This window comes from Primulina eburnea, chromosome 1 (assembly GCF_022965805.1).
Source record: "Primulina eburnea isolate SZY01 chromosome 1, ASM2296580v1, whole genome shotgun sequence".
Taxonomy (NCBI): Eukaryota; Viridiplantae; Streptophyta; class Magnoliopsida; order Lamiales; family Gesneriaceae; genus Primulina; species Primulina eburnea.
In genome coordinates this window covers 63,581,974-63,642,210 of record NC_133101.1, presented here as the reverse complement: position 1 = coordinate 63,642,210, position 60,237 = coordinate 63,581,974, and the positions used below count along the sequence as shown (strand labels likewise).

The window sequence follows — 60,237 nt, the reverse complement described above, 5'->3', positions numbered from 1 at the left end:
GCCATAACCCTAGCCACCACAAGACACAAATTTTTGAAAATCCTATCCTCTCTTGCCTAAGAATTTCGGCCACTTCCTCTTGAGGAAAAGTTTGAGCCGTCTCTCAAACTTTGATCTCCAACGTAAAACTTCTTCTAATTTAATTAGAAGAGGAACAAATCATCTAGTCGTGGACCTGATTAGAAGAATAAAGAAAGGAGTCCTTGAAGAAAGTTCGTAGGCATTCATCAAGAGCTATATCCGCTAAACCCGGAATAGTTGGAGCCGTGTGATTAATTCACCCAAGGTATAAAATTCTAACGCCCTAGAAGGATCTGATATGTTAGATGATGACACATTTTATGTTCTATTCACCGGTCTCATCTAAACCTTGCGTTGCTTGGTGTGGAGGAAGCTAAGATTCGGTTTCTTTCTCAAGCTTCGACTGACCTTGAATTCTTGCATATACGCCAAGGAATAGCATACTTTTGTATGATTGTTTAGATCATGTTCTTATTTTTATGTTGCTAATCATTGTCATCGATTGGGCTTGGATGTGAGGTTGTTTGTGAATTGTGAGTGTGCCCTCCTCCTTCCCTTTGCTACAAATTCAGTATGGAAGTTTTGAGAATAGAATGCAATCTCAATACAGTGTCATTGTCCTTGTAGCTATGTCATTATTTGCGCTTGAATTTCATGTATTGATTAGATGCTCAGCAAGTATTTTATAAAATATGCTTTATAATTCGTAGAATGTTTCAAAAATCTGTTGGATAATGTTTTGATGTGTCTTTAGATTTTTGTTACATAAAATTAAGATTCTTGAAAATGCCATTTTCAAACAAGCTGATAAATTAGGAGAATTCATTTTGTAACTCAACATAGGCAAAAACTTGTATGAAACGGTCTCACGGGTCGTATTTTGTGAGACGGATATCTTATTTGGGTCATCCATGAAAAATATTATTTTTTATGCTAAGAGTATTACTTTTTAATGTGGATATCGGTAGGGTTGACCTAAGATTCGTGAGACCGTTTTATAAAAGATCTATTCTCAACAAAAAGTGAAATTATAAATTTTAATTTTAAAAACTCAAAAGTTATCAATATGGTTTATATATAAATGAAAAATCATTAAAAAAAAATGAATATATTCTAAGCGGCGAAAGAATAATATTAAAAAAGTATTCTCCTATCAGACCATCTTCAACCCATATCCTCTATTTTTCATCCTCTATCTTCTAAAATAGAGATTCATGATCTCTATTTTCAAAATCCTTCTCCAACCCATATCCTCTAAATATTACCAAATACTCTATTTCTTTAATTTATTTCATTTTCAACCCATTTCCTTTAAATATTAAGAAATACTCTATTTTTTTAATTTATTTCATTTTCAACCCATATCTTTTAAATATTACCAGATATTTCATTTCTCTCATGATTGCAATGAAATAAGAATGTGTTTATCTTTATTGTTGTGTGTGTGTTTTTTTGGGTGATATGTTTATCTTTATTGTTGTGTATGTTTCTTTATTGTCTACTTTATTATGTCTACAAATATCGCATGTTTATCAAGTTAAGTTAAATCGATAATAAATGTTTGTAGTAAATTATGTTATGTATTTTTTTGTCATTACATTGTTCATTAATTCTATTTCGTGACTATTATAAATTGTAAATTATAAATAATTCATGCAAAAAAATAAAACAATTAAAATAAATTTTTCAGAATTAAATAATTCAAAATATAAAATATAAAATATAAAATGGACAAAAAAATTATTTAAAATTAAAAACATTTAAAAAATTCGAAATTAAAAAAAGTTGTCAAAAAAATATTTAACATTAAAAATAAATAAAAAATTCGAAATTATTAAAAAATTGGCCAAATTAAAAAATTTGATAAAACTACAAGGGTTATATTGCAATTTTTGTAATGACAATTCTGTAATTAATCCATCTTCCATTTGAATAGTTATCCTTCATTTTTAGAGGATTATTATTCCTTCCTCTAAAATGGAGTAGAGGAATGAAGATGGGTTGGAGGAGAATTCATTCTCTATAATGAAAGAATACTCCATTTTGGAGTTGGGTTGGAGATGCCCTCAGTCGCGCGGCGCAGCCAAGGATGATGAAGTGCCTATCATGCAAGGAGGAGTACGGCGGTCGAGATGTCGGAACGTGCCGCGAGTGCTACGAGGAGGCAGGAGAGACGGAGGAAGAGCTCAAGCGTGAGATCGAAGACCTTAAGAGTAAGGTCAACTTCCTCCGCCTCCTCACAGTTGTGCCTGGGCCTAACTACACCACCCCTAGGCCAAACGCGCCTTGGTTTTCCGACGTCGTTTTGGTCGCCTCGGATTCTGCTGACCCACACCCCAGTTTTCCTCCGATTCCAGCGCATCGGGCAGTACTGGTACCCTTTTCAGTTTCTTTTGATTTCCGGATTTGAACTATGGTGTTTCATCAGCCCGTTTTGTGGGTTGGAATTGGCTAGGTTCAATGTTGGTTCCCATGTGCTTTTTCTTACAAATTCAACACTTGATTGCTTCAAACTTTCTATTAGCTCGTCAAAAGCTGTTTCTTTTATCAAGCTTAAAAATGTGGAGGCGATTCACTGTAGTTTAAATCCAAAAAAATAAACTTTTTGGGTAAAGTAACTTTACTGTATGGTTTTTTTGGGGTAAATATCGTTTAATTTCTGTCTGATCCTCCTTGCATTTGATTTTACTGGGAGAAAACGGTGAACTAAAGTCATGCTCGTATGTTTCTTAGCATTAAAGAAGTACATGCAGGACCGATCCTAACAATATTTGGGCTGAGTCTAACTTTTAAAAACAGGCCTCTGAATCATAATGTGTGTTCATATTTTTTTTAGTTTTATAGCAATTTTTCAAATTAAATCGATACGTCAAAGACAATATAAAAAACTAAATGAATAAAAATATTAAACATGTCCAAAATGATCACTAAAAAACAACCCGCCTAACAGTTTTAGAGTTAAAAATACTAATCAAGTCTGTATAATCAAGTTGTTCAGTAATTTCTTTCTCAATCGATAACATAGTCAATCCATTCAATCTTTCTTGTGACATGGTCGATCGGAGAAAAGTTTTGATGAGCTTTAACTTTGAGAAACTTCGCTCTGCACTTAATTCAATGAACAATTTAATAAATAAATGACAAATAATTCAAATACAATCCACTTATTTTTTTTATGGGAGCAATTCACTTACACCATCCTAGTCTATCTATTTATTTACGTACTTATTGTCATATTACTGTTATTTCTACATAGAGATTCGAGAAAAAATATCATACAAATACATTATTAATCCTAAATTGTAATCGCATGATATGCTTGTAAATTTTTGGTGCCACGCATACTAGATATCAAGTATTAACTACGGACACACACAAGTTTGTTGCAGTTGTACTGTGCTGCAATAACAAGAATAAAATATGTTCCACAAAAATCCAATCATCAGGGATCCTTTGTTAGAAGGTAAATATGAAGCAGTTTAACCTTTTTCATATACAGATGGAAACTACCAGGAAAGTAAATATAGAGGCAGACAAATAGATCGTACGAAGAAAGAGAACTTGTCATACGTGGGGCGAAACAGAAAACATGAGCAAACAGAGACAACAGAGTCTGAGAAAGACTCGTGACCAAAATTTCGAGAAAAAATAATTTGAATTAAAATAGAAAATACATTACACATTGGAAGCCGGATAGGCATTACATCCACCAAAATTTCAGTCAAAAGCGTAGATTATAGATACCACATAAAGCTCCGAAGAAAATAAAAAACTACACTAAAATATTAGAAGCCCGAACAAAGCAAATGCGAGAAAATAGACTTATAGCTCCTCACAAGTCTTTCAATCAAACCTAGAGACGATGCAACGACTAAAGTCGATTAGGGCTTGTCTGCAGATGAATATTGGGGAAGATTGAGGAATAAATCGATAAATGGCTAAGCAAGTTCTATTTAATAAATACTTGGTTTTGGGCTATCTAGTAACTAGTATTATATATAATAATTTTTTTAAAAAAATTTTGGGCCCTAAAAAAGAGATGGGCCTGAGTCATTTGACTCATTTGCCTCTTAATAAGCACGGCTTTGAGTACAGGTTCTATTTACGAAACCTATGTTGTTGGCTGACGGGTATAAACTGTTTTAAGGGTGATATTGCATGCACGATTCAATTGGCAAAAACCAAAATTTCTTGTGTGGTTTTTTTAAATGTAAAGTTTCCCTTTTACTAGTGCGTTTTTATCTCCTCTATGAACATGCGAGACCTATTTATTAGTCGATTCAAATTGCTAACAATATCAAATAATAAATTACTACAAATTAAAATTCAATTATGATAAGCACGTGCCAAAGCATAAAATCTATATCTATCTATATCTATATCTATATATCTATATACCTATAAAAGTGTGTATAATTAACATTGTTTTTCGATTGTGCATTGACAAAATTACCCTTCATGCAAACTTGAACAAAATAAAACTTATTATTATTGTAATGTAAAGATAAAAATAATAGGACATAAATGCCTCATCATTACTAATAATTAAAATAATATTACATAAAAATTGAATAGATATTTGATAATAAAAAATACATTAAAAAATAATATTTTCTTCGTACATATTTCTTACAAAAAATATTAAAAGAATAGATTTTTTAATAAAAAATATATTTTTCATTAGAAATATTAAAAGAATATATATTTAACTATTATATTTATAAAAGCGTAAAAATAATAACAAAGTTTTTTATTGTAAATTTTCTACTATTCCCATAAATTATGTGTTGTTAGATTAATTGCATCAAAATTTTCTACACAATCATTAAATACATGAGGATCGTAATAATGTTTTTATTTTTTAATAGAAAATTGCAAAATAAGAAACTTTGAAAATAATGTTACATAAAAATTGAATAGATATTTGAAAATAAAAATATATTAGAGAAATAACATTTTTTTGCTACATAATTCTCAGAAAAAATATTAAAAGAATTGATTTTTTAATTTTAAAAAAATCATTAAAAATATCAAAATAATATATATTTAACTATTATACTTATAAAAGTGTAAAAATAATAACAAAGTTTTTCATTGTAAATTTTCTACTATCATGTGTGTTGTTAGATTAATTGCATGAAAATTTTCTACACAATTTATGGGAAATCTATTCATTAAAAATGAATATATGTTTAATAAAAAAATATTTTTTTTTATCTATATATGCCTACAAAAGTGTAGATAATTGGCCATGTTTTCCAATTGTCAAAAGATAAAAATGACCTCCTTATCAATACAAATCCAAAGATTCAATAAAGATATATTTGTAAATTTCTAATTGTTGTAAGTGTAAAAATGAAATATCAAAATTTTTTATTTATTCTACCTAATATATAATTAGTTAGTAGCCTAATTATTCCACATAATATATAATTAATAGTCTAACAAATGCTAATGAATTATCACTACAATATACATTAATTGTATTAATTTATATCACTTTAAGAATAAAATGTACTCCTATATTAATTTTATCAAATAATCCATCTTCATACTAACTTTAAATATTTATTCTTTTAATTTTCTTTCTAAATGTTATTTTATGATTTTAATGCAATTTTGTAATTATATTTTAGTGTAGTTTCTAATTAAGTAATAAATTATAGTATCACAAGAAGATATAAGAAAAAAATAATTATATATGCAACAGTACAAAAGGTAAAAAAGTTTTGTGGGAGGTTAAATAATATTTAAATTGAATATTATATGTTATATTTTATTATCAGTATTAATATTTCATTAGTTTTCATAATATTTTGATGAGTTAATCACACATATTTTAAATTGATAATTATTTTTTCTTAGTGTGCTTCACTTATATAAATTATGATTTATGCATTTATAAAATCCATAATTTGGATACGTGGTATTTAGATATATGCTTTCAAAATTTGTTTCAGTTCAAATCGTTATATATACTATGTTCATTATAATTTATTATATAACATAAAATTAACGATTTGAATTCTAATTTGAGAAATAATTTTGAAAGTAAGGTATATAAGTTATTAATTAATTTATTCATCTAATATGACAAAATACAAAACCAATATAAATAAAAAAATGATTAAAATTATTTTTTTAAAAAAAAACAAATTTTAATTTTTATTAAATAATTAATATTTACGTGCATCGCACGTGCTTCTTGCTAGTTAATTAAAAAAGACAATAAAAATTCATGCTACTAGTTATCTTTCAAAGAATGGATGTGAAAAGTAGATTTTGGTCCTTAAGTTTACTTCAATCAACTTCATGTGAGGCATAGTTCATTTATGCCTTGTTTTGTTTATTCGGCAGCTTAGTTCACAAGTGCTCTTATATTATTGGTATTAATGCCTATTTACTACATTAATGTTTAAAATCTCTTCATTCCGAGCAGATAAGCCGTTCTCTAGTTTTCAGAGCCATGCTCGAAAATAAAATGGAGGAAAGCCTCAGTGGAACCATATGTTGGATTAAAGGTGGGTTTTTAGGTTTATAGGTTTTCCATATGAGTGAATGGAAATTTGGAAAGGTGGGTTTGTCCCACATTGAAAAATTAAAGTGGTATAGATAAGTTTATATTGTGTTACACTTTATGGTGGTGTAACAATGATTGGTCAAGAGGCTCTCTCTCGCGCACACAGGCGCAGGGGGGTGCAAATCATGGGCCCGATTTGCAGTGGAAAAAAGGCTTGACTTGTGTGCAAGCGTACGAGTGCGACCTGAGCGCGTCGAATATCGGACCGATCAAGGAAAAATTCGCCTAGCAGTCTATGCCATCTTTTGTTATTTTTTTTGGTTGAGACCTTTCACATGCCCTTGAGACCTTTCACATGGCTTGGCTTTTGATGCTTCATCTCACCAAATCTTGGTGTTTCATCTACCATCTTTAAGGCAACCTTTGGCCTTTCATATGGATGGTATTGACATGTATAAATAGGAGATGTGCTTAGCCAAGAAAGATGAGAGAAAATACACCTGCAAATTCACTTTCCCCTGCATTCTGTTCTCCATCTTGCTGTCGTTCTGCTGAATTTCTGGTTCTGCTGAATTTCTGCTACAGTACTGAATCTTCTACAGTACTTCTGCATTGTTCTGCTACAGTACTGCTTCTGCTTGTTCTGCTTCTGCTCCGTCTACTGATAAAGTTCAGGTACTGATTCTGTTCGCTAGCATAGTGCTTTGTGCTGCAACTCTGCTGGTTTGCCCGTTGTATCTTGGGAAACAGACGTCCGCTGAATCCTCGGAGCACATACCGGAGGGGGCGAATTTGTTTTAAGGAAATTGTACAAGCTACAGGCCTCGGTTTGATTTAATTAAGCATTATACTATTGTTTTCTTCAAGATACTGATTTGCTGATTTTATACATTAGTCATACTCAGGGGCGTAGCCATAGTATGGGCTGGGCTGGGCTCAAGCCCAGCAAAGATTATCAATTTTTTTTATATAGGCAGTGTAGTCCAATTATTCCTTAAGCTCATCCATTAAAAAAATAAAACGAAAAGAAAAAAAAGAGAAGAAGTAAAAAAACAATAGAAAAAAAAGCTCATCTCTCACCGCTTCAGGAGCCCGTGGAAATTGGAATTCCCATATCAATAGAGTTTCTCACTCTCTGAAAGTGCTATTTATTCTTTGATTGATAAATTTTATCCCAATGATTTTTTCAAAGATGACATGAAACAATTGAAGACTAAATTGGATCATTACAAGCTTGATGTATTTGAGGATCCGAGGTTTAAAGATGTTGATTCTTTTCCTAAATTATGCCGACTACTAGTTGAAACAAAGAAGTCGAGGATTTATTTCATTATTGATAGATTAATTTGTTTGGTCTTGACTCTTCTAGTTTCCACTGCTACAACTGAGCGAGTATTTTCAAGGATGAAATTTCTCAAGACACCACTTCGCAACAAAATGGAGCAGGAATATTTAAACAATGCAATGATTTTGTATATTGAGAGAGAGATTGCTCATGACATTGATATAGATTATATAATTGATAGATTTGATCTTTTGAAAAATTCGAAGGTTGCGATTAAAGTAGTGTTTATTTAAGTTACCCTCTTTCACGTAAGTTTTTTTTTATTATGCGTACTCTTTTATACGATTAATGTTTGAACTTTTGAAAAATGTTTATCTAGATTTGATGATTATATTTTCAAATTCGTGGATTGCACTTATCTTTATGTAATGTGGAAAATGTTGTATTGATTTCTAGATTAATTTTTTTTATTTTCTAGCTCCCATATTTTGAAATTCTGGCTACGCCCCTGGTCATACTCTACTGTGAACAACACGCTTGTTTGGTTTACTGCATATCTGTCCTGTTTTCCATATATTTTGATCGACAAACTTAAAACAGATTTTACTCATTACGTGGTTAAAGTTCAGATATGACTACTGAAATCAGCGTGCAAAGGGAAACTGGTCATGTTGTCCCTACTGTGCTTACTCAAGTTGTCCCACGTGCTACTGCGGTTACTGTCCCAGCCAGCCACGGTGAAAAGCCTGAGAAGTTCACTGGTGTGGACTTCAAGAGGTGGCAGCAGAAAATGTTGTTTTACTTGACAACACTGAACCTGGCTAGATTCTTATTCAAGGATGCTCATAACCTGAAAGAGGGTGAGGGAGATGTTGAATCCGTCAGTGCACTGGAGGCTTGGAATCATTCTGATTTTCTATGCCGAAATTATGTGCTGAATGGATTGACAGACTCGCTGTACAATGTGTACTGCGAAAAGAAGACAGCCAAAGAGCTATGGGAATCTCTTGACAGAAAGTACAAAACCGAGGATGTTGGGGCCAATAAATTTCTTGTAGGCCGCTTTCTGGATTTTAAAATGGTGGATTCTAAGCCGGTTATCAGTCAAGTTCAAGAAATCCAAGTGATTCTTCACGAGATTCACGCCGAGGGGATGACGTTGAGCGAATCTTTCCAAGTGGCTGCTATAGTTGAGAAACTACCACCAGCTTAGAAGGATTTCAAAAACTACTTGAAACACAAGCGAAAGGAGATGAACGTTGAAGAGCTCATTGTTAGACTTCGCATCGAGGAAGACAACAAGAGTTCGAAAAGACGATTGTTTTCTCCTGTTGCCACTAAGGCAAATGTTGTCGAGCATGGCCAAAGCTCGAAAAAGAGAAACTTCTCTCCCTCCAACAAGAAGTTGAACCTCAGACCCAAAGGAGGTGTTTCAAAGAAGAAGTTCTCTGGAAAATGCTATAACTGTGATAACATGGGTCACAAGGCATCTGAATGTAAGAAGCCAATGAGAAACCGAGAGGTGAATATGGTGGAGAACATATCTCAAGAGGTTTCGAACATGAATCTCTTTGTTGTAATATCAGAAGTTAATCTGGTGGGTTCTAACCCAAGGGAATGGTGGATCGACACTGGTGCCACTCGCCATGTTTGCTCCGACAAGGAGATGTTTGCTACTCTTGAGGAATCTATGAATGGTGAAAAGCTATTAATGGAAAATTCCGCCACTTCCGAGATCAAGGGTCAAGGGAAAGTTGTCCTAAAGATGACATCTGGAAAAGAATTGACTTTGAATAGTGTGTTGTATGTACCAGACATCCGTAAGATCTTGGTGTCCGGGTCGCTTCTTAACAAGCATGGTTTCCGCATTGTCTTTGAGTCAGATAAAATGGTTTTGTCGAAAAGTGGAATGTTTGTTGGGAAAGGATATGTTTGTAATGGTTTATTCAAACTGAATGTAATGGCTGTTAAGCATGTGATGAATAAAGTTAATACTTTTGCTTACTTGCTTGAGTCTTTTTGTTTATGGCATGGTAGACTTGGACACGTTAATTACGATATAATTTGTAGACTAATTAACATGAAAAGCATTCCTGCATTCCAAATTGATAAACAACCCAAATATGAAACTTTTGTTGAGGCAAAGCTAACAAGATCATCTTTTCGAACTATTGAAAGAAATAGTGAACCACTTGATCTAATTCACAGTGACATATGTGATCTAAAAAGTGTGCAAACTCGTGGTGGAAATAAATACTTCATCACTTTTGTTGACGATAGCACAAAATTTTGTTATGTGTATCTCCTCAAAAGTAAGGATGAAGCGATTGACAAATTTGTCCAATACAAGAGTGAAGTTGAAAATCAACTTAGCAAGATAATTAAGGTGCTAAGAAGTGATCGTGGAGGTGAATATGAATCACCATTTGCTGAGTTTTGTGCTCAACACGGTATCAAATACGAAAGAACTGCACCTTATTCTCCACAGCAAAATGGCATTGCAGAGAGAAAGAATCGCACATTGAAAGAAATGATGAATGCGTTGTTAGTAAGTTCTGGTTTGCCACAGAACATGTGGGGGGAAGCTGTTCTAACAGAAAATTACCTTTTAAATAAGGTGCCCCAAAAGAAGCAAGATAAAATTCCATATGAGTTATGGAAAGGTAGAAGTCCTTCTTATCAATACTTGCGAGTGTGGGGGTGTCTTGCCAAGGTAGCAATACCCACTCCAAAGAAAGTAAAGATAAGACCAAAAACTGTGGATTACATTTTCATTGGATATGCTCAAAACAGTAGTGCGTATCGTTTTCTCGTACATGAATCTCAAATACATCATATTCACAAGAATACGATAATGGAATCAAGAAATGCTTCGTTCTTTGAACACATGTTTCCAATCAAATCTAAGGAAGAACCAAGTTCATCCAAAAGATTATATGAAACAAATGATGAAGAACAAGAGCTTGATCAAGACATAGAACCAAGACTTAGCAAGAGAGCTAGGACTGAGAAATCCTTTGGTCCGGATTTCATCACTTTCATGATGGAAAGTGAACCTCAGAGCTTCAAGGAAGCAATGAGTTCATCTGAGGGACCTCTATGGAAAGAGGCTATCAATTCCGAAATGGAATCCATTTTTCAAAACCATACGTGGGAATTAGTAAATCTTCCTCCGGGAAGCAAAACACTAGGCTGTAAATGGGTTTTCAAAAGAAAAATGAAATCAGATGGAACCATAGATAAGTATAAAGCCATATTGGTAATTAAAGGTTACCATCAACATGAAGGGCTTGATTACTTTGACACATATTCTCCTGTATCGAGAATAACCTCTATTCGTGTGATACTTGCGATTGCCGCCTTGCGGAATCTTGAAGTACACCAAATGGACGTAAAGACAGCTTTTCTAAATGGAGATTTAGAAGAGGAAATTTACATGGAACAACCTGAGGGATTTTCTGCGACTGGGCAAGAAAATAAGGTATGTAAACTGGTGAAGTCTCTGTATGGCTTAAAACAAGCACCAAAGCAATGGCACAAAAAATTTGATAAGGCCATGATGGAAAGTGGATTTAAATTCAGTGAATGTGACAAATGTGTATACATAAAGAACACTGAAATGGGACATGTCATTTTATGTCTTTACGTAGATGACATACTTATCATTGGTAGTAATGATAAGATGATCAAATCCACCAAGAAGTTATTGAACTCAAGATTTGACATGAAAGATTTGGGCTTAGCCGATGTAATCCTTGGAATTAAAATCCATAGAACATCAGAAGGGCTAGTCTTAAGTCAGTCACATTATGTTGACAAAATACTTGAGAAATTCAATAACGATGACTCTGCATTAGCTAGAACCCCGATAGATACCAGTCAACATCTATCAAAGAATCGAGGTGAGAGTATGTCCCAATTAGAATACTCTCGAGTCATTGGAAGTCTGATGTACTTAATGAGTTGTACAAGACCAGACATAGCTTATGCAGTGAGCAAATTGAGTAGATTCACGAGTAATCCAGGAGCTGAACACTGGAAAGCAATTATCAGATTGCTAAGATACTTAAGGTATACTCGTGATCATGGGCTGCACTATAGCAAATATCCTGCTGTTATTGAGGGATACAGTGATGCAAATTGGATATCTGATATGAAAGACTCAAAATCTACAAGTGGATTTGTATTCACTTTAGGAGGTGCAGCAATTGCGTGGAAATCTTCTAAACAAACTGTAATAGCCAGATCCACAATGGAATCTGAGTTTATAGCTCTTGACAAGTGTGCTGAAGAGGCCGAATGGCTGCGTCACTTCTTAGAAGATGTTCCAGGATGGGAAAAACCAGTGCTGGCTATAAGCATACATTGTGATAGCCAATCTGCGATTGGTAGGACACAAAATAAAATGTATAATGGTAAGTCTAGGCATATACGTCGTAGACATAATACCATTAGACAACTACTCTCAACTGGAGTTATCTCTGTTGACTATGTAAAGTCAAAGGATAATATAGCGGATCCACTGACCAAGGGGTTAAACAGAGAGTTAGTTGCGAAATCGTCAAGGGGAATGGGGCTCAAGCCTATAGAATAAATTGGTGCGAAGGAAAACCCAACCTATGCTGACTGGAGATCCCAAGAACTAGGTTCAATGGGACAACCTAATCGCACTAATTTGGAGAATCACTGTGGGAGTTATCCCTAGTCCATTCCTATTATGAAACAGTGAATGTTGAAGATAAGCTTACGACTTTTATTGATTCTAATTTGAAACAATATAGAATCACCTATGTGAGAGAGAAGTGGGGCCGCTTCGAAGGAATTACAGGGCTCAATTCTAGACCCTCTTGCCGAACCAGGCGTGTGTTCATGGCCAAAAAGAACACAATCATGAGAACTTAATAGTATCAGGGAGAGTCTTGTGTGAAGTATATCACCATTCACACAAACGGATGTACAGTTCAAAGACATCACGTCTACTGTCAACCAGTGAATTAATATGCTTTCACAAAGGAAGGTTCAAAGGGTAACACCTACCTATCCTATGCAAGATTCAACTATTGAACTTTATCAGTGGAATCCTTTCGTACAACTTCAATTTCCATTCAAGTGGGAGATTGTTGGATTAAAGGTGGGCTTTTAGGCTTATGGGCTTTCCATGTGAGTGAATGGAAATTTGGAAAGGTGGGTTTGTCCCACATTGATAAATTAAAGTGGTATAGATAAGTTTATATTGTGTTACATTTTATGGTGGTGTAACAATGATTGGTCAAGAGGCTCTCTCTCGCGCACACAGGCGCAGGGGGGTGCAAATCATGGGCCCGATTTGCAGTGGAAAAAAGGCTTGACTTGTGTGCAAGCGTACGAGGGCAACCTGGGCGCGTCAAATGTCGGACCGATCAAGGCAAAATTCGCCTAGCAGTCTATGCCATCTTTTGTTATTTTTTTTGGTTGAGACCTTTCACATGGCCTTGAGACCTTTCACATGGCTTGACTTTTGATGCTTCATCTCACCAACTCTTGGTGTTTCATCTACCATCTTTAAGGCAACCTTTGGCCTTTCATATGGATGGTATTGACATGTATAAATAGGAGATGTTCTTAGCCAAAAAAGATGAGAGAAAATACACCTGCAAATTCACTTTCCCCTGCATTCTGTTCTCCATCTTACTGTCGTTCTGATGAATTTCTGGTTCTGCTGAAATTCTGCTACAGTACTTCTGCATTGTTCTGCTACAGTACTTCTGCTTGTTCTGCTACAGTACTGCTTCTGCTCCGTCTACTGATAAAGTTCAGGTACTGATTCTGTTCGCTAGCATAGTGCTTTGTGCTGCAACTCTGCTGGTTTGCCCGTTGTATCCTAGGAAACAGACGTCCGTTGAATCCTCGGAGCACATACCGGAGGGGCGAATCTGTTTTAAGAAAACTGTACAAGCTACAGGCCTCGATTTGATTTAATTAAGCATTATACTATTGTTTTCTTCAAGATACTGATTTGCTGATTTTATACATTAGTCATACTCTACTGTGAAAAACACGCTTGTTTGGTTTACTGCATATCTGTCCTGTTTTCCATATATTTTGATCAACACCATCAAGATCAGCGATATGTCGTATGATGCCCTCCGTGCATTTGTTAGCTATTTTTACACAGCTGATGCGAGCCTTGACGAGCGTGTGGCATGTGATCTCTTAGTATTGGCGGAAAAATACGAAGTGAAGCATCTTAAAACCTATTGTGAGAAGTATTTGATGTCAAAATTGAATCGGGAGAACTTGCTACCATATTATGCTTTTGCTCACCAGCATTGTGCAAAGAGTTTACTCGATGCAGCCTTGTCATTGATCGTGGAAAACATGGACAAGCTCACTAAGCAAGAAGAGTACATGGAACTTGTGGAGAAGGACCCCCGTGTGGTGGTAGAAATCTATGAAGCCTATCTCTCCAAACAGGTAAATACTGCCGCAACTGAAAAGCCAACCGGAAAATCCTAGTGTTGTAAATTTTTTGCCTCTCGGGAGGATGTGTTCTTGTGGCATCTCTGAGTTAGATTGGATTGATTTGTGAAAGTGCTTGTATTCGTCAATGTGTCTCATGAAAGTGTTTGATGCATCCGATGCAAGGTTTTCCCTCCTAGAGGGTATCTTTGGTAGCTAGGATTGGGGAGGGGACTGAGGGACAAGCCTCCCTGAGAGATGTGCCTAGTTGAGTCGGGTACCTAATTTTATATTTTGTAACCAAGCTTGGATTTAATCCAACTGGGTCTAATCAGTTAAGAACTGGATAATGAGTTCTAATTCGATCCAGTTTAAAGTTTTAGCATGAACTCGATTCCTTGTCCATAGAGTTTCCTTGTGCAAACACTACAAGAAAAGTGGGTTTCCGCGGCGTACAATATGCGCCGCGGAAAGATATCCGCACGCTGCGACGCACGCTGTAAAGTTGAAAGCCGTCTTAAGTTTGACACTATTGGCGGCGTGCGATTTACGTTGCGGTTTAGTCTAATAACGGCGTGCAGATTATGCTGTTGATAGTTAAACTATTGGAAGCGTGCATATGTACGCTGTTAATATAACTTTTGCAGCGTGCACATATACGTCGTTAATAGTCATAAAAAAAATATTAGCGACGGGTTTCGGAAACACCGTCGCAAAATGGCGACGGTGTAAAACCGTTGCAAATTTAGCGACGGTCTTAAAATGTAGCGACGGTTTTATAATTTCACGACAAATCAAAAACCGTCGCTAAATTTTGCGTAAATTAAAAAAAAATTACTTTTATAATTTAATACATTTTTATAAAAATACAATACAACTATAATAATAATACTCATGATCTTAATTAACAATTAAAAAATACTCATGATCTTAATTAACAATTAAAAAATTAATCAAAAATTGAAACAAAAACAGGTATTTAAGTAGAGAAAAATTGTAAGTGTCGTGAAAAAGAATGGAACGGAGATCGGGAAAAAATAGAGAGTTTACGATTTTTTAGCGACGGTTTGTTACAAAACGGTCGCCGATGTAAGTCTATTAGCGACGGTTAAACATCAACCGTCGCCGATTTGTATCGGCGACGGTTTCTTGTAAACCGTCACTAAATGTGGAATAAAATCGTCACAACTTTAAAATTGGCGACGGATTGACAACGGTTGATTATTAACAGTCGTTAAATGTTAAATCGGCGACGGTGTCTTGTAAACCGTCGCTAAATGTGGCCTTATACAACTTTAAAATTAGCGACGGTTTTAGTAAAGCCGTCGCTACTTTAAAATTCGAACTCATTTTCCGCAGCGTGCTTATAATATGCATGCCGTGAATAGTACTATTGACGGCGTACGATTAATGTACGCCGTTAATTTCTGAAACGAATTTTTTTTTAAAAAAAATGATTTACTTTTTGCAGCAAACATAAACTTGCACACCGTTAATAATACTATAAACGGCGTGCCTTTATTGTGCGCTGTCGTTTATATAATTTATTAACAGCACACATAAATGCAAGCTGTGGATATTACTATCCGCAGCGTGCTTTTAATGCACGTCGTTTATAATAATATCCGCAGCGTGCTTCTAATGCACGCCGTGAATAGTATCAAGTTACTATCCGCAACGTACTTTTAATGCACGCCGTTAATAGTATCAAGTGCAACACTATTAACGGCGCACATATGGGTGCACGTCGTGAAAAGTAGTATTCGCAGCATGCGTGTAATGCACGCTGTTGATGACGTGCTGCGGAAAATCATTTTTCTCGTAGTGAAAGGGTTTCCATATCCCTTTTCTCAGTGAGTCCAGGATCTTGTTTTGGATGAGGTAGAGGAAGCCTGTGATGTTATCCTCCGGCAACAATGTTCGATTTCGTATTCTACGCTGTAGAGTGTGGAACCTGCGCTAGCTGTAGGATCATAACTCAACACATGTTTGATCATCCATCTTGCATCGACTGTGTTATCGACCCCAGAAAATTTTCAGTCATTATAATGACCACCAAATATATGCCAAAATATTATAAAAAATTTGGTGTCACATTCCCTCTCTATACATAATAAATACACAATGAAAGAAACAAGGAAAAAATCATCAGCTGCATTCTAACTGTCTGAGTAGTTAGTTTTCTTGTAGTTATAGCTCCTGGAATCTGCAAGAGTATGTCCAAGGAAAAAATCATTGACTAAATTAAATTATTTATAAAAAGTAACAGAAAATAGTCATAACATAGGACGATTTCCATTTATCTAACAATATTGCCACGTCCTGAGTTGATGCAAATGAACACATACATGACGACTAATAGATGAAATTAAAGAAATTATAATAATTGGGTAAAAAATATTACAATGCTGACACAGAAATTACTCAATCATCCTCAGATTTATGGGAAAATTCGAACCTACCCGTGCAGGCAGTGCCTGCACGGGAAATGAACGGCTCGGATCACTCCACATGAGTGATCCGGGCCCACCTCCATGAAAAAAAAAAAAAAAAATTGGCTCGGATTTTTCCGAGCCGTTGGATCACCCCTGCGGGCAGTGTCCGCAGGGGTAGGGTCGACCTTACCAGATTTATGAGGCTTGCATGGAATAGACATCATGACCTTGAACTCCTCAAAATCCAGCACCCCGTCGGAGTTCTCGTCGAACACCCGAATCATGTCTTTGCAATCTTGTCCATTGCTCTTGTCCCACAATCCCCATTTGGACAACACGGTTTGCAGCTCCTCACAGCTAATGTATCCGTCGCCGTTCAAATCAAAGACTTGGAAAGCCTTCAAAAGATCATCGCTAGCTTGCTCCACTGAACCATTGTTTTTCTCTTGGATTTTGGCTTTGACCGTCTCCTCGTAGAAGGAGGAGAACTCGATGTAATCGAGACTTGTATGTCCCAAGATCTCTTCGAGCTCTTCTAACGTTGTTTGGGCTCCTGTGTTCTGTAGGAGATGATGCAGCTGATGGACGCCGACCAGATCATTGTTGGTGGTGTCCAGGTTCTTGAAAATTCTGTGCAGATCATCTGCAGTGAGAATAGGAGACATGATCTAAAACGTGAAAGGAAAGAGTGCATAGATTCCTTTGGGAATATTATTATGGAGCTTTTGTGTTTATATTACAAGTCGGGGATCGGTTTTTGGTGTGTTTTTTATGGTGGTGGTTGGGGGTTTTGCACGAAAGAGAATTAATTTCTCAAGTACAAAAAAAAATAAAATAATTCCCTTTCTCAAACTATAAAAATTCTCTATTTTTTCATTTAAAAAAATATCATCGAAATATATTTAAATCCGATGCTCGAATCGGAATCACTTCGCCAGGACCAGTTCTGAACCAGGATGACCCAATTAAGATGTCAAATTGGGTTTGTAGCAGACGGTGTTGTTGGGTTTGGACCAATCCCACGGGTTACCCAATTTCATAATCAGCCCAATACGATAATATATGGAATGAGATCAGGAATATTTGTCGTTTTTGTTCATGTTACTTACATGGATAATATCAGTGTTTTAAAAATCCCCGTTTAGGACCGCCTAGGCGCTGGGCGGTCCAAAACCGTCTCGATTTTAGGCTAGTCGAAACTTCTAGGCGCCACCATATTAATCGGCCGCCTAGACGATTTTACAATTAAAAATCCGCCTAGGCGGTTTACACTTAAAAAAAAAAAATTATGATATTCCTAATTATAGTATATATGCATCACCGCCTAATCGGATTTCTACTTTTAAAAAAAACCAAAATAATAACATTAATAAATAATAATTATACTTTAAAGCCATGGATTTTGAGTTTGAATCCAGTACAGAAGGAGTATTGAAAAAATATGGAGATGAACTAGAAGAGTTAGATGTTTAGGTTTAATATCAATATATTATGTTGGAAAAAATGTTGAACAAATTTAATTTTCATTGTACAACGGTTATAGTAAAGTAGTAAACTGATGTGGATGATTCATATATAAAAATTTATTAATATATATTTATTATTACAATTTTAAATTTTATAATAATATATATTTCATATACAAACATAATACTCATGAACCACTTAATGAATTTAAGCATTAAAAAAAATCGCCTAGACAACCGCCTAGGCGTCTAGGCGTTAGTCGGTAGGTAACCGCCCGCCTACCGCCTACCGCTTTTTAGAACACTGGATAATATATTTATCCACTCATCCCATGACACGTGTGTTAAGTGGATAAATCATAATCACTCATTCAACATAACGTATGGATGAGTGTCCATGATTCAACATTCAACACACATGTCATCTGTTGAGTGGATGAGCGCTATCTATATAAGTAGCATCTACCAAACCTATTTTTCTAAACTAAATTGTTTGCACCTTGAAGCAATATTATTTCCGAAATAAAAGGAAATCCAACAATTTCCAGAAATTAAAATTTATATAGATAGCAACCCTTAGTACGTTTCCCTACAAGGAATGAATATTTTGTCATATAACCAAATATGATGCTTGGATTGAACTTCGAATTTGTCCTCTTTATGACAAATTTTGCCTTAAAACTCCAAGAAGAAAAACAGTTTTACCAAAGAATTAGAGAAAAATTAAATGATGTAATAAAATAAACAACGGGTTCAAGAAATCTAAGCTGCTTGATTAGTTGTCACTCTTGCTCAGTAGAGCTAAAGCTATTCAGCAAACTTATCTAAGACCAGTTCAAGAGAGATGACTTAGCTCAGCTCCATAGTAAGTAGAAAGCATTTTAAAGAAGTTCAATATGGAAACCAATTTCATCATAGACTATTAAATTTAGTCTTGATACAAATTATATTGTATCTAGCTTGCAATTAATCAATGCTTATATCTGTACAAACATTACAACTAACAAGCGTTTTCAGCCAAATATGCACTCCATCTTAACCTTCAATGTTACTCAAAAACCCGTGAGTGGTCACAAGAAAAATCGGCTTGACTCAAAATCTTTTCCCCTCTCTTTCCCCATTAGAAATGTGATCGGCTCTCAATATGAACATCAGTACTGTTGAACCATAAGCTTGAAAGAAGAGTCAAAAGCCAAAAGACAAGTCTTGCATGTAAGCTGGTGAGCTTATGATCTTCTTTATCACTCCACAGTTTCTTATAGAGCTGCCATATATGACCATAACATCATCTTTGCTCCTCCAATTCTCTTGTTAGATACATGTTCTCGCATATAAATTGTGCTAGACAATATGCTACACATTCCGATTATTGCTAGACTAATGCATCCAATGATCAATCTCGGACATTGTTTTTGAAGATGTGAACGAGTTTGTGCCTTTGGAGGGAGATGAAGGGGGAGTGGGCAGCTTCTTAGGCAACATTTGCTCCCAATGATATGCCTTTGGCGGTGATCTTGATGCTTCTGAAATTAAAATTAGAGCTAGAAGACTCAAGATCAAGCACTTTCCCTTCCAAGAACTTGACATGATGAAGGCCTCAAGCTAGAAGCCAAAAAAAGTACCTCCCCTCTTTTAACTACTATAGCCTACTTATTTAGGCAGACATGCTGAGAGATCTTAGGATCAAATACAATCCATATTTAAAATTTATAGCCTATATTAACAGTATCGAATGAAATACAAGTATTGACAACTTGTTTGTTCTAGGAAAAGTGAAACATTCGGCAGACAGTTTGATAGTATAATAGCTTTCAGATCTTAGAAGTTTGTGCCTTGTTGCTTTTGCTATGATCTCCAACCAGGAAAAATTTGCGTTTCCATAATTTAGTTTACCTTTACTTGGGATTAAGGATCTCATTTTTCTAGACCCCACATATGTCGAAATTTATGTTTTTATATTGGGCACCATCTTGTTTGTAGAAGTTGTGAAACTACACAGAATCATTTCAAGAAATATGTATGAACAAATATCTATATATACTTTAATAAAAAAAACTACAATAGTAATGTTATAAGTCAGTTATATATATTATTTGTTACTGCATAACCATGTAGACACCACATTTTGATGTTCACTTTGACAGTAAAACCTATAAATTTTCAGATTTAAAAATGAGTGAATAGTAACCATATTCAATCATGCAAACATGAGGGGGGGATGGGCTTGTAAAGTATATAATAATACACTTGGACACGGAATAGAGGAGACAAACCACTGTTCAAAAGGTTATATGTGCTTGAAGAGTCCCATAATTCGAAACTTTAAACTTTTTTTGTACTACTTAAGACAACAAAGAAAACAACTGAAGATAATGAATTAATGCCAGCACACACACACACACATATATATATAATCTATCTAACATACGTATAAATATATGACTTCTAATTGTGAATTTTCTAATATACCCTTGTTCATTTAATTTAGTAAAATAAATCCATATTTTTTAATGGGTTCTTTTGTAATTAATTGCCCATCTTAAAGTACTTTAGACATTAATGCATATTGAATTCATCAACTTATTAATGGTTTTTTTTTTCTTGCTACTAAAATGAGTGGATTTCTTCATGGTTGCTAATCAATATTTAATGTTTCTATGTTTTTTTTTATATTATTTTACATATAAATACAATATACCCTTGTTCATTTAATTTAGTAAATTAAATCCATATTTTTTAATGGGTTCTTTTGTAATTCATTGTCCATCTTAAAGTACTTTCGACATTAATGCATATTGAATTCATCAATTTACTAATGGTTTTTCTTTCTTGCTACTAAAATGAGTGGATTTCTTCATGGTTGCTAATCAATATTTAATGTTTCTATGTTTTCTTTTATTTTATTTTACATATAATGTAACGTCTCGAAAATCAGAAAGTCCGCGTAAATCACATGCATGCAAATTATTAAATTCTTTGGTATTTTATTAAATTCTTTTAAAGCATAAAATGTATTTTTATTTTATTAAATTGTGTTTAATTATTTTTATGCATTTTATGCATTATTATTGCATGATAAAATTTAATTCATGAAATTTTAAAGGTTCATGCATTAAAGATTTTTAAGTTGCATTTCGCGTTCGAACGAGGGACGGAGACCGGAGAATTTTCAGGAAAAAATTATTTTATTACATGATTAATTTTTATTAATTAATATAAGATTTTTTTAAAGGTATTTTTCAAGAATGGAGATTTATTAGTTATTTTTACCCGCATGATTTTAATTTTTAAAAGGTGTGCAAGTTTTAGCGAATCGGGGGTCTTTTTGATGGTTCGACTAATATTTTCAAAATTTTTTCAACACGAAATATTTTTCGGGAATATGTTTGGAATTAATAGACAAACTTTTAATCTCGTTGGGCTTAAAACTCTTTTTAAGTTTTTAATTAAATCATTTAAGGACCATTAGCTAGTTGATTAATAATTAATTAACCTACCCTACACAATTACCCTCTCCACCAACCGACACCCCTTTCGTTACATATTATTCTCCAGCTGCATTAGTCTATCGGTTTCATCCTTCCTAGTTGAAGGCCACGGTTTTGCTTGTTTTGCAATAAATAAATTCCTCCGACACTCCTCTCCAACCCACTCCATTCTCTCAATTATTCAGCATCCCTTCAGTAGCTCATGACTTCTGCCATTGGAAGTCCCTCAAGAAAAATATCGGCCATAGCTTATTCTTGAGTGGGAATTTCTCCGGTGCTCCCGTTGCTCATTTCTTCATCTTCTTGCGTAGGAAACTTCATCAGGCACGTCTCGTACTATTATTTCTGCATCACGCATGTTATATATTGCTGATATGTGTAATATTTTCGTAAGGAATGCTCGATCTAGCGTACAGCATGAAGTTTCATTCGGTTTTTCTCATGTCATGTATTCTTTCATTGTTTAACCACTCACGTTTTCGGTAATCTGTGCAAGGGGCTGCTGTAATGTGTTGATTAAGAGGCTGAGAATAGTGTCAAGATGGGTTTGTAGGAGTATTAAGAATGGAACTTGGACCTAACTCAACCCCAAAAGCTAGCTCAAGGGGGGAGGATTGTCCAAGTCCATATATGTAACTCCCAGGTTATTTATCCAACCGATGTGGGACACTAACACACCCCCTCACGCCCAGGAATGAACATCTGAAGCGTGGAGTTTACAAATGACCCAATTATGGGCAGAACGGGTGGCCCAACTATGGACAGTCAAACACATAACGGTGGAACCTTGGCTCTGATACCATATTAAGAATGGAACTTGGACCTAACTCAACCCCAAAAGCTAGCTCAAGGGGGGAGGATTGTCCAAGTCCATATATGTAACTCCCAGGTTATTTATCCAACCGATGTGGGACACTAACAAGGAGCAACACCGATTGTGGTTGCTGGGAATGGAAATTTCGAGGGGCTGTAGCGTGGGTTTCTCGCTTGGGGTTGGGAAGATCGGCGGTGGGAAGAGTGTAAGCAGTGAAGGGTTGGTTTCAGGCCTTGAACCTGTCTCTGATGGGACCGAACCTCGACCTGGAAGGACCCTAAGCACCGCTGGTCGAACACTAGGACAGCACGATTGGATCGAGTGCAAGGGAGTGGCGTTTGAGGTGATCGGCTCGGGTGAGCTGTGCTTCTTGCATGAGGGTGTAGCTGTGGTGCCTTTGAGTACAGTAGAGTCCTAGTGTGGTCTAGGAGAGGTGAGTCAAGAGCTGGAACGGCTGGTGGTGGGCTAGGAACGAAACAATGGGAGGTTAGCTCACTAAGGATGAGGTGCGCTTGTGCTGTGATTTTCAGCAGCATACAACAGGGTTCTTAGAGTTCTAAGGGGTTCGAATTGGGTGGATTCATGTATGGTATGATGTTAGGAGTGGATCATAGGCACTTGGACGAGGGAGAAGCTCGGTCCTTGGAGGTAGAGCTCGATCGAGAGGTGAGGTGCTAGGCCCGATCGATTTCTGATTATGCCTTGTGCAGCAGCTGTATATTTCGGTTTGGCAGAGTTTAGAAGGTTCATAGGGTCCCTAATTGTGCGCCAAAAAGGTCGGTTAAGAGCTGGAGAAGCTAGGACCAAAAATAGTTAAGATCTAAACTTATGTGGGTTTGGTTCGAAAATTTCTGCTCGTGGCTTGTGCAGTGATTATGGGATTCGTTTAGTCTTGGTTTAGGAGTTCATTAAGGTCTTAATGGTGACCCTTAATGGCTGGACATGTGAGGATAGGAGTGGACCGAAACATTTAAGAGGTGGGAGAGGTGTTTGGGAAATAAGTGAATTTTTAGGAAGATGAGGGTGCTAGAGTGCAAATAAGGAAGGGGCCAAACTTTAGGTGAGTTTCTGGAATTTTCAGCCAAGGGATTGGGGGCCTGAAGTTAATGTTTTAGGATTATTACAATGTTTTTAAGGTATGGTAAAAAGTTGGGAAAATTTTGGTTAAGTTTCGAGTCGATTCGGGTTAAAACCGGGACACCGGTCCAAGTTTTAAAACAATTTAGTTAAGTTATGAAATGAGCACAAGTTTACGTCTAGGAATGATTATAAATATGTTTTGGGATGTTTTAAGGAGTTTGGTAAGTTTCGGATCAAAATAATGAGTTTTTGAATTATTCGGGATTTAATCATTTCACGAAAGGTTAGTTAAAGAATTAACTGAAACGCCTAGATTTAAGCTTAATAAAATTATGAAAAATTATATTTAAGCTCAAATAATTATTAGAAGTCTAAGTTTTTAATTTGGGAATTTTATGCTAAGGTTTGGTTTAATTCGGGATTAAAACGCATTAATATGTTATAGTTAAAGATTTATTTAAAAATCATCGATTTAAGTCAAATAAAAATATGAGAAAATTCACGTAGTCTTAAATAATTATTTGGGACATGTTAGAGACAATGGAATTAAGAAAATGTCAAAAACGTGGAGTTTTACGTTTAGGGGTGAAATGATAATTTCTGGGTTTCCAGGGGCAAAATGGACATTTTGCACCCGAGATGAGATTTTGGTCTTGGCAGCGCCCTGAGCACATTTTATCATGATTTAAATGTTTATGCATCACGTTCATGATTTTTATGTAATTACGATAAATACGGTGCATGCTTGGTTTAAAGGAAAAATTACGTATATGCATGATTTTATTAAGTGATGAATATGATGACACGTTTTGAAGGAGGTGATTTAGTTGTGACTAACACGATGATACGATGACATGATGATATGATTGGAGATATCGTGAGGGAAAAGGCCCCAGAGGGAGCCCGTTTACGGGAGAAGGCCACAGAGGGAGCCCGACGATCGTATTTCCATTGACATGATATGATGATATGATAGGCCAGGGCTCCGTTGACGGGTGAGAGTGTCGCTGATGTCCCCGCCGCCCGGTACCGTGGTTACACGTAGATGGATCCATCGACTGACATGATGACATGATGATACGAAAGTCACAACTAATGAACTGAATTCAATTAAAAAGAAAATGTATACGTTTATGATGACATGAGGTGACACGATACGATTTTACACGACACGTATACGTATATGATGATATGAGATGACATGATATGAGATGACAGGATTTGACACGACATGATTTTATACGACACGGTTATGTTCATGTTTTAAAGTTCATGAAAGATATGTTGGCATTAAGCTTTAAAGTTCATGAAATGTATATTGGCATTAAGCTTTTTAAGTTCATGAAAGATATGTTGAGTATGATATTTTTCACTGCTGTGTGCCTGTATATGTACTTGTTATTCATGGTACAGGTGTGCTGAGTCTTTAGACTCACTAGGCGTGTGTGATGCAGGTGAGCTTGATGATGAGGAGACTGGAAGTGCCGAACTCTGAGTAGGCAGACCTGGTGCAGTGACATGACCCGAGGACCACATGTTTTCCGCATTTTGATTTACGAGATTTGAAAGGAGATAAACATTTTCATACGTCGATGATTTTAAGATTTTTATTCGTTAAAGTTTACGTATGATTTTGGATGAGTTTGGTTATTTTAAATGTTATATTTTTCTGTACGCGAAATGTTTAAATGTTATTTCGAAAATGTGACTAAAAAAAAAATAATTCCGCACTTTTAAAACAAGTAGACGTTACATATAAATACATCACTTTTATAAGTTGATTTTAAATATGAACTAAGAAGCATAATACATTATGTAGATATTGAAATATGTTAAAGATTATTTGTAAAAATACTTTCTAAGCGTAAAATATTGATTGAATTATTATATGATTGTGGTTTTGCAATAATTTCCTCAGATTATTTTTTCAAAGAATTATTTTTTAATTATGATTTTGCTACTTGTACCTCTCATTGAGCGAGATAGAAACCATGGTGCCATGTATGGATGTAAGCTGTTTTAATTTTTAAAATATAACTAATAAATTTTGTAAGCTCTTCAACTCTATTTTTCAGTTTTGTTATACTATTATAAACACATCATATTATTTTTCATGAATTTTATAATTTTTATATATTTAATTTAAGTTATTTTTATTATTTAATATCTATAAATTTGTGAAACTTTTGATATTTTTATATAGATGGTAAGAAAGACTAAAAGTTGAAAAATTCTAATAAAATGTTTAATATTTCAGATATATCTAATAAATTTTGTGAACTCTTCAACTCTATTATATGTTTTTAACTTTCTTGGACGATTGCAAATACATTATATTATTATAAAATAATTTTTTTAAGAACTTAAAATTTTTTTTGTATTTAAATTAATTTTATTAGTTAATATATATAAAAAAAATTTATCAAGTTCTTGATATTTTTATGTAGATGATAATAAATGTTAAATGATGACAACTTTCAATAAATTTATTTAAGTAATAATTAAATAAATAGTAGCTCAATAATTTAGTGATTTAACTTATAATTATTGTGTGTGATTGATAATATTTTACATAATAATGTTTTTAAAATAAAATTTCCTATTATTATATATTTGTTATTCAATTTCAATTGCGTTCCAAACATAATACAAATTTTGATTGAATTAGCATTATTCTACTACGAAATCGTCATCATATATATTTATATATATATATATATATATATATATATATTAAATATATATATATTAATTAATTAATTCCTCATTGTATATGATGAAATTATATACATAAAAAATAATTTTTCCTCTTTTCTATATATTAATTAATTTCTCATTATATATGATAAATTTATATACATAAAAAAATTATTTTCCATATTTCAAAATAACGAAATTGTTATTTAATATTATTCATTTACTAAATTAACTAAGTTATGTTTACCAATTCATTGTGCATAATTACTATGATTGCAACTTAATTGAGCATAGATGAGGGCAAAGGATTATCACCCCAACAATTAATATTTGTGTTTAAATTATTATTATTAATTAAAATTACTTTTTGTTAGATGGAATTATTTGATTAGTATGAATAGATTAGATTTAGAGAAATGATTTTTCATGTAAAATAACATTCATATTGGATTTGTTAGGTGCAATAATTGTCAATGTTATGTATAACAATCGAAACGTGACATTTGAGTTGTTTGAATATTTTAAAAGATTTTATTTAATATTGCACTTTTACCACCAATTATAACTTTTGGTAAAACAGTAAGTGCATGATCCTACGATTGGTATATATAAAAGCCAAAGTCATGAGATTGGTTCTCATAGATTGCAAGGATTGTAATTATTGAGAGTGAGATTGTTGGAGTGTAATAATTGTCCTTGTTGGATACATCGATCGAACCATGATGATTGAGCTACTATAACGTTTAAAATATTTGAGTTGTACCGTTACCATCAGCTATAGCTTTGGTAAAGCGACAAATATCTTGTCCTACAATTGGTATCAGAGCTAATGTCACGAGTTCGATTTTGCAAATAGTACAATTTTTAGGGTGCAATAATTGTCCATGCTGGATAGAACAATCGAAACGTAACAGTTGAGCTATTGTATAGTTTTAAAAGATTTGAATTAACGTTTAAGCATTGTTACCACAAGTTATTATTTTTGGTAAAGCGATAAACTTTCTATCCTGCAAGATTTATTTTTATCACGACTCAACTAATATTACATTAATTTAACTAAATAATAAAGTTTGAATTTGAAATTTTTCTTAAATATATTAAGTGATAGAAATTATTCAAGAAAATTTTCATTGACAAAATATTTTAGTAAACAAAATAAATTATTTAATTTTATTTTTTATCTTTTCAAATCTTGAATCATACATTCTAAATTATAATTCAAAATTTTGAAATCTCTCGTCATTTTTCTCTATCAATTCTTAATTGTTTTTGTAATATTTGACATTATTCATTACTTTAAAATTGTTTTTATATATAAAAATAACATTGAGTAACTTTTGAAATATTAATATTTATACCTAAAAATCACAAAGTTTATGATTAATTTTTTAAAAGGAAGTAAATACAATTATATTTTGGATTTTTCTGAAGATGAATTATTTTGAATTTTTTTGTCTCTATAATAAAATATCTATATGCAACTCTTATCTCGAGAGAGTTTTTTTCTACTATATTATCTGCTCTTGCATTTTCATGTATTTCTCCTAATTTTTATATCAAGTAATTATATCAATAATTTTAAAATTAATATATATATCACATGTATTTGAATCACTCCATTTTTTCCAGTTTTTTTTATTCATAATACTTCAAAATTTAGGCGTACATTCTTTCTCATTAACAATTAATTCATACACTTAATTATGTTCCTAATGCAAAATAAATATAATATGTAGAGGAACCGAGTGAGACTTTAAAAAATATTAAAAATAAAATGGAGTTAGACCAGAAACGTGAACGACTCAAATAAACAAAATAAGAAGACCATAGGAAAAAACACGCAAGCATCAAATAGATTACTTAAAATCAAATCCGACGAAAAAAAATTAAAATGAGATATGATGATACGATTCCTGAATTTATTCGAAGAAAGAAGCAGGAAAAATAAAATAAAAAGATGAAAAAGATACTGAAAGATTCGAAAATCATACAAGAAAAAGATCGAAGAAACTAAACCATGATTGTTTAAAATGATAGATAAGCTGTTAAATAATATTTATTATTGAATAATTTGTGAAAAACTATGTGTCTACATTCATTTGCAAATTTAGAATCAATATTCATAGTATAACCACAACCACAACCTAATGTTTGTCTTGTAATGTATAACTTGCAGCTGACGACTTCTTATAATAACATTCCATCGATCATATCTTGTTCCGTGATCCCATGCAAAAGAGACTTCCAAAAAAGTTAGCTCAGAGAACAATTATTTTTAATTTGCTTTTGCTCTGTAAAAATGATTTATTCTAATTCATAAAGAAATAAATAGGTGTCACACCCTCCCATTTTTATTCAATCAAACTGTTTTAATTTTTTCTCTGTAATTTTTTTTATTATCACTGTCTCTTCCATCTTCCTTCGTATTTGAATTTTGTTTTTCAAGCTCCATACACAAATATGATTCTTGAAAATCAATTTGGATTGTAGAGGACAGCAAATCCCGATCGTTATCTCCGGTCCCCACAGTCGTGGAACTTGCGTTTCCGATCTGGGATACTCCACGAGGTCCGTCAAAGAAAGCTCGTACGAGGATTTGGGCATGCTTTTCACCACTTCCATCATCTCAAACTGACTTCTGACGATGGCATGTAATCTTGAGTTTGGCTATATGCACTTTTAGTTATGGTGGCTAAGGAGAGGTTGCGAAGGGCTCTTAGCTACATGTTGCATGGTTTTAATCTTCTATAATTAATACAACATGGATCTATTTTGATTTACAAAATTATTATTTTTTAAATTTAATAAAAAAGGACATAGGATTTTGAATGTTCTAAAATTGTGCTTCGATTGTTAGATTTGAGATAATTCACTTGAACAAATAAACTTTAAATGAATTTCAAATTGAATTCAGATCAAATTATATAATTTGAATAATAATATTTATGATGAATACTTAACTAAATTCCTTTGTTATTATATCAATCATAATTTTTCTGTTTTTTTCCCCATATAATTAAAAATATGTCAAAATTTGTATGAGACGGTCTCATGGATTGTATTTTGTGAAACGAATCTTTTATTTGGATCATCCATAAAAAAATATTAATTTTTATGCTAAAAAATATTACTTTCAGTAAGTTTAAAATATCTCATAAATAAATATTCCTAGTAATTTTCTTATAAAAATAATGAAACTCTGGAATGAAATGGAGCATGTGGGCCATGGCACACCAACCCCGATCCATTTGTATAAAATCCCCGTACATTTACTCTTCAGTTCAGGCACAGCCACCTAATTCTTTAAATCTCCGGCATACCTTCTCACCACCCATGGCACTCACCGCTCAAACCTCTCTCCTTTCCGACAAATCTTCTCTTCTTACGCAGTATCAACCCCTTTTCTACACCAATCACTCCTCTCTTACCATCAGATCCACCTCCCTGAAGCCCATCTCGGCCGTCCATGCAGCCGATTCTTCCAATTCCAGGACCGCCCCTGTCTCCCCGGCTGCTGCTTCCGTGTCCGGCGCCTCCGCCCCCACAGCTGCTGTTGAAACGAAGGCGCATTCCAACAAATGGGCATTGGACAGTTGGAAATCGAAAAAGGCATTGCAGCTACCCGAGTACCCGAATGAAGAGGAACTGGAATCGGTTCTCAAGACCCTCGACGCCTTCCCTCCGATTGTGTTCGCGGGTGAGGCACGCAATCTTGAGGAACGCCTCGGTGAGGCGGCTATGGGAAATGCTTTTCTCTTGCAGGGGGGAGACTGCGCCGAGAGTTTCAAGGAGTTCAATGCCAATAACATCAGGGACACTTTCAGAATCCTTCTGCAAATGGGCGCTGTTTTGATGTTTGGCGGCCAACTGAATGTCATCAAGGTTCAAATTTTTATTTTTTTGCTTTTCTTTTTACCTGTTTCCGTCTTTACTATGATTTGATGAAAAGAACTGAGTATTGGATTCATGTTGTCTCTTGTGGTTATTTTAACATTTACAATATCGATTTGGATAGTGGGTTTTTGCTAATTTTCACGCTTTAGGTTGATATGTATTAGAAGTGTATTTTGTAAACACACTTTTATAAACACACACACTCACACGTTTTCTACCTGCTTTGTTCGTGTATAAATAGGCTCACTGTTGTATCGAGGATTTAGAATTCTCTCTCATTCCGCATTGCGGTTATAGCATAATATACTTCATTTGAGATTTCTCCATATTTCTGAAATGGTATCAGAGCTATCGAATCTGCTCAAATCTCTGTAAACTGGCTTCCATGGCCAAAGGTAATCAAGCTTCAAACACTCAGGCAGCTGCTCGAGTATCTCTGGAAGATTCCAGCAGCCCCTTCTACTTGCACAATGCTGATCACCCAGGCTTGAATTTAGTGTCGCATAGTCTCACAGGTACGAACTACAATACTTGGAATCGTGCTATGTCAATGGCTTTAACAGCCAAGAATAAGCTTGGATTTGTTGACGGTAGCTTTGCACGACCCCTAATTGATGACCTATTATATGGATCGTGGTTACGGTGCAATAGTATGGTGACATCATGGATACTGAATTCAGTTAATCGTGAAATCGCCGATAGCTTGCTGTATTTTTCAACAGCACATGAAATTTGGGGAGATCTACGCGATCGTTTTCAACAGAGCAATGCTCCTCGTATCTTCCAAATTAAGAAGCTGTTAAGTGGATTACAGCAAGGTTCTATGGAGGTTGGCACATATTACACGCGAATGAGAACACTTTGGGATGAATTGAAAGAGTTTCAACCAGTTTCGGTGTGTAAATGTGGTGCGATGAAGGATTGGGTTAACTATCACAATCAGGAATGCAGCATACAGTTCCTCATGGGATTAAATGAGTCTTATGCTCAGAATCGAGCTCAGATTCTCATGATGGATCCATTGACTACCATATCGAAGATCTTCTCACTGATTATGCAGGAAGAAAGACAACGATCAATTCACAATGATGTGCCGAATTCATCTATGAATAAGTCTTCCCCGTCCTTTTATTCACCGCACATTGCTGCTGTCAAAGGGTCATTTGGCAGTCGAGATGGTAAAGGAAATAAAGTTGATAATCGACCTGTTTGTTCCCACTGTAATATCCCAGGACACACTGTGGATAAGTGCTACAAGATTCACGGTTTTCCACCGGGACACCCGAAATACAAGACCAAGCAATCTGATAACAGGATTTATGTTAATCAAATTCGAAGTACTTCTAACAGTCCACAAGCTCCTGAAAAGATTACAAGTCAAGCTCGAGATGCTCTCAGTCCAGACCAGTGCAAACAACTCATTGCATTCTTGAGCTCTCAACTCCAACTTGGTCATGGTACTTCTTTGGATTCACAACAGCATGAGACTTGTGAGGCCTCCGTCTCTTGTTTCAGTGGTACATTTCCTTCTTGTCTTAGTGTCCTTTCCAACATACATAAGCATTGGGTATTGGATACAGGTGCTACTCACCACATCTGTTGTTCACCATCCTTGTATCATGTGTCTACACCTGTCTCTACCACTGTCACACTCCCAGACAAATCCAATACAACGGCAACACATATAGAATCAGTTTCTCTATCCTCTAACTTCTTACTTGAAAATGTATTATGTGTTCCTGCCTTTCATTTCAACCTCATATCCATCAGTGCATTAACTAGAGACATGCATTGTTCAGTGTCATTCTCCTCTGATTCTTGTCATATTCAGGTTCTCACCGAGGGCAGGATGATTGGGACGGGTAAACGAGTTGGCAACCTATACATTCTAGATCCCTCAAGTTTGTCTCCAACCATATGTAATGTCTCATCTACTCAAAGCAAACTGTGGCATTTTCGTATGGGCAACCCTTCTCATACTAGACTCTCTGTAATAGGTAAAACTTTGGGTATTGAATCAATAAAACGTGATGAATCATTTGACTGTTCTATTTGTCATATGTCCAAACAAAAGAGATTATCATTTCTTTCCAATAACTCCACATGTGCTGTTTCATTTGATCTTCTCCACATTGATGTTTGGGGTCCTTTCCACCAAATAAGTGTCGAGGGATATAAATATTTCCTCACGATTGTCGATGATCACTCACGTTTCACTTGGGTTCATTTACTAAGAAGGAAATCTGATGTGTTAACCATCTTTCCTGATTTCTGTCAGCTGATCTCAACTCAATTTGGGGCCAAGATTAAGGCAGTCAGGTCTGATAATGCACATGAATTAAACTTCGCTGAACTCTTTAGATCAAAAGGTATAATCCCTTACAAGTCTTGTGTTGAGCGTCCACAGCAAAATTCTGTCGTGGAACGCAAACATCAACATCTTTTGAATGTTGCACGCGCCTTATTTTTTCAATCACACACTCCCTTGCCTTATTGGTCTGATTGCATCATTACTGCAATTTATCTAATAAATAGAACACCCTCTCCACGTTTACATAACAAATCCCCATTTGAATTGTTACACCATAAGCCTCCAAACTATTCTCATCTCAAGTCCTTTGGATGTTTATGTTATGGTTCCACGTTACCAAGCCAACGCACAAAGTTTTCCCCTCGAGCCATCAAATCTGTCTTTCTTGGATATCCACCTGGTTACAAGGCATATAAACTCCTTAATCTCGAAACAAATGAGGTTTACATATCTCGTGATGTTGTTTTTCATGAGAATGTGTTCCCCTTTGAGAGTCAACATACACCCCAAGTGGATCCTTTCTGTGATAGTGTTTTGCCGACTCAACCCGAAGCAATCTCCACGCCTAACACTGATGAACATCCTCCACATACTCGTTCTGGTAGACTTCATGTTCAACCATCTCATCTACGAGAATACCATTGCTTTACCACCAATTCAACATTTTCTTCTTCTACCAGTCATCCATTAACTAATGTGCTAGATGATGGCAAGTTATCTCCATCATATAAAGTCTTGATTAATGCTATATCTACTGTTGTTGAACCTCAAACTTTTTCCCAAGCTGTTGTTTCTCCGGAGTGGCGTCAAGCCATGTTGGATGAATTGAAAGCCTTGGAATGCAATGGGACTTGGACTGTTGTATCCTTGCCACCCGGGAAGAGTGTTGTGGGGTGTAAATGGGTATACAAGGCAAAATTCTTGGCCGATGGCACTCTTGAACGATATAAGGCTCGTTTAGTGGCAAAAGGATATACTCAACAAGAAGGGATTGATTATTTTGACACCTTCTCCCCAGTTGCTAAGCTTGTTACAGTTCGAACTCTGTTAGCTTTAGCTGCTGTGCTTGGATGGCATTTGATGCAGCTTGATGTTAACAATGCTTTCTTGCACGGTGATCTTTCTGAAGAGGTATACATGTCCCTACCTCCTGGTTATCAGATCAAGGAGGAGACACCTTATCATCCTGTATGCAAGCTACACAAGTCTTTATACGGGCTTAAGCAAGCATCCCGACAGTGGTATACAAAGTTTTCTTCCACTTTGCTTCGTATTGGCTTTGTCCAGTCACATGCTGATCATTCTTTGTTCACCCGAACTCAAAACAATGCCTTCATAACACTGTTGGTCTATGTGGACGATGGTTTTAGCCACGAATAATGAGGCAGAAGCTAAGGCCTTGAAGATATTTCTCAATGATCAGTTTAGGTTAAAGGACTTGGGTGACTTAAAATACTTCCTTGGACTTGAAGTTGCACGATCAACGCGTGGAATTTATATCTGCCAGCGTCATTATGCTTTACAATTGCTCACTGACACTGGTTTTCTCGGTTGTAAACCACGAACAACACCCATGGATATTAACGTCAAACTTTCACATGATGATGGTGAGTTACTTCCTGATTCTTCCCTATATCGTAAGTTAGTAGGGAAACTCTTGTACCTCACAGTCACTCGGCCCGACTTGGCTTACTGCATTAACAGACTTAGTCAATTTGTATCTGCCCCACGAGATAAGCATCTTAACGCAGTATACTCGGTGCTTAAATACATCAAGGGAACTGCTGGCCAGGGACTATTTTACAGTTCATCATCCACTCTCAAGCTCAACCTCTTCACAGATTCTGATTGGGCAGCTTGTCCAGATACTCGAAGATCGACTTCTGGTTTTTGTGTACTTCTTGGAGATTCTATTGTATCTTGGAAATCAAAGAAGCAACACATTGTGTCAAAATCCTCGGCTGAAGCTGAGTATAGAGCAATGGCCAATGGTACTTGTGAAGTGGTATGGATGTTATGCTTATTGAAAGATTTGCGTGCCAACGTCGCTGGTCCAGTAGCTTTATTCAGTGACAGTCAGTCAGATATACATATTGCCTCCAATCCAGTATTTCATGAACGAACAAAGCATATCGAAATCGATTGCCATGTTGTGCGGGAAAAAATACAAGCTGGGATCATCAAGGTGTTCTACATTGCATCTCATTTGCAGTTAGCTGATATCTTCACAAAATCTCTGCTTCCAGGAAGATTTCGGGACTTGATAGTCAAGATGGGTATTCAAAATATACATTCTCCATCTTGAGGGGGAGTATTAGAAGTGTATTTTGTAAACACACTTTTATAAACACTCACACACTCACACGTTTTCTACCTGCTTTGTTCGTGTATAAATAGGCTCACTGTTCGAGGATTTAGAATTCTCTCTCATTCCGCATTGCGGTTATAGCATAATATACTTCATTTGAGATTTCTCCATATTTCTGAAAATATGATTAAATTTGTTGTTACCCTCTGATGTCTCTTTCGTGGAAAAATAGTTTATTCTTGTGTTTTTTAAACTGCCAAACGGATAATACTTTCGAGTTGCTAGAAACCATTTTTCCTAAATGTCCCAGCTAGTTTAGCATTGTTTTATTTCTATTATATGCACGTGATTCGAGTATTCAGTACTCAATAATAAAATGCAACATATCACAGCTACTACGCCTACCATATTAGCAATTCTATCTCCTAAGATTGCGCTTAGATTGATGCATTTAATTTGGAAGGAATTGGTATTGAAATTACCTAACTTGATATTGAGTGAATTTGAAATCAACTTGATTTTTATCCATCCAAGCAAGTCAAGGAAGTGAGATCAATGGATTTGAAATACCTTCTCTCAACTCCACCAGTCCAAGCACAACCTAAAAGTTTGACTTTATGAGTGTTGATCAGCATTAATTGCCTAATTTAACACGCCTTTTCTGATTCAATTTGGTTTCCGCCATCGCTGTGTGATGTGATCCTAATGTTTGTTGGTAACGAAGAATAGGTGGGAAGAATGGCGGGCCAGTTTGCGAAGCCTAGATCAGATCCTTTTGAGGAGAAGAATGGTGTAAAGTTGCCAAGTTACAGAGGAGACAACGTGAATGGAGACGCTTTTGATGCAAAATCGAGAATACCTGACCCACAAAGGATGATTAGGGCCTACTGTCAATCTGCTGCTACTCTCAATCTGTTGAGGGCTTTTGCAACTGGAGGATACGCTGCAATGCAGAGGGTTACTCAATGGAACTTGGATTTTACAGAGCACAGCGAGCAGGGTGATCGGTATGTTCAATGCCACCTCGATTTAATTTAACTACCTCTTCTCATTTAGGTCTCTATATGAATAGGGGATAATTGATATAGAACTCTTTCTTAGACAAAATCATTTTTTAGCCCTTTCATTCGTTAATATATGGAACTTGGGCCTTTTTCCTATACAGAGGAGAAATCGTCCCTTGTTTAAATTTTTAACTTTTAGTTTCACACTTCTTTTGTTAATTTTTTGGCTACGCCACTACGGGCATCAGGCTGATGTACCAAGTTATCAACTGTTGGACTTATAATTGTAGGATCAATCTTGTTGTTACAACACAGGTATCGTGAACTAGCCAACCGAGTGTTTGCTTTTGCCATATGAGCAATCACTTACACGGCTTGATTCTACGTCAGGTCTTTACTATGATTGTTCTGCTCATTTCCTTTGGGTCGGGGAAAGAACGAGACAATTGGATGGAGCTCACCTCAAGTTCCTTAGAGGAATTGCAAATCCCCTCGGTGTCAAGGTGATAGCTTATAAAGATGTCTCATTCAAAATTTGGATCGAGAATAATTTTAAAAAAATCGCGTGATTATATGATTTTGCTACAAATGGTGTCTTCTATTTTCTCAGGTTAGTGATAAAATGGATCCTAATGAACTTGTCAAGCTCATTGAGATTTTGAATCCGCTTAACAAGCCTGGAAGAATTACAATCATCACGAGAATGGGAGCCGAGAACATGAGAGTGAAACTTCCTAATTTGATCAGGGCAGTTCGCAGGGCTGGGCAAATCGTCACTTGGGTATCTGATCCTATGCATGGAAACACTATCAAAGCTCCTTGTGGCTTAAAAACTCGCCCTTTCGACGCCATCAGGGTAAAAGTTCTTTATCATGAATTATATCGTCATTACTACTTCGCATCATGAAATTCCTTCTCACATGCGAATTCAATTATGAGGGATCGGAAAATACATGTTTGTTTTCCCAAAAAACATGCCAAACATGAACTTTTACATGTATCATAGTAGTAACCTTAAAATCCAACAACCTTTTGATACTTCTTATTTAAGCTCGTTAAAATGTTACTTTATTAGCCACGACCCTTAATTTTCAAGTGGGTTGAGAGGAGGTCGAGAGCTTTAATCATGAGTCATGACGAAATATTTGAAATTTAAGAAGAAAGATACTGTAGACAAAGTTGGTAAGAAAAAAGACTTGACTTGTGTTGTTTAATGATAACCTACCATGGTTGGTGAGCACACGTTTCTCTTGATTATTACTTTCTTAGCTGCCCGTATGCATGGATCTTTTATGATAATGTGATGCAGTTCCACATGTCTTATTTCATGTATTTTCAAAGTAGACAACTCGTGTTCTTGACAATTTAAATTTTAAATTTCACACTGAATATATCGATTATGCCAATGATAGCGGTGTGAGCAATATAATTTTTGTGAGTTATGTCGATTTAGTTAATTACGTACCTTTTAGAAAATTGTTGTGATTAACCAATTAACTTAGTAGTCGCGAAGTTGGTTTCAAAAACTCTAATTCTGGTTTCAAATCATGCTAGACAGTAAGAAAAAGAGGAACTCTCATATTATATCCTTAAATAACATATGTATCATGTTCTTATATGCATCTTATTACCTCAGGCGGAACTGAGAGCTTTCTTTGATGTGCACGAGCAAGAGGGAAGTAACCCTGGAGGCGTTCATTTGGAGATGACGGGCCAAAACGTCACAGAATGCATAGGTGGATCACGAACGGTGACATTTGATGATTTGAGCTCTCGCTACCACACTCATTGTGATCCAAGGCTCAATGCCTCTCAATCTCTCGAGCTCGCTTTTATCATCACGGAGCGGCTTAGAAAGCGGAGACTGAGTTCTCAACGCTCACTAGTTAATTAAAACTCGGGTGTTCCTTTTCTTCAAAAAACCAAGTTATTCTGAAAGTTTGTTTCAATTATGCTTTGTACCGTATGTGTATACTAGTATAATTTGAGTTGTATTGGATAAATAAAAAAGGAATAATCAATCAATATTGTATACTTTTCTTTGTCAAACCTCAAATATCGCTGGTTCAAAGTTAAGGGAGAGTATGAAAACACAACTAAACTCACCAGATTGGAATATATTTATGAAACAAGAATTGTCATGTGAAAAGTGATAGAAAAATTGACCCAAAGTTTCATATGTATTTACTAGAAATGAAACATTGTATAGAAAAGTGATATTTTTCATGAATTAGATCGTATCATATATTTGTCTCATAAAATTGATTTGTAACATCATTTTTAAAAATAATATATGAATGATATATCATATAATTCGAAATTTTATTTTTAAGATAATTTTTATTATATCAATTTTAAATTTATAAATGATATTTGAAATCAAATCAAATCAATGGCTCATAAATCATATCATATCAAATCAAGTCAAATACTAATTACGTAAGGCAAATGAATGAATTGTCTTGGAAATTTTGCCCATGGCCTCAAATCCATTGGACTATTTCAAAGTCCAGCCTCAGCCGTTGAATATCCACCACTCTCATCGAACGGTCCATGTTGATTTTTAAAATATTAATGGTCATCCCTTGAATATATGCCCTAAATCGACTCCTTGCCTCTGAATTTCAAAACCGCCCCCCCTCGCTGCATCCCTCCACTCACTCTTATCTACAGAAAAAAAAAATTCCCTTTGAATCGCACAGATCTTGCTTCCTCACCCTCCAGCATTTCCTTTTCTTCCCAGGAGTATTAGATAGCTTATTAGATATTTTAGATATTAGATGTGTATCCACATCAGCACACTTAGGGGGGTGTATTCAATCTTGGAAATTTAATTACTTTCATTGACTTTTGTAGAGTTTAAAAGTCTAGAGGTATTGAACATAGACTTTTATAAACTCTATAAAAGTTTAGTAGTATTCAAATTAGATTTTTCTAGAGTCTTAAAAAGTCAAGTGGTATTCAACATTGACTTTTAAAAACTCTATAAAAGTCTATAGGTATTCAAATTTTCAATAGACTTTTAATAACTTCATGGAATTCATTAACATACAAACATTAAAGCCTAAGGTACAACTATAAATTGTCAAAAATTGTATTTGGTTCAACCCAAAGATTTGGATGGATTTCTAAAACTTCTAACTCATTCACAAGCTATTTATTTCTCTCTCTGTCGCTTCATATCATCTCTCTTCTTATATTCTCTCCTCTCATCTATCTCTATCACTTTCTCAAATTTTCGAAATGTATCTCTATATATATTTTCATCTTTCATTTTTTGGCTGATTGTTCATTTAATAGTTTTTTTATTTTAGTATCATAGGAAATTTTGAATTCTAGAATTGATTTTGTGATTTTTAATTTATGATGAATACAAATCAATGTAATATTCAATAATAATAAAAGATGATCCAAAAAAATGTTGCTTAATTCTTAATAATTGAAGAGCCTTGGAACTATCATGATTTTTTAATTTTTTTTAGCATTTTCAATTAATATGTAAGCTATGATATTTTTATACAATTATATCAACACAATGCTAAATAATATTCTTTTCACATGTATATTATCAATTCAAAAACAAGGTACAGTTAATCAATTGATGTATTTTAAAAAATTTACAAACATAGATACAAACCCACATATATACACATGTATGGATTAAATGATTTAATTTTTAAATAAGTAAATTTATTTATTAATATAAATATTGAAAAAATATTTCAAACTGAATATGTTAGATATGTCAATTAATTATTGATTCAAAGAAATTAATAAAAGATAATATGTTGTAATTAAGTACAAAATTTATAAAATTCTATAAAATAATTTTTCCACAAAAGTTTATAAAAATCTTGCAAAAAAGTCTACATGAATCCATATAAATCTGTTTATAAATCTGTGAGATTCTGTAAAAGTCAATAAAAATCTATCAAATCCATAAAAGTCTATCATTTAAAAAAATCATTAAAAGTCATCAAAACTTTGAATTGAATACACCCCACTTAATACACACACTCTCACACTCCATTGTATATAAAAGCGACTTATTCATTCAATGAAGAATAACGATTTTGGATCAGTTCGTTCATTTTACTTGTAATATGATATCAGAGCAGTAGCAATTGTGCGATTCAGTTTGTAGATCTCTCGTATCGTCTTCCATGGCGAAGGGGAATCAAGCCAATAATCAAGCAGCTCCGTCTTCTACTCTGGTGTCTCGAAATCATGTTGAAGACTCCAGTAGTCCTTTCTATCTTCAAAACGGAGATCATCCAAGTCTTGTTTTGGTATCTCAACAACTCACTGGTAACAATTTTAATACCTGGAATCGAGCTATAATTATGGCGTTAACCGCGAAGAACAAGCTAGGTTTTGTTGATTGCACAATCGTACAACCACCACCTGATGATTTGTTGTATGGTGCGTGGATACGCTGCAACAGTATGGTCATCTCTTGGTTACTTAATTCGGTTGTACGTGACATTGCGGATAGTTTGATGTATATTCCTACAGCATCGGAAATGTGGATCGATCTCAGAGATCGATTTCTTCAGAGCAACGCTCCGTGCATTTTTCAAATCAAAAAGCTACTCATGGATCTTCATCAAGGTTCAATGAATATTAGTGCTTATTACACTCGTCTGCGCACTCTTTGGGATGAGCTCAAGGATTTTCAACCTATAGCTCCATGTCATTGTGGATCTATGAAACAACTTGTGAATTTCCAGAATCAGGAATGTGTACTCCAATTTTTGATGGGACTCAATGATTCATATGCTCCAATTCGTGCACAGATTCTTATGATGGATCCCCTGCCTGTAATTTCCAAAGTGTTCTCCTTGGTTATACAAGAAGAACGTCAACGCTCTATACATCAGAATTTGTCTCAAATCACAGTGGTTCACTCTTCAAATGCAACTACGACAAAGAGTTCAAGTTCTTTTAATCCAAAGGGCGGTAAATTTGACAAACAAAGTAGGAATGATAAACTCATTTGTTCTCATTGTCATTACACAGGTCATACCGTGGATAAGTGTTACAAGCTTCATGGATTTCCTCCTGGTCATCCAAGGTTTCAGCAACAGTCACGTGGTCACATTAATGCTGTTAATGCTCCTCCCGATGGTGTTAACGTTCCCTGTGTTGATGCCTCTGGACAATCTACATCTCAGTTAGGTGATAGCTTAACTCCGAGCCAATGCCAACAACTCCTTACTTTCCTTACTGCACAACTTCGACTTGGCTCTGTCCCTGCTCAGGCTCAACAGCAAGAAGAACCTTTTGTGTCATGCTTTCATGGTACAATTCTTTCTTCACCACATTTTCACACCGTGAATTCAGAGTGGATCCTAGACACAGGAGCTACTCATCACATTTGTTGTGCGTTATCTTCTTTCAAGACTTATACACCTTGTACTGTGTCTGTGAAATTACCAAATGGTACCTCAGTTCAAGCCACGCACATTGGTGTGGTTTGTTTATCCTTTGCTCTTGTCTTGCAAGATGTTTTACTAGTCCCTCAATTTCACCTTAATCTTTTGTCTATCAGTTCACTTACTGTCCAGACGTCTTGCTTAGTCTTCTTTGTTTCTGATTCGTGTTCTATATAGGATCCATCAACCAAGAAAGTGATTGGGATGGGTAGACGCATTGGCAATCTTTATGTCCTCACTGATTCCACAGTTATATCCACACCAACAGTTTGTAAAGTCTCTTCAAATAAAACAGACCTTTGTCATTTTAGAATGGGACATCCATCCCTTACAAGACTTTTTGTTGTAGGTCATGAATTACATTTTCATCCCATAATCAATGATGTATCACACTGTTCTATTTGTCATTTGTCCAAGCAAAAGCGATTACCTTTTAAATCTACTGGCTCCATTTCTGAAAATCCTTTTGATTTACTTCACATAGATGTTTGGGGACCTTTTTCTCCCATTAGTGTGGAAGGTTTTCGATATTTCTTGACTATCGTTGATGAACACAGTCGTTATACTTGGGTTTATCTTTTAAAAACTAAGTCTGAAGCTGTTGTTGTTTTTCCCATTTTTTGTGAGCTTATTCATACTCAATTCAATAAGCTCATTAAAGCTGTCCGTTCCGATAATGCCCCGGAGTTGAACTTCTCCACATTTTTTCAAACCAAAGGCATTGTTCATTTCCATTCTTGTGTTCAACGACCCGAACAAAATTCAGTGGTTGAACGCAAACATCAGCACATCTTGAACGTCGCAAGAGCACTTTATCTTCAGTCTCATATTTCTTTAGTGTATTGGGGAGATTGTGTTCTTACAGCCATTTATTTAATCAATCGAACCCCTTCTCCTGTTCTTTCCCACAGGACGCCTTTTGAGTGTCTTCATCACAAAGCTCCATCTTATTCTCACTTGAAGGTTTTTGGGTGTTTTGCTATGGGTCGACCCTCCTCACTCATCGCACAAACAAGTTTTTTCCTCGGGCAATTCGGTCCGTATTTCTTGGTTATCCTCACGGTTACAAGGGATATAAACTCTTAGATCTTGCTACTAACACCATTTATATATCTAGGGATGTTGTTTTCTATGAACATATTTTCCCTTGCAAAGATGATCCATCCTTTTCCAGTGACTCGAGTTTCTTTTCGGACAAAGTGTTACCTACCCATAAAGCTCTTGTCCCTCACGATCATTTAAGTACTCCTAGTCCATCATCTCCTATCCACACACCAACAAACAAACTCGTGTTCGTACCAAACCCGGGTATTTGACTGACTATCAATGTTATGTCCTTCCTTCTTCCACCAACAGCTCCACTGCTCATCCTCTTGTCTCCTATCTTGGGACTTCTCATCTTTCCCCTTCGTATAAAGCTTTTGTCCATAACATTTCCTCAATCTCCGAACCTCATCGTTACTCTCAAGCTGTCTTGATTCCTGAGTGGCGACAAGCTATGGTTGAAGAGCTGCAGGCTCTGGAAAGGAATGGAACTTGGACTGTAGTTTCTCTACCACTAGGGAAAACACCAGTTGGTTGTCGATGGATTTACAAAACCAAGTTTTTAGCTGATGGAACTTTACATCGGTATAAAGCACGTTTGGTGGCCAAAGGTTATACACAACAAGAAGGGTTGGATTACCTTGAAACATTCTCTCCTGTTGCTAAGATGGTCTCTATTAAAGTCTTGTTAGCTCTCAGTGCTATACACAATTGGACTTTGCTACAACTTGATATAGATAATGCCTTCTTACACGGAGATTTAGATGAAGAAGTTTACATGTCTTTGCCTCTTGGTTATACAAAGCAGGGGGCGACTTTACCTTCTAATGCGGTTTGCAAGTTGCATAAGTCCTTATATGGGCTCAAGCAGGCCTCCAGGCAGTGGTTTTCTAAATTTTCCTCCACTCTATCAATCCTTGGTTTCGCTCAATCACAGGCTGATAACTCTTTGTTTATTCGCACACGTGGCAATATTTTTCTTGCATTATTGCTTTATGTTGATGATATTGTGGTGGCTACAAATGATCCTAAAGAGGCTGACGATCTCAAATGTTTGTTGCACAATCATTTTTCACTCAAAGATTTGGGCCCCTTGAAATATTTTCTGGGCATTGAAATTACTAGATCTCCACAAGGTATTTCCATGTGCCAAAGACATTATGCTCTTCAATTGTTGTCTGAGGCTGGCTATCTCGGGTGCAAACCACGTGTTGGGTAATTACCCCGAAGTGATGCCTACCACGATGATAATAGCACCCAAATTGCGGAATAAAACAATCAACAAGAACACAAAGATTTACGTGGTTCACCCAATATAGGCTACGTCCACGGAGCACTGCAACTTTTATAACCGGAAGAAATATTACAACAAGTGTATACACCAATACACTCAATATCCCACGATCCCAACCCGAGTATACCGAGAAAAATATTTTCTCTAACTCACACAAGAGAATTCCCGCACTCAAGAAAAAAATACACTCTTTTTTTCTATGCACTCTCTTTTTATCAATGCTGAAAAGCTATTGATTTTGAGATACAATAACTGAAGGAATTGAGCTCTATTTATAACTAAATCCCTCATTCATTATTCAGATTCTTTCGATGTGGGATGAACGTTTTATTATTATTTATTTAATGTGTGGGCCCCACCACATTAAATAAATCTAACCACCCACCTAACAATTCTCCCACTTGAAGACTTGATTTCAATCATGTCTTCACACCAACAGTGCAGCAGCTCATACCTCCTTTGTTAGTCCAGGAGACCAACTGAAGTCAAACACAACTTCAGTTTTTTCAATGATAACAGCCTTCGTGAACATATCAGCTGGATTCTTGCTTCCAGGAATCTTCTCAAGCTTCAAGACTCCATTCACCCGATCTCTAAGGATCCTCATTCCAAGGATTTGTTTTGCACCACCCAAATCCTTCAAAGCAAATTCCTTTGATAACTCTTTCCCGAGTTTATCAATCTCATCCAGAAAAACTCCTGCTATCAACATATCATCTACATATATCAGTAGTATGATATAATAACCATCAAGCTTCACAGGACAACAGTGATCAGCCTGATACCTCAGAAAACCATCATTATTCATTACACCATCAAACTTCTTGTACCACTGTTTTGGAGCTTGTTTGAGACCATACAAGCTCTTCTGAAGTTTGCACACCATTTTCTCTTTCACTCGTACTTCACATCCCTGTGATTGATTCATTTCTTCATCTAGCTCGCCATGAAAAAACGTCGTCTTTACATCTAACTGTTCCAGATGTAAATCTTCTTTTGTCATCAATCCAAATACAGTCCTGATAGTAGTTAACTTTACCACCAGAGAGAAAATATCAGTGTAACCAATGACTTCTTTTTCACCTTTTACAACAAGTATTTCTTGGTACCGTTTGCTACCATCATGTTCTAACTGGTACTCCCACTTGCTATGTAAAACCTGTTTACCTTCAGGAAGTTTTGACAACTCCCACATGTGATTGGATGACAGTGAATCCATCACATCTTCCATGGCTAACTCCCACTGTTTAAAGGTCTCATAAACATCCGATTTATTTTTCGCAAAATAAACCCAGAATTTCCTGCTCGAATCGTCAACAGTAGTGCCATAATATCTTGAGTGATCTCCGAGGGATATCACAGGAGATGGTCCACATACATCAGTATGTACCAGCTCCAAATCAGCTGATTTCGGTTCTCTAACCTCTTTTGAAAAGCTCACCCTTTTCTGCTTTCCAAAAAATACAGCTTTACACAGCTTGTGTTCAACGATCTTTAATTCCGGTAGCTTTCCGTTTGAAACAAGCATCTTCATTCCCTTCTCACTCGTATCCCCAAGCCTATTATGCCATAGACTTGAATTAGCTCCAGCATCCACAGCCGCTAATTTATTTCTCAAACTGGAGGTCATATACAATGTTCCAGTTTTCTTTCCTCGAGCAACAATCATGGCTCCCTTTTTCACTTTCCAGGAACCATCACCAAAGGTCACCTTATGACCTTCGTCATCAAGCTGTCCCACTGAAATCAGATTGTATGTCAACTTTGGTACATGCCTTACTTTGTTGATTTTCCAGACAGATCCATTTGCCATCTTCATCCGGATATCACCCATACCAATTATTTCCAAAGGTTTTCCATCAGCCAGGAAAACTTTTCCGTAATCTCCCGCAATGTAATTATCGAATACATCACGATTACCAGTGGTATGAAACGAAGCTCCCGAGTCCATAACCCAAGAATCAACAGGGCTTTCCATGGATAATATCATAGCATCATGTACTTCCTCAGTAACAGCATTGGCATTATTCTTCGTTGATCTACAATTCCTTTTCAAGTGACCAGTCTCACCACAGCTCCAGCACTTCACATTCTTTTCAAGGTTGCTTTTGTCTTTTCCATTTCCTGACTTGGATCTACTATGCCATTGGTTAAAACTCTTTTCGCCACTCCTGCCCCTTCCTCTATTCTCGAGATTTAGAGCAGAACTTGATGATGTTCCTTCACCAAAATCCATCTTGCGAACTTCTTCAGCAAGAATTTGATCTCTGACATCATTAAATTGTAGCTTTCTTTTTCCAACAGAGTTACTAACCGCTGCCCGCATCGGTTCCCAATTGTCTGGTAAAGACGCCAAAAGAATAAGTGCCCGAATCTCATCATCAAATTTAATTTCAACCGATGTTAGTTGTGAAACAATCGTGTTGAATTCATTGATGTGTTTAGCCACCGATGCATCTTCTCTCATCTTCAAGTTAAATAACTTCTTCATGAGATGCACTTTATTATTTGCCGATGGCTTTTCGTACATGTCCGACAAAATGGACATCATCTCCTCCGTTGTTTTTGCCTCCGCCACGTTATGTGCCACGTTCTTCGTTAGGGTCAATCGTATTACACCTAACACTTGTTGGTCAAGAAGCTTCCAGTCATCATCCTCCATCTTTTCCGGTTTCTTTCCCGATAGAGGTTGATGCAACTTCTTACTGTACAGATAATCAATAATCTGTAGTCGCCAGAACGTAAAATCTGTACTGTCGAACTTGTTGATACTAGGTCCCGATCCATCATCTCCAGCCATCACTTCTCTAGCCTTAGCAAAAAATCTAAAAAATCTTTTCTGATGTGGAAGATCAGACAAAGCTGCAACCACAGAGCATACTCTGAATTCTTAAGAATTTTCACAACAAGGCTTTGATACCACTTGTTGGGTAATTACCCCGAAGTGATGCCTACCACGATGATAATAGCACCCAAATTGCGGAATAAAACAATCAACAAGAACACAAAGATTTACGTGGTTCACCCAATATAGGCTACGTCCACGGAGCACTGCAACTTTTATAACCGGAAGAAATATTACAACAAGTGTATACACCAATACACTCAATATCCCACGATCCCAACCCGAGTATACCGAGAAAAATATTTTCTCTAACTCACACAAGAGAATTCCCGCACTCAAGAAAAAAATACACTCTTTTTTTCTATGCACTCTCTTTTTATCAATGCTGAAAAGCTATTGATTTTGGGATACAATAACTGAAGGAATTGAGCTTTATTTATAACTAAATCCCTCATTCATTATTCAGATTCTTTCGATGTGGGATGAACGTTTTATTATTATTTATTTAATGTGTGGGCCCCACCACATTAAATAAATCTAACCACCCACCTAACACCACGTTCTACACCCATGGATCCCACCTTGAAATTAAGCCAAGATGCTGGAGATCTTCTCCCTGATCCTTTGGTGTATCGAAGATTAGTTGGACGGCTGTTATACCTAACAATTACTCGTCCTGATTTATACTTCTCGGTCACGAAGCTGAGTCAATTTATGTCCAGTCCACGGACCACTCATCTGCAAGCAGCTTATTCAGTTCTTAAATATTTGAAAGGAACTCTGGGCCAAAGTTTGTTCTATAGCTCAAGTTCTGAAGTCCGTTTGAACCTATTCTGTGACGCAGATTGGGCATCATGCTTGGATACACGCCGTTCTACTAGTGGTTATTGTGTTTTTCTTGGTTCTTCAATGATTTCCTGGAAGGCTAAGAAACAGCATGTTGTTTCCCGTTCCTCTGCTGAAGCAGAGTACCGTTCCATGGCCAATGCAACGTGTGAAGTTCTCTGGATTATTGCCCTTTTACAAGACTTGGGAATTTGTCTCAACAAACCAGCTACCTTGTTTTGTGATAGCCAAGCTGCCATTCACATAGCATCCAATCCGGTTTTTCATGAGCGTACGAAACACATTGAATTGGATTGTCATCTTGTTTGTGAAAAGCTCTGTGCTGGTCATCTCAAACTTCTGCACGTTTCTTCCACCAACCAATTGGCAGATTTGTTCACCAAGCCCCTACTTCCAGCTCGTTTTCATTTGTTGCTCTCCAAGATGGGTGTCCATAACATCCACTCTCCATCTTGAGGGGGCGTATTAGATAGCTTATTAGATATTTTAGATATTAGATGTGTATCCACATCAGCACACTTAATACACACACTCTCACACTCCACTGTATATAAAAGCGACTTATTCATCAATGAAGAATAACGATTTTGGATCAGTTCGTTCATTTTACTTGTAATAAGGAGAGAAACCCGAATTCAGAATCACCATGTCGGCGCGTGAGGAGAACGTTTACATGGCGAAGCTGGCCGAGCAGGTCGATCGCTACGAGGAAATGGTGGAGTTCATGGAGAAAGTGTCGATGTCTCTGCCTGAGAATGAGGATCTGACGGTTGAAGAGCGGAATCTGCTGTCAGTTGCCTATAAGAACTTGATCGGAGCTCGCCGCGCGTCTTGGAGGATTATTTCCTCCATAGAGCAGAAGGAGGAATCGAGAGGAAATGAGGCCCATGTTACCACGATTAAGGGCTACAGATCCAAGATCGAGACCGAGCTCTCCAATATCTGTGATGGGATTCTGAAGCTGCTGGACTCGAGTCTCATTCCCTCTGCGTCCGCCGCCGATTCTAAGGTTTCTATCTCAAGATGAAAGGGGATTACCATAGATATTTGGCTGAATTCAAAACCGGTGCGGAAAGAAAAGAAGCTGCTGAAAGCACACTCACTGCCTGAATTCAAATAAGTCGTATTTTATGTGGTTTTCCTTGTTAGAACTTTCATACTAATTAGGTCTGTTTGGAATGGATCGATTAAATATTCCATTAGAGAGCCTGGTCTTGACTCTTTTATATGGTATTCATCCTTGTTCGACTCTTGAAATCACATCTAGCAGTGGTTGGGATCAAGACAAGAAGATGAAAATAGCCAGTTGATATTGAAAAATCCTATCTTGGTTATTAGAGTTCTTCATTTCTAAGATCTCCCGTCAAAGAAGATGTTGTGATTTCCTATATTAACAGCATACCTGATGGAAACAATATATACTATCAGATGTAGATGCAATTTTCTCTATATGAAGACTTTTTTCTGGTCAGATAGGTATGCTAGAGCGGTTGGAACTGTATCATGATGATGAGATTTAGAAAGTGACACGCATTTGCCGCAAGAGTATACAGTTAGTTGCACTAAGGTTTGTAGCTAACTACACATAAGCTACACCCAATAGAACCAATGCGCTAATCATCACATTCTCAAATTATATTATGAAAAACTATCGAATCAATGGAAAACTGAGATACGATAAGACATAAAAACAACTAAGTAAAAAACTACAATCCTACACCTTAAGCAAAAAAGTCGGGAACAAACAAAGTAATTTTAAAATGTCAATTATCCAACGAAAATTTAAGAAGAAAAATACCCGCATAGAATTGTATCGCTCTATCCAATTAATTAATTTTCTAAGACGAGAGGATGTCAAAATTGAATGGTACCCAACATACGAAGCTGCACTGCAAACATCATATTCCAAGAAAAGCAAGTGAACGGAGACAACATTTTTTTACCACATAAAAACTACAATTTTGACTTCTTACCATCGATTCGAGCCGGTGAGTCCGACGCCAATTTATTTTTCCAGTATTCTGGTCAGGTAGGTATGCTAGAGCGGTTGGAAATGTATCATGATGATGAGATTTAGAAACTGACACGCATTTGCCGCAAGAGTATACAGTTAGTTCCACTAAGGTTTGTAGCTAAGCACACATTAAGCTAAACCCAATAGAACTAATGTGATAATCATGACATTCTCCAATTATACTATGAAAGATACCGAATCAATGGAAAACTGAGATACCATAAGGCATAAAACAACTAAGTAAAAAACTACAATCATACACCTTAAGCAAAAAAGTCGGGAACAAACGAAGTAATTTTAAAATGTCAATTATCCAACGAAAATTTAAGAAGAAAAATACCCGCATAGAATTGTATCGCTCTATCCAATTAATTAATTTTCTAAGACGAGAGGATGTCAAAATTGAATGGTACCCAACATACGAAGCTGCACTGCAAACATCAGATTCCAAGAAAAGCAAACGTCGTGAACGGAGACAACACTTTTTTACCACATAAAAACTGCAATTTTGACTTCTTACCATCGATTCGAGCCGGTGTGTCCGGCGCCAATTTATTTTTCCAGTATTCTGGTCAGGTAGGTATGCTAGAGCGGTTGAAATTGTATAATGATGATGAGATTTAGAAACTGACACGCACTTGCCGCAAGAGTATACAGTTAGTTCCACTAAGGTTTGTAGCTAACCACACATTAAGTTACACCCAATAGAACTAATGCGCTAATCATCACATTCTCCAAATATACTATGAAAAGCTACTGAATCAATGGAAAACTGAGATACCACAAGGCATAAAACAACTAAGTAAAAAACCACAATCCTACACCTTAAGCAAAAAAGTCGAGAACAAACGAAGTAATTTTAAAATGTCAATTATCCAATGAAAATTTAAGAAGAAAAATACCAGCATAGAATTATATCGCTCTCTCCAGTTAATTAATTTTCTAAGACGAGAGGATGTCAAAATTGAATGGTACCCAACATACGAAGCTGCACTGCAAACATCAGATTCCAAGAAAAGCAAACGTCGTGAATGGAGACATCACTTTTTTACCCCATAAAAACTGCAATTTTGACTCCTTACCATCCATTCGAGCTGATGTGTCCGACGCCAATTTATTTGAATGGTTGAAATAAAAAATAGAGATAAAAGTGTGTTGAAATTTTTTTAAAAAAAACCCAAATCAAAAGTGTAATATTAGTATCATATAAGGGTAAAACTGGAAAAAAAAAAGTTGGTATTCTCTCAAGGTAGCTAATATGATGTCCTCACACCTAATATATATACTAGTAAAAGATGCACATGCATTGCATGTGTTATTATTATTTTCGATTTAGAAAAGTTGTTCGATTTAAAAGAGAAGTTTTGTTTTGATTTTTTTATATTTAAAATATGGAGTGACTTGAAAAAGTTTTTAGTAGAGTAAGAAGGGTAATTATGGAATTAAGTATTTTGGTGTCCTCAAAGGTAGTTATTCTAAAGCCCTCACACTTAATATAATAGTATATATATATATAGTTTTGATATTCTGCAAACCTACCGTGCACACATATGTGAGCACCGATGAGTTGTCATTCACTCATTGGATGTGATGAAATATAGAAAAATTGTGCATCCAATGGGTGAGTGACACATCATCGGTGCTCATATAGGTATGCACAGTAGGTGTGCAGCATATCAAAACTCTATATATATATATATATATATATATATATATATATATATATATATATATATATATATATATATTTTAAGTAAAGCCCACAAAACTGGAAGACCATGAAACAAGAAGCCCATTCTGCTTTCAAAATTGGGTCCAAATATTTGACAGAAACAATCACATTCAAAATTTTTATATCCCGTTTTTTTCTTATTCTTCTTCCAGTGCAGGCTCTAATATTCGATAATTTTCAAGGACCCAACAACAAATCACCAAGTCAAATTTCAAGTTCTTAAATCTAACCTGGTAGTGGCTCCATTTTTTTTGTGAATCAAAGAGTACAAACACATATTTTTTCTGATACGAACAGTTTCCAAACCCAAGTTTGGGGATTTAAAGACAATTTACCCTCAAAATATTCAAAAAAAAAAAATCAATATTAGTAAATATCGTTTGGAAAAACATGCATGATGAATTTATATTGAGAATTTTGAATTCATTGGTTCCATACCTAACTATCAAAATGGGGAAAAATATAAGAAAAATACCAACTATCTAACAGGTAGAAGATTTTGTTGTTGATATGGATTTTCCCAAAACATTTTCAAGAGATCTGCAACCTAAAGGTAAAATGACTAAAAAAAATATTTTAGTAAATTCGAAGTAGAAACAAGAGAGAACTCTTTGTCCATAAAACGAATTTGTCTCACACATGGTGCTCGCTGGATATGTCAATCATCTACCAAGAAACAATGACTTACAACTTGTGATAGTAGCACTACAAATCACAAGTTAAACAACCAGATAATATAAATTCAAGTGCTCATCTCTTTGTTTGATTCTCTCAAAGGTAATGATGTATTATGAAAAATATGTTGTTTCTATGATATCTATGTTCATTCAATCAGATGGAAGCTTTTTGGAGTGCAAAAAACCGATCACAAGTCCAATTAAAACCTCTCGGAAGCATTGATCCGTAAAAAGACAATATTTTTTTTTTTGGAACAGACACTGCTGACTCCCCCACACCACTTTTCGGGTGAGGGTGCGTTCACCATTCTAAAAACAGAATGAAAAAATTGTAAGCTAGCGCCCCTGGCCACTTTCCAAGCGTGGGTGCACCTATACTTCGAAAAAATGCATATTGAAAAAATTTTAGGTGGCGCGAGGCCACCAAAAAAGTGACGCCTGCTGCTACAATAACGCACTTATTTCGTTTTGAGTCTCTTGTTTTTCTAGTATCTTTGTTGCTTAATCTTCATTCATTAAGCATTCCAACATTTTTTTATTGTAATCATGGAAAGTTATATAGTAAAATGTAGCATGATTCGATGTGGATAATAACTGGGGGTCGATTTCATTTTTTTTTATTTAGCGAATTAGTAAATTTGAATGAAAAGTGTAATCATTTTAGAAGTTGCAACAAGTACTCCTCAATGACCCTTGATTTTCTTCCGCGGCTTAGGCAAGCAAGAAGCAAGAACATCTTGCATATCATACCTATACAATCTATTAAAGAGTTTGTTTGATTGGAGAAGCCAATACAATAAAAACATTTTTTTAACAAAAAGTGATTTCATTAAAAAATATATTGTTTGGTTACAAAAACATATTAAAAAAATATTTTAAAAAAATTATAATTTTTTTACTTCTACTTCTATTGAAAAATAAAAACAAAAACATTTTCCAACATTTATGAAAATATTAAATTTGCTTATTTTTTTAAAAAATAAAACTACTTTAAAAAATTGGACTTTAAGAGTTTTTTCAAGCTTCAACTTCTGTATCAAAACTCACCCAAAGTTGAAGATACTGATATTTAATCGTTCTATAGATTATATTGAACTCAAAATTAAAATCACTTAATTGGAATTTTGTTCAAAAAGTCATTAGAGAAATAAATTACTCGAAAATAGATCTCATTGGGGAATTTTTCGTGTTCATCTAACGGGACCAAACTTGAACAGTACTGGCTTCAATGTCGGAGGATAAATCATGCATGGGACAGCTCCACCCTTGTCCAGTTTGAGAACTTCGAAAGCAGAATTAGGCCTATCATCTGGACTGATACACCACAAACTATCCCAATCCACAGTCCCTATTTCCAAACCAAAAAAAGAAAAGATTTAGTCAAGAAAATAATATTAGACCATCTTTATAAGTTAAGCATCTAAATAAAAAAAGGGGGATTTTAGTATGTGTTCGATACATGCAGAAATATGATGCTAGTAAAAATTAATAATAAGAATATATATACGTAAGTTTACCTTAGCATATAGTTTAAACTTGAAACCGAGTAGACCAGCAACAGGCATGCCAATGCAATAGTACGCTCCCAAGTTAATAAACGCTGCCAAATGCTGCCAACCACATCCCCTTGCTACTCCTGTAAATTTAGTGCAATTTTAGAATTTAACATAAAAAATTATTCAGATAATCTCCAAGAAACATGCAAACTTTTGTGGAGCAAACCAACCTGAAAAGATTCCTTGAATAAAATCGCACGTAACAGATGCAATGAGTAGGGGTATCATCGAGGCAAATGCATCGATAATCACATGGCTGTCGGTAAAGGAGCTAGCCCACAAATTATGGCCAAAAAATAGGGCTAATACAACACAAACTACAACAAGAACAGTTAGTTTAAGGGTGACAACCATGGCATGTCTGGCTCGATCTGGATTTTCTGCTCCTAACTCGTTGGATACCCTCGTGCTGCAAGGACAGATGGCAAGATTTATTAGATTTAATCGGAAGGAGGAGATGGAGGTAGTCGAAAGATTTGTCGATTTTCAGTGTGATTACCTAGCTGCAGCACTGAGGCCATTAGCAACCATAAACAAGATGGCTCCTGTATTTACACTGCATAAATATTGCAGGGGTTGATACTTAGACAGTAGACAAGAATCGCGCTTTAAATGATTATCTTTTCAAATTTCATGGCAAAATCTTTTGATCCAGACAGAGTTTCAGAGAAATATATGAGCAGAAAACTCACCACATTGCAATCAGAGAAGTGGTAATATCAGAGTTTGGCATCAATCCCGCCATCAAAACTAGAATATGAAATGCCCAATACTCCAGACTGATTCAAACAGACGAATAAAAAAAATTAATTGTTCCATTCAAATTTCAATCCGATTGAACACAGATCATATAAAAACATGAATTTCTAAGAATTACTAACCAAACCATGGCTGCAGAAGGCAGAGCAATCTTAAAATTCGTAAAGACGTGACTAAAAGACTCGCGGGTAAAACCTTCCCATGTTGTCTCAAATTTCTTCGCCTTGAGCACATAAAAACTTAACATAAGTACTGAAATCCACAACGAAATTGAAGCTGCTACTGGAGCTCCCCTATATCCCAGTGTGGTCCAGTGAACCAAAACGTAGACGATTCCCAAATGGAGGGCTAAAGAGACCAACGAACACACGACGAGCGGCATTACCACGCACTGTGTCTGAAGAAATCTCAAAAGATTTTGCAAAAAACCAAAAGCAAAGAGCCCGGGAATGAGATACTTCAGATAGAGACCAGCTTGATCTGCTATTTGAGCATCTTGATGCAACAAAATCAATACGCTATCGGAAAACCACCACAGAATGGATACTGCAATTGTGAAGACGATGGTTATAATGCATGACGTTTGTAGATATATCCCTAGCATCCCATATAGTCTTGCACCATATCCTTGTCCACATAATGTCTCAAGTGCACCACTCAAGCCAACCTAGAGCGAGAAGCAAAAAGTTCATGATCAATCAATGAGAAGAATGGAAGCAACATTTCATCCGATCGTAGATTTAGGTCCATCCTTTTCTTCATGTTATATATGTTTCGAGTATTTCCCAGATGTTTCATAAAAAATAAAACAAAGTTAAAGATGTTACCTTTTTTAAGTAACTACGATACGACTAATTCTAAAATCAATTTTCTAGAGAGAAAGACAGACTGCCAATTAAAGCAGTAAAGTTGTCTATAAAACTCAGCATCCCTGTTTTTCGAAAACCCTTTCATGCAAATCATCACTGTATCATCAAATATTGCTTTTTGCATCACCGATATCGCATGAATCCGTAGAATTTGCAACCAAGAGTAAGAGTGAATTAAGAAAGACAATTTCATGACAATCCCATTTCTTGTAGCCAATATTAAATTTCCTTACATCATAGAACAAGGACCAGAATAGACAGTAACAGATAAAGATAAATAAATGTCAAGATAATCAACATATCGCATCCTTATCTCAATTTGAGGATTGGTCCAACCATCATTGCTTTCATAAAAATCAAATCAAATCAAATTTCTGACTGAAATTGAAGAAGGGCCAGCTTACTTTCATGCGGCAGTAATTGTCTTCAAAACAAAACCTCTTAATTACATCTTACAGCACTGGTTACAATAAGAAGATCACGGTCTCTTGCTACAAATGCTCTAAGAGAGCATACACCACAACAAGAAGAAGCAAGTTCTCAATTAAAGAAAGTGATTCGGTTAAAAATCACTTCTCGGATCAAAATCACATGCTCTTAACTACAGTTATCTGCTTCAATATGCCAAAAATTATATTCAGCCACCATCGTACATATCTATCAACAAATTCATTAAGTAATATCAGGAAATAAGAAAAACAGAGAAACAAGGTACGTACCATGAGAGCGTAACCAGTGACAGAAGCCCAAGAATTGGCCAGATTGGACCCAGCGAGCTCGAGTTCTCCGAGGTGGCCGGCAAACATAACAGACACCAATGGAATGAGGTAATAGGAAACATTAGTCAGCATCATTGGCAATACGAAAAGCATCTGATCTTTAGCCTCTTCCACATCAATAACCTTGCTGAGCCATCCCCACACCTTTTTCCTCACCAGCATCGGAGTCGCCGCCGCCGCCTCTGCGCCATAGGTCGATGACATCTTCACCCACCCAAGCTACTGAACTAGCTCTACTCCTGCACCACCACTCTTCTACTTGCGTGGAAGATGGTGTGGAGATAGTCTCGTATCCAACGTGAATCCCGAACTTTTGTCTTCTTCGAAGTAAAAAGATAACCGGGACTATTTAATGTAAGAATTTAGACCACTACTGTAGCGTCTACTCATTTTAAAAGTGCGGAAATATTCCTTCAAAAATAATCATATTCACCATTTAATAAAAACACACATATACGTAATTTTTTCTTTAAACCAATCATGCACCGTATTTATCATAATTGCGTAAAAATCATAAACGTGATGCATAAACATTTAAAATATCATGAATTTGTGCTCAAGACGCTGCCAGTACCAAAATCTAACCCCGGGTGCAAAATGACCATTTTGCTCCTGGAAACCCGAAAACCATAGTTTCACCCCTGGACCTCTAAAATTAACCCGAAGCGTACCAAACTCCTTAAAATGTCCCAAAACATTTTTAAAATCATTCCTAGACGTAAACTCGAGTCCCTTTCATAACTTAACCGATTCGTTTTAAAACTTGGACCGAGGTCACGGTTTTAACCCGAATCAAACCGAAACTTAACCGATTTTTTTCCAACTTTTTACCACACCTTGTAAACATCCAAAAGGTCCTAGAAACCTCAAAACCAGCCCTCTAAACTCTCGGCCATACCCCAAACGAGCTGCTGAAAATTCCGCATTCCTAATTTCAAACCCTAGTGCATATGGCTACCAATAATCGATCCTAACCCAAAACCGACGTGTCCAGCCCTCAATGCGACACTCCAGGACCAAGACGGAGCCAAGGACTCTCCTCCTGGACCACTCCACACGTGCCTACAGCCTCATGCACGCAGCCCGACGTGAAACGTCCGACGCACGCCAAAACCTACGCCAACACGATTCTTGCGACTCGATCTATTATAAGGCCGTGACCAGCTGTGGTTGGGCCTTCCTTGGCTGCGTTTCAGACCCTTAGGGTCTGTACCGTGACACATGTCAACCCCCACCTCACAGCCGATCCCTTCCCCATGCCCCGATCTATCTCCAAGCAACACGCGCCTTAGATCCGATCGGTCTACCCCTTAACTCGACCGACCTCCGACTTCAGCTCTTAATCCACACCCCACGTGACTCAACAACCCTTAGCATGAAGATCTAGCAGCCCCTTGCACAAGGAATCAAGAATCGTGAGATTACAATCAAAATATGCTCAACTTTCATGCAAAAACCCTGCATCACATGTGTATGATCTGATTTTTAACAACTATGGTACACACATCAGCAGTATATGGCGTGCAAGATGCATAAATGAAAGTACATAACGTGCCTTAAATGATAAGAACGCGAGGAGATCGAAGAACGATGGCCCGAAGGATTTCTCTTTGCAAGAAAATGGTAGCCGAAGCCTTCTTCAATTTTCTGCTGTGAAAACCGAGGAGAATGTTCTGAAAATGACGGGTGTGGCGTTAGGGTGTCGGCTGGACAATGATTGGGTTTAGGTTAAGGAGTACTTTAGGTGATATTAAATAGTAAATTAATAATTAATGGGTCCTAATTTAATAATTAAAAGTTTAAAAAAAATAATTAAGCCCAACAACCTTAAAAATATGCTCATTAAATCTAAAAACATTTCCGAAAAATATTTCGTGTTGGAAAGTTTTTGAAAATATTAGCTGAACCCTCAAAAAGTCATCCGATACAATAAAATTTGCGTACCGGATAAAAATAAAATCTCGCAGGTAAAAATACCCAATAAATCTCATTTCTTGAAAATACCTTTAAAACATCTTATATTAATTAATAAAAATTAATCATGTAATAAAAATAATTTTCCTGAAAATTCTCCAATCTCCGATCCTCGTTTGAGCGCGAAATGAAACTTAAAAATCTTTAATGCATGAACCTTTAAAATTTCGTGAAATAAATTCTACCATGCATGAATTATGCATAAAAATATTTAAACATAAATTAATGAAATAAAAATACAATTAAAACTTTAAAACAATTTAATAAAATACCAAAGAAATTTAATAATTTGCATGCATGTGATTTACGTGAATTTTCCGATTTTTGGGACGTTACAACTACTTCCCAACTTTTTATCGGTTCAACCCAACAACAAGTCCAAAAGTCAAAGTTCCTATCTTTTTGGTAAAACATGAATTTACATCTTTTTTCATGTTATAAAATATATATATTCCCACTCTCAGAGATAAAAATATAATGTGGATTTATTGTATTATTTACATACCCAAATGATTTGTGTCCTCCCCCGAAAATAATGACTAGGGAAAGAGACAGTTTTGCGTGTGAATCGTATAATAAAATAAGACGAAGTGTTGTACTAATAAAAATTCATGATGTTAGGTGCAAAATTAATTCAGCGAAATCATATTTTTGTAGTCTACACGAAGACAAATTATTTGATCCACACTTACTTGCATGTTTATATGTTCATATTCTAAGTAGTATTTTCAATGTTAATTTGTATATATGAAATTGTAATTTTTTTTAGCAAAAAAATTTTAAAATTGAATTCAAAGTAGTAAGCTATTTGCAGAAAATGACAATATAGAATCATTATGAAATTTTTTTGGGCCAATGAGCCACATAGGGAGGATTTTAAAAAACACGTTTGTTCTCGTCTCATGTTGAATTTGTTTAAATATCTTTGTGGAAGAATAATTCATGAGCATAAAATTTATTATATTTCAAGTTTCATATCATAGAAAAATTATTTTCCCCTGAATTTTGATATTTAAATATCAATACAGAAATTTAAATTTTTTAAAAAGAAAAAACCGATAAGATGGTGACAATTGATATAGGAGAGAAACACATAGAAGAACCTATAAACATTTAAAAATGAACAAGATATAACTTAGTTCGAAGAAATCAGATCACATAATAACACACAGAATAACTACAAAAAATGGCATTGGTGACAACTTTTTCAATCACCCGTAATTAAAAAGTAGTATTTTCAATGTTAAAATTAAAATATTGTTATAAATTTGAAATGAAGCAGTACAACAATCGAAAATTATATTTAACTAAGATGGCACGAATAATTGAAAAATACAATAATCGAAAATTACAATAATTGAAAAGTATAAAATATAAAATATAAAATATAATTAAAATAATTTAAAACATAATTAAAACAATAATTCAAATAATTCAAAACACATGGGAGCCGCGTGTCAGCAAATCAGCGACGATTTCTAAAAAATCGTCGCTAATTGCCCATTTTTAAAAAAAAAAATAAACTGACGCAACGCTCACACACATTGGAGAGAGGTCCATTGTGACTGCCTTTTTTGCAGCCAACATGTACAGATACAATTTGATTATTTTCAGGAGAAACTTCGTCGGATTTTGTGCATGTCAATAACTTCGTTGGTCAAAATGGCGTGACAAGGAAATATCAAGTGCTGCTACTCTATGAACTAAAATAGAAAAGTTATAATAATTATTCCTCACGTATTAGGTCAATAATTTATGTGAGAGGAACTTATGGTGTTATATTTTTTTGGAATTTCGTATTTGATAAAAAAAATGAAATTTGAATATTGCTTCAATTGAAATTAAAAGATGATCGAGCTGTCTCATATTTATAGATAGATTTCTGTACAGTGTGTAAAGTGATGGGAAAAAGGGTGGTGCGTGCTTTTGATCACTCGGGCCATACTTAGTCCCAAATTATTTCCAGGCCGAAATTGCTGAAATACCCTTCGTTCGTCCACGTGGAGGGATGTGATTGGTGGATCGGCCGAATCTATTAAAAGTAGCCCATACATAGCTCACTGTGCATGGTTTCTAAAGAGGAAAAAGGCAACCAAAAAATGGCATTCGTGACCATTTTTTCAACCACCCGTAATTAAAAAATAGTACTTTAAATGTTAATTTGTATATATGAAATTGTAATTTTTTTTAGCAAAAAAATTTTAAAATTGAATTCAAAGTAGTAAGCTATTTGCAGAAAATGACAATATAGAATCATTATGAAATTTTTTTGGGCCAATGAGCCACATAGGGAGGATTTTAAAAAACACGTTTGTTCTCGTCTCATGTTGAATTTGTTTAAATATCTTTGTGGAAGAATAATTCATGAGCATAAAATTTATTATATTTCAAGTTTCATATCATAGAAAAATTATTTTCCCCTGAATTTTGATATTTAAATATCAATACAGAAATTTAAATTTTTTAAAAAGAAAAAACCGATAAGATGGTGACAATTGATATAGGAGAGAAACACATAGAAGAACCTATAAACATTTAAAAATGAACAAGATATAACTTAGTTTGAAGAAATCAGATCACATAATAACACACAGAATAACTACAAAACTTAACTCACATAACATAGTAACATGAGTATATGAACTTCACATT

The 60,237-nt window shown here is 35.5% G+C and overlaps 1 protein-coding gene and 2 pseudogenes across 3 annotated transcripts; 2 read left to right on the top strand and 1 right to left on the bottom strand.

The window, feature by feature from the left end:
• Positions 1 to 29,520: 29,520 nt before the first annotated feature.
• Positions 29,521 to 37,738, top strand: LOC140840266 (phospho-2-dehydro-3-deoxyheptonate aldolase 2, chloroplastic-like; annotated as a pseudogene).
• Positions 37,739 to 38,326: 588 nt separating this feature from the next.
• On the top strand, positions 38,327 to 48,335 carry LOC140840259 (14-3-3-like protein B; annotated as a pseudogene).
• A 4,376-nt stretch (positions 48,336 to 52,711) lies between these two features.
• LOC140840249 (protein DETOXIFICATION 18-like) lies at positions 52,712 to 57,314 on the bottom strand. 3 transcript variants are annotated; one of them, XM_073207502.1, is made up of 8 exons: positions 57,167 to 57,314; positions 55,552 to 56,022; positions 54,086 to 54,630; positions 53,897 to 53,983; positions 53,704 to 53,760; positions 53,375 to 53,613; positions 53,166 to 53,284; positions 52,712 to 52,996 (listed from the first exon to the last, which is right to left on the bottom strand). In XM_073207502.1, the coding sequence occupies exons 2-8, from the start codon at positions 55,813 to 55,815 to the stop codon at positions 52,892 to 52,894; spliced, it is 1,416 nt and encodes a 471-aa protein (XP_073063603.1). In that variant the 5' UTR covers positions 55,816 to 56,022; positions 57,167 to 57,314; the 3' UTR covers positions 52,712 to 52,891. The 3 variants fall into 3 exon arrangements, with proteins under 3 accessions (XP_073063603.1, XP_073063622.1, XP_073063612.1); XM_073207521.1 differs by having other exon boundaries at positions 55,552 to 55,956; XM_073207511.1 differs by having other exon boundaries at positions 55,552 to 55,928.
• Between the last annotated feature and the right edge of the window lie 2,923 nt (positions 57,315 to 60,237).

Excerpts from the sequence above, each read along its gene's own strand:
- LOC140840249 (XM_073207502.1), bottom strand. The coding sequence starts at position 55,815 with ATGTCATCGACCTATGGCGCAGAGGCGGCGGCGGCGACTCCGATGCTG. Across the intron at positions 53,614-53,703 it reads GGCCTCAGTGCTGCAGCTAG|CACGAGGGTATCCAACGAGT; the intron begins GTAATCACACTG and ends CTGTCCTTGCAG. Across the intron at positions 53,285-53,374 it reads TATTCAAGGAATCTTTTCAG|GAGTAGCAAGGGGATGTGGT; the intron begins GTTGGTTTGCTC and ends CTAAATTTACAG.